The 72,089-nt window shown below is 38.5% G+C and overlaps 2 protein-coding genes and 1 non-coding gene across 3 annotated transcripts; all 3 read right to left on the reverse strand.

Moving 5' to 3' along the window:
- Positions 1 to 6,576: 6,576 nt before the first annotated feature.
- Positions 6,577 to 45,434, reverse strand: LOC122651295. Its single transcript, XM_043844630.1, has 6 exons — positions 45,428 to 45,434; positions 21,568 to 21,678; positions 20,737 to 20,990; positions 20,413 to 20,624; positions 16,740 to 17,004; positions 6,577 to 6,959 (listed from the first exon to the last, which is right to left on the reverse strand). The coding sequence occupies exons 2-6, from the start codon at positions 21,656 to 21,658 to the stop codon at positions 6,654 to 6,656; spliced, it is 1,128 nt and encodes a 375-aa protein (XP_043700565.1). The 5' UTR covers positions 21,659 to 21,678; positions 45,428 to 45,434; the 3' UTR covers positions 6,577 to 6,653.
- Positions 30,457 to 30,933, reverse strand: LOC122650595 (secreted RxLR effector protein 161-like). The gene has a single exon (XM_043843997.1). It carries the CDS (start codon positions 30,931 to 30,933, stop codon positions 30,457 to 30,459), a length of 477 nt encoding a protein of 158 aa, XP_043699932.1.
- Positions 45,435 to 63,897: 18,463 nt separating the features above from the next.
- Positions 63,898 to 64,004, reverse strand: LOC122653369. The gene has a single exon (XR_006331800.1). It is a non-coding gene; the product is annotated as a small nucleolar RNA R71 (small nucleolar RNA).
- Positions 64,005 to 72,089: the final 8,085 nt, after the last annotated feature.

Here is a 72,089-nt window from a genome sequence, read left to right on the forward strand (position 1 = left end):
CCTCCAAGTTTGAGATTAAAGATTTTAATAATAACATGATTCTTAAGGGTTGTAGGAAGAATAATATTTATATTTGTACATTCAATGTCAACTCTCATGATGCCTGTCTCATATCTAAGTTTGTTGATGCAACTCTATGGCATAGAAAATTGGGACATATTAATCCTAAGATTATTAAATCCCTTTCTTCCAAAACCTAGTGAGAAACCTCCCTAAGTTGAAATTTGATAAGCAACACTCTTGTGAGGCATATCAAAGAAGTAAACTTACAAAAGTTTCTCATAAGGCCATTAATTCTATTGCTACCTCAAGACCTTTACAATTACTTCACTTAGACTTGTTTGGACGTATACAAACCATAAGCCTAGGAGGTAAGAAGTACACATTTGTTATTATGGATGATTACTCCCGATTCACATGGACCCTCTTTCTTAAGCATAAAAATGATGCATTTGAGGAATATGTAGCTCTTTGTAAGAGAATACAAAATCAAAAGGGTTACTTGATCACTTTTATAAAAAGTGACCATGGAGGTGAATTTGATAACATAGAAGAATTTGGTGAGTTTTATCGAAAATAAGGTATAACACATAATTTCTCAGCCCCTAGAACACCACAATCAAATGATGTGGTTGAAAGAAAGAACAGAACGATCCAAGAAACTGCAAGGACAATGCTCAATGAGTACTCTTTGCCAAAATATTTTTGGGCCGAAGGTGTTCACACGGCGTGTTATGTGTTAAACCGGATTTTGATAAGACCTATCTTGTTAAAGACCCTTTATGAATTATTTCATAACAAATTGCCTAAAGTTGATTACTTCAAAGTTTTTAGTTGTACTTGTTTCATTCTTAATACTAAAGATAACTTAAGAAAGTTTGAAGAAAAGGCTGATGATGGTATATTCTTAGGCTACTCCACAAATAGTAGAGCATATAGAGTGTTTAATAAAAGAATTCTAGTTGTGAAAGAGTCTATGAATGTTAGATTTGATGAATCTATGGCAAAAAAAAGGTATAAAGACCTAGAAGAAGATGATGAAGATGAAGTACTTGTAATTAGAAAAAGAGTTGAAAAAGTTACTTTAGATGAACCTAATGATCAAGTACATCAACTTCCTAAAGATATTACAACTGTTAAAGATCATCCCCTTGACCCTGTCATTGAAAACCTAGATAAAGATATACAAACTAGGAGTAAAATCCAAAATGTTGTTCCAATGTGGCTTTCATTTCTACCATTGAACCCAAGAACATTAAAGAAGCATTTTTGGATAGTAATTGGATAATTGCTATACAAGAAGAGCTTAACCAATTTGAAAGAAATCAAGTTTGGGACTTAGTGCCAAAACCCTCTAACACCAAGATTATTAGGATTAGATGGGTATTTAGGAATAAACTTAATAAAGATGGTAACATAACTAGAAACAAGGCTAGACTTGTTGCCCAAGGCTATAACCAACAGGAAGGCATTGACTTCGATGAGACCTATGCTCCTGTAGCTAGACTTGAATCAATTAGAATGTTGCTTGCATTTGCTTGTCATAAGAATTTCAGGTTACATCAAATGGACGTGAAGAGCGCATTTTTAAATGGCTTCATCAATGAAAAAGTACACGTCATCCAACCACCTGGATTCGAAGACCCAAAATTTCCAGACCATGTATACAAGCTGAAGAAAGCCTTGTATCGATTGAAACAAGCTCCAAGAGCATGGTACGATAGACTAAGTAAGTTTTTGATCAATGATGGTTTTACAATGGGTAAGATAGATACAACTCTCTTTATGAAACATAAGAATAAAGACTTAATCCTTGTTTAAATTTATGTAGATGACATCATATTTGGATCTACAAATGAATCTCTCGGTCTTGATTTTAGTAAGAGTATGAGTAGTGAATTTGAGATGAGTCTTATGGGTGAACTGAATTTCTTTTTAGGACTTCAAATAAAATAGACCCCTAATTGGATTTTCATCAGTCAAACTAAATATCTTAAGGAATTATTAAAGAAGTTTAACATCAATGGACAGAAGTCATCTAGTACTCCAATGAGTACATCTGTAACTCTGTCTAAGGATGAAGATGGAATCCCAGTTGACTCGACCAAATATAGAGGTATGATAGGTAGTTTACTCTATCTAACGGCTAGTAGACTGGACATAATGTTTAGTGTCTGTGCTTGTGCTAGGTTCCAAGCCAAACCTATGCAATCCCATTTGAGTACTGTGAAGAGAATCTTTAAGTACTTGAATGGAACTCCAAGCATTGGCCTATGGTACCCTATGGACATTGACTTTGACCTATTAGATTCTCTGACGTCGACTTTGTCAGGTGTCATATTGATCGTAAGAGTACAAGTGGATCTTGTCACTTGTTAGGATCATGCTTGGTTTCGTAGTTTAGTAAGAAGCAAAACTCAGTTGCTCTATCTACCACCGAAGCTGAATACATCGCCGTAAGACGATGTTGTGCCCAAGTGTTATGGATGAGGCAAACTCTCCAAGACTATGGAATTAAGTTTGACATTTTCTCCATCCAATGTGATAACACAAGTGCAATTAATCTTAGTAAAAATCCGATTTTATACTCTCGAGCTAAGCATATTGATATTCGTCATCACTTTCTACGTGATACAGCTCAAAGAGGTGAAATCCGACTTGACTATATTGAGACCGAGAAGCAACTTGCTGATATCTTCACAAAACCCTTAAGTGAAGAAAGGTTTTGCTCTCTTAGAAGAGACCTTGGCTTGTGTGACCCTTTTTGAATAACTGAAAAATGATTTTCAAAATGCTGTTTTTCACTATTTTTATCTGAAACGGTATATCGGTTGTCAAAACGACATACCGGATCAGCTCTTCTGGCAGTTTTTTAACCGTTACTGCTTGAAACGGTATATCGGATTCTCAATCGGTATACCGGATTTTTAAATTTTTGCCCGTTTTGTAGCTGTTACAATGTATTTCAAGCCTATATAAAGCCCTCATTTTGTCTTTTTCTAAATCACTGTTCACTCCACCTTCCATCTCTTGTCTCAATCCACCTTGACACATAATTTTTTTTTTTTTCTCTCTCTCTCTCTCCTTCAAACCTCTCTTTCAATATGAGTAGAAGAGGCAAGGATGTTTTGCCCGAAGGGCAACAACCATCCAAAAGAAGTAGAACCGAAAGCTCCTCGAGACAACCATATGCTCCAGGAGAAGATCGTCTCTTTTGCTCTCCCGAATGTCGTGCTAATTGGTCACTTTATCTTGCTCGAAAAATCAAAGAAGGCCGTGAAGTTGATATCTTCTCTTTCAATAGTATTCGACTTAAGGATATGTTCAAAGACATTGGTTGGGAACCTCTTCTCAATATGGCTGAACCTTGCTACCCTTAATTGGTCAAATACTTCTACACCAATCTTTACTTCAGCAGGGTGAAAGATTCTTTGAAACTCCACTCTTATGTGAAGAGTATTCACATAAAGCTTTCTATTGCCAATTTTGCTCGCCATCTTGGACTCTCTTGCGATGGACCTTGCATCTTTTGGACTCCAAAAAACTCTATTTTTAGGGACTTCATCAACCATGAAGAAGTCTACTCCTCCATCTTGAAGAAATATGATCCTCAGGCAGCAACCGTGGTAACCGGAAGACTTCGTCTTATTCCCCATGTCATCTCCTATATTATTCAACATAATTTTATTCCTAGGGGAGGCGATCAAAACAAGTATCTCACTCCTCAAGCCTATCTCACTTATTGTGTTTACACCAATACACCCACTTGCCTTCCATACTTCATCATGTAGTACATGGAATCTTGTGCTTACCCCCAAAAGCATACCAATCTACCCTATGGGCGGCTTCTCACTCGTCTCTTTCGAGTCTTTGATATTGATCTTACTCGAGTAGAAGAATCCACTGTTACCTTTCAACACATCACTCGTAATAGCTTCCACACAATTGCTATTCCTCCTCCTTCCGATGTGTTTGTAGAAGAAGAAGAAGAATTGGATGAGAATGCACCCCTTCCTCATCAAGATCTAGAAGGCATTCCGGCTTCCTTACAAGAATGGGTGTCTAGCATCGATGATTACATGGACGAAGCAAATAATCGTATCATAGAACTTGAATTTGGTCAATAACGAATTCAAGAGGATGTGACATCTCTCCGCAATGATGTGAGGACCGGTTTTGACAATCTAAATGTGCGCCAAGACAAAATCCTTAATGCCATTCATTCTCTTGCTTTCAATCTTGGCCATCTCTCTCTTGACACACCGGGAGCCACTCCTCAAGGAGTTCGACCACCTTTTCCCGGTGCCTCAAGCTCTATTCCACCTCTTCCACCCTTTGATCTTAGTGCATGATGTGTAATGCCCCTCTTTTTGACAATGACAAAGGGGGAGAAGTATTGAGCTTGGAATGAATTGTAATGGAACTGCTAGCTATTTATTTTATGCTTATTTATGCTTATTGACTTATTGTAATCAACATGCTTTAATAAATGAAATTGTTCTCTGTTCTTGTTTTCTATTCATTGTTATTTGTTCCATTTTTCTTTGGATTATTTGTCATCATCAAAAAGGGGGAGATTGTTAGGGAAATGCAAATGGCCCTATACACTCCAAGTCATCTCCATGATGATATAGATGTTTTGATGATAACAAATAAGACCATCCTTGAACTAATGCTTGTGTTCTAAGTGTTTTAGGATTAAAGCATAGCACCAAGTGAGGGGAGCGTATATAAAAGAACATACAAAGAAGAACATTGCTCAAAGACACTTCAAGCCTTGGAAGTCAAACTTTGGAAGCTAAAAGCATGTTTTGAAGATTGAAGATTTGAAGACTTTGTAATTATACATATGTAATTTTAATCACAATTGATGTAATGCACACACGCACGCATTCATCATTTTAGAATATCCTTAGGTGGCTATTTGACCCCTTAGACATGTGACATTTTGGTGATGGAACCCTTCCAAACCAAACCCCGCCTTACAAGGGATTTTTTACACTGAAATTGCCCAATCCGGCATACCGGATTAGAATCCAGCATACCAGATTTATAGGCATCTCAGGAAATTGGTCACAGTAGCTCACTTAAGCAAGCTGGATGGGGATCCAGCATATCGGATCCTCTTTGCCAACTTTTTTGCCCTGATCCGGCATACCGGATTAGAATCCAGCATACTGGATCAGTGTACTACTGAGTTTTATCTGAGCGTTTATTCCTTTGTTTAAAAAGGAAATTAGGTGATCCGGCATATTGGATTAGCATCCAGCATACCAGATTATTTATGGATTGTGGAATCCGTTTCATACTTAGATTCCTAATGAATTCAAGCCTCTTTGCCGATAAATAATCACTTGTTTTAGGCTCTAATCACTACAATTAATCATAATTAAGAGTCTCCAAGAACAAGTCACTCCCAAGTGAGATTTCAAGCATCAATCCAAGGCATTCAATCTCACTTAGCTCCCTTCATACATATTTGCATTCAAGCTGCATATTTTGAAAGGTAGCATATATTTTTACTAAGGTTTGAGGTAATTCTAAACCCCTTAGTATTTCACTTTTACTTTGCATAAGTAGTTGTTGAGTCCTCTTGCATGGAATCAAGAGAAGATCGAGTCCTCTTGCTCATTAACTCAAGAGTAGTTTTTATTGAGTTCTCTTACTCTTACTCAAGATTCGTTATAGTGAAATTCTCTCTAAGTTGAGAGGAGTGGATGTAGGCACGTGTTGGCCGAACCACTATAAATCTTTTGTGTCTCTCTTTTATTTATTGTTTGTTTATTGATTGTCTCTACTTGGTTATTTTCGCATAATTTTTTAATTCTCCAACCTTCACCTATTCACCCCCCTCCTCTAGCTGAATTCACACCCATTGTCTGGCCCACCCATCCTTTGGTGTGACAATATCGGTGCCACTTACCTCTCTGCCAAGCCCGTGTTCCATGCGCGCACTAAACACGTGGAAATTGTTTTCCACTGTGTTCGAGATCGTGTTGCTCAATGATGCCTACAAGTTCAATTTATTTCAACTAAGGATCAATTGGCGGATACATTTACCAAGGCCCTTGGCACTGCACGTTCTCAATTCCTCCGTGACAAGCTGAAGATTCGCGTGCCAGAATCTCTACCTTGAAGGAGTGTATTGAGGATATATTGGTCTTTCTCCCTTGACTTGCACAAGGGATAACACGTTTCCTACTGAGAATGGAAACCCAGATTTCACACCTCATCAGAGATCCACATATGATATGGATTCCCTACGGGAATGACAACTCGGCTCCTAGTTATTCACCACATCTAGATTTCATATTTTATGTATCTATTCTTATCTACTTACCTTGTATAAATCCTAAAAAGGATCCCACATTTTGTATTCTCTATTAATACTCTCCATTGAGAGTAATTTGTTAAGGAATGGAAAATATTCACTATAACACCAAGTAAAGCTGGTGATGCTATATTCGGCTGATAGAACCATTTCTTCAGCATAATCCAAGAGCCATGAAAATACCATTCTTAAAATCCTATTCTCATACAATAACACAATGTAGAAAAGCTCTAAGGATAAAAGAAAAAAAAAATTGGCAAAAAAGATTGGAAACAACCAAAAGAAAATTCAAAGTCAGGAAGGTAGGTGGAGAATTACATGTCTAGGAGGCTACTTTTTCTCCAAGCAAGAGTGCCTTTGTAATAGCATCATTCATACCATCTATGTAAGGAAACATGTGACCTGAACCTATTAGCTCATGATAATGAATCCATGGGAGCTTTCCAGCAATATAGCGTTGCAAGGCAACCGATACAAGCCTGTCCTCATCTCCCTGCCATAAATGGACAGAACATTCATTGTGTGGAAATGGGTTTTCTAATCCTATTGGTTCAAATTCCCAATCTCCAAATGCAATAATCATGTCACGGAAAAGGGACTCAAATTCCCCTTGCTGGTTGACTTGTGCCTGAAACGATGAAAATTGAGAGGAGTGTTACCGTTAATGAAAAGAAAGCAATCCACATATATGGTAAACTGTGTCAAACAATGTTTAAGAAGCAGTGAACCCTATCGGGGCCCAACACTTGATGCAAGGATAAAAGCTTTGCTGCCAAGACACGAGTTCAAGTATGAACCAATCAGTTTATCCAAAATTGCCAAAGTAGAAGGGTGCAGCTCCTATTTTGAAGTCTCCCAGTAACATAGATGGTAAGAGTTCTCAATAGCATAAAACTTGTGGTACACTTGTAGGGAGGGTTTCCATACAACTAAAAATTTTGTGCACTCTCTACTCCATACTTTAGTTGTGGGCCATTTGTTGTTGTATAAGGTCATCTGGGTTTTTTCTGTAGTTGAATATTCTGCTCATGCACGGTCTGTATCAGCTGAAAAAAATTTGTCAGAATTCTGAGAATCTTTGTAATCCATTCTCCAGAAAATAAAAAAATGGTCCAGCCTTATTCTAAGGCAAATGTATCAAACTCTTTCCCTGATGCACTATGATAAGTAGTAAGTGTTGGATTGTGTCCATCAAACCCGACTAATTTGAAATAAATAAAATTAATTTTATTATTATTGTATAAATTCATTTACGGGCTTATAAATTTGCTTCATGGGTTTACACCCAAAACCGTTCTCGACTAGGGATAGGACCGAATATCCTATTCACATGATCATTACATTGTATGTCACTAGAAAAGTTGTTTTCAGGGCATAAATGTAAGTACATATAATGTGTATGTATAGAAAAGAATTTGGTATAAATTCTCACATGTGTTACTGCCTGTTGTATTAAGGAGAAATGTGTGCCCGGGTCACTAGTAACCCTTTGACCTGAGAGATCCTTATTGTTACGGTGTTATATTGCGGGTTTTGATACACCAATGGTTGATGTCACATGGACTAAATATTGGTGTGTGGTTTCGTGATTGCGCATCGTGAACGAAAGAGATGTTCAACATGGAATCCACTACCCTTGATTGAGGAATATCAAGTAAAGAGAATGCATGTGATTAATTGAACAACAATCCGGATCCAGTGGCATTTTTGTAAATGATTTACAAAAATTTATTTTCTATTTATTAAACAAATTAGTATATTATTTCAAATAATGTTTAATCACATTTTTGACCGTTCGATTATGATCACATGATCGCTGATTAAAGACATATACAATGGATTGGGATTTGGCAGTATTTAATTACTTTCTCTATAGTCCATCATGAGATACTGTTTATTTGAGTGTCCTATGTGCAAATTAAAGAGTTTAAATACAGGAAATAACACCATCTCTACACAGGCTCAATTAGCATTGGAGGTTGCTTTGGTAATTGAGAACGACATTATTGATGGTAGTTTGGTCCTTCACGTTCGTGGGTCTGATATGGTGGAGTCGGACTAGAATGTGGATATGGGTTATGAAGATCTACCCAGGTCAGATGTGGGCAAATTAGATGGGAAGAGTTCCTTTGAGGGAGAGTATGAAGATGCAACGCTTGTGGAGGCTACTAGGATCGATTCTCTATCCCAGAATTCATGCTCCCCTTTTTCTTGTCGTCCAAGTCCAATTGTCAGTCGTGCAGCTGGCCGCGGGGGTAACAGTAGCATGATGTGGGGTGGTCATGTTTCGTCATCTCAGGTTGCTTCGTCTTCGCGTGCGGGAAGAAAGTCGAAGGACAAACAAGGTGCTACTGAGTCAGTCGTGGCCTCTTTACCGACTGCAGTGGTTCGGGGTGGAAGAGTCGGTCACTCTTCTTTAGAAGAGATTGATGAAGAGGCTCTCTTGCACAAACTACCCATATCGGGCAACAGAAGAGAAAGGTTGGAGGAGGTCAGACCAAAATGTCTGACAAGGTGACCTAGGTGCGAAGTTATTATGCGAATATTCTTTTGAAATATTTGTGGGATGAAGAAGGCTGCAGCTGCAAAGGCCTTATCATTATTTTTGCGGGAGTTCACTCATGTTGTTTTCTGTTTGGCAGAACCTATGGTTGAGGTGAATTGTTTCCCGTCCTAATTTGTGAATAAGTTGGGATATGCGGCGGATTTAGTGCATAATGTCCAGTCTGAGAAGGTGCCGAATTTATGGATCGTGTGGAAATCCATATTACAGTGCCCCTTGATTCTTAGCATGTCAGAGCAACATCTCTCAATTCTGGTTGAGTGGGGGGCAGAAGGTGGTGATTTCTATGATTCACGCAAGTTGTTTCAGGGTGAAGAGAAGGGATCTATGGTCGGATTTGGCGGCTTTGTCTTCTCTTGGTCTTCGATGGGCGGTAATTGGGGATTTTAATGCTACCTTACAATCTAATGGAAAGAGAGATCCTGCCAGGTTAAATTTGGGTTCGGCAACAGCGTTTCAAGCCATGGTTGATGCTTGTGATTTGATCTTTGTTCTGTCCCAGGGTATGAAACTTACATGGACTAATAATAGGCGTAGAGGTAAAATTGTAGTGGTTCTTGATCGAAGTTTTTGCAATTAAAGGTGGCTTTCTTTTCTTCCAAGATTGTTGCCATAGGGTCCTTCATCGCTCCTGATCGGATCATGCTCCCTTGGTTATTTTTTCGAAGGTTGTGTCTAAACCAGTTAATATACCTTTTCAGTTTTATAGGTTTTGGAGCGACTATGCTGATTTCATCAATGTGGTGAAGGAATCCTGGGATAGGGAGGTGAGGGGTGACTCTATTTTTTTGCTTGTTGCAAAAACTCAAAAGGCTGAAACCTGCCTTGAAGTCTTGGGCAAAATCGGCTTTCCCTAACATTGATATAGAGCTTGCTGCAGCTAAATCTGCCTTAGATGCAATCCAGGGAGATATAGAGAGCTTGGGATGTGTGATGATTTGTTTGCCAAGGAAGCGGACGCCAAAACTCACTATCTGAAGGATGTTGAGCACCACGAGAAGCTATGGGCAGAGAAGGCAAGACTTAGATGGTTGAAACTTGGAGACCGCAACTCTAAGTTTTTTCATTTATCGGTCAAAGTTCAGAGGACAAAAACCATATTTGTGTTCAGAAGAGGGAAGATGGTTTGATGATTTCCAATCAAAGGCAATTGGCTTCGTTCATGGCGGGTTTCTATGAGAACTTTCACAAGGTAGTTCCCTTGCATGATCACCTTGATCTTATTGATTGCATCCCTAAGGTTAATTCTGGTGTTGACTATCTTGATTTAGAGGCTATTCCTTCTGTTGAGAAGATTAAAAAAAATGTGGTGTGGGATCTTTGAAATCTAGAGAATGCTCCAGGACCTGATGATTTCCCTGGAGCTTTCTTTAGGAGATGTTGGGATTTGGTTGATGAGGAATTTTGCAATGATGTTAGGTACTTTTTCTCTACAAGAAGAAACCAAAATGATGCGAATAATAGTTTTATAACTCTAATTCCCAAGGTGGAGGGTGCTCATTCTTTAGACAAGTTCAGGCCAATATGCATGGCAAATTTTTTCTGTAAGGCCTTGTCGAAAGTGATGGTTGCTAGGTTATCTAACTACCTTCCCACGATGGTGTCTGAGGAACAGGGTGCTTTCCAGAAAGGGAAAATTAATTCTTCCAATTTTGGGTTGGCCTCAGAACTGGCAAACCTTCTTAATGCGTCAGTTCATGGTGGAGGTATGGAAATTAAGCTGGATGTTCTGAAAGCCTACAACATCCTATCGTGGAGGTTTTTATTTGTTTTTTTGAAGAAATTTGGTTTTTCAGAGAAGTGGATTATGTGGCTTCATCAGATCCTGATCTCCTCTTGAGTTTCGGTCCTTTTAAATGGTGGCACTATGAGTTTCTTTGAAGTGGAAAGAGGGCTTTGCCAAGGGGACCCGATTTCCCCCCTCCTCTTTATTTTGGCTGAGGAGGTTCTTTGTTCGTGGTTTGAAACAACTTTAGGTGGAGGGGAAAATGAAGGCGCTATCAGGTCCCAGAGGTGGGAGTGTGCCTAGTCACTTGATGTTCGTTGATGATATTTTCATTTTTATGAATGCCTCTGCCAGGTGTTTGAGACATTTAAATTCTTTCTTTTTGAAGTACCAAGAGTTCTTAGGTCAGAGATTTAATTTAGAAAAAAGCAAACTCTTTTTTGGGAAGGTTGTACCCCATAAAAAAAAAAGATTTATTTTGAGCAGTTAGGTGTCCCTGTCTGCTCTCTCCCTACCTGTTATCTTGGAGTAGACATCTTCAAGGGAAGGGTGTGTAAAGATTGTCTGCTTCCTATGTTGGATAAGATCAAAAACCGATTGGAAGGATGGCATGGCAGGCTCATATCTATGGCGGGTAGAATGGAGTTGGTGCAGTCGGTGATAGCAGGCGTTTCTATTCATAATTTTGTTGTGTATTGGTGGCCAGAGACTATTATCAAATTGTCTAATAGTGGGTTAGGAATTTTATTTGGATGGGGGAGATTAACACAGTTAAGAAGATAACAGTGAAATGGGATGATGTCTGTAAGTTCAAGGTAGAGGGTGGGCTAGGCATTCGTTTACCCAAAGATGTGAATAATGCGTGCTTGTGTAAACTGGTTTGGCAGGTCAATCATGAAAATTCTGCTCTTAACACTTTTCTTCGTGTGAGATTTATTAATTTAGATGGTTCTTTGAAGACGGGTGACAAATCGTCTTTGATCTGGCCTTGTGTTAGAAAGATGTGGGGTTTTATTAAGTCCAAGGTGCGGTGGGTTATGGGAAAAGGTGACAAAATTCTTTTTTGGCATGATTATTAGGTTGGTCCTTTGTCTATGGTGGAGACAGCCCTCTTGCAGCCGTCTATTTTTCAAGGGCTTTCATCCAAGGTAGAAGATTTTATTAGTGATGGTCATTGGGCTTTTCCACCCGTATCTATTATGTTCTTGAAGGGTGTTTTTGAGGCTGCTCGATCTTTGCCACTCCCAGTTAGTCAGGTGGAAGATGTTTGCTGCTGGTCGTTATTGACAAACATAGCCGTTCACATTCTTGGAATGTGCTATATTTGTTCCCTTCCATCTTTTCACTACCTTCCATTTGTACTCTTACTATACTTACATTGATTTGAGAATATTTGCTTACCTGTATAGCCACATGTGATATGGGATTTCTTTCCTATTATCACATGTGAGAATATTATCTCTTTGGATCCAAGGATCCTCTATATATGTACCTTGTAACCGATTACACAAAATGTGAATGAAATTCTGATTCCATATTCCAACATGGTAATCAGAGCCTAACTGCTCACACGAGCTTCATCCTCTACTTTTCTCTTTTTTTTTCTTTTTTTTTTTTTCTTTCTCTCTTCTCCATGGCTGGAGACAATGTTACTGATAGCTCCACCATTGGAGCCATTGACCCTAGCAGCGCCATTACCCCTCTTCTCTCATCTGGAACCTCACTACATCACTACCCAACACTGTTATGCCATGCCCCCACAGGCCGTTTCCTCACCACCATCACCACACTCATCCTCACCACCATCCTCACCAACTCCACCATCACCACCCGTGAGTTCCATAAACCCTCTGTCGAGCCCTGTGTCCGGCTCCACCTCTCCACCCTAGCATACCCGATCCATTTTGGACCTCTATTCGGGTCCAACAACCACCACACACCCACCACCGCCGCCTACCCATCATCCTATGCGCTTGCGCTCCCACAAAACAGCGCTCACAGCCCTACCCACTTCCCAAGCCCAACCCATTGAACCAACCTATTTTACCCAGGCTGTAAAAAGACCTGACTGGCGTACGGCCATGACTGAGGAATTTAATGCTCTGTTGCACAATGGCACATGGAGTTTGGTACCACCATCTACGAATCAAAACTTGGTTGGCTGCAAGTAGGTGTTCCGTATCAAAAGGAAAGCAGATGGTTCTATTGAGAGGTATAAGGCCTGTCTCGTGGCCAAAGGATTTCACCAATAGCAAGGGGTGGACTATGGTGAGACTTTTAGTCCTATGGTGAAGCAACCAACTATTCGGACTGTCATTTCTTTAGCCGTGTGTAAGGGCTGGCCCATACGGCAACTTGATGTACAAAATGCATTCCTCCATGGGGAATTGGCTGAAGAAGTTTACATGCCCCAACCACCAGGATTCGAAGACAAGTCCCATCCAGATCATGTGTGCAGACTTCACAGATCTCTTTATGGACTTAAACAGGCCCCACGAGCTTGGTTCCAAAGGTTGTCCAAGTTCCTACTTTCCACTGGTTTTATAGGCTCTAAAACTAATACTTCACTGTTTATTTCTCGGCAGGGTGGTTCAGTGACCTATGTGCTGGTTTATGTTGACGACATATTGGTTACTGGTGACTCATAGCCAACCATTAAAGCTCTTCTTGACAGCTTGGCCAGGGAATTCTCAATCAAGGACTTGGGCCCGTTACATTATTTTTTGGGCATTGAAGCCCATCCAACACAAGGGGGCCTGGTTCTCTCCCAAAAACGATACATCACTGATTTATTGGCTCGGTCTGGAATGAAGGATTGCAAGCCCATTAGTACACCATTGCCTACATCCACCAAGCCATCGGATTCAGGGGGTGCGCCATATTCTGATCCAAGCAATTACAGGTCTATTGTGGGGGCCCTGCAGTATGTCACTCTCACTAGACCGGATGTGGCCTTTGCAGTAAATCGTGTATGTCAGTTCATGCACTCCCCTAAAACTGAAGATTGGAGCAATGTCACAAGGATCCTGCGCTACCTGCAGGGTACCATGTTACACGGCCTATTCTTTCAAAGGTCGACTTCTATGACCCTTTAGGCCTACACTGATGATGACTGGGCAGGAAGCCCTATTGATCGAAGGTCCACTAGGGGCTATGCTATATTTTTGGGTCCGAACTTGATATCCTGGAATTCAAAGAAGCAGAAAACGGTATCCTATTCTTCCACCAAAGCCGAATACAAGGCTCTTGCAGATGCGGCCGCTGAGTTGATATGGCTCCAGGCACTATTCCAGGAACTAGGCATACCCCAGCCCACAGCGCCAATCTTATGGTACGACAACATTGGTGCTACATATTTGTCAGCAAATCCCGTATTTCATCCACACACCAAGCATGTGGAAATTGATTTCCACTTTGTTCGTGAACGAGTAGCTGCCAAATCACTCCAAGTGCAATTTATCTCTACCCATGATCAGATCGCGGATATTTTGACAAAGGCACTGCTGTCCGTCCGATTTTAGTTCATGAGAGACAAGCTAAAGCTCCGGCACACCGGATCTTCATCTTGAGGGGGTGTATTGACAAATATAGCCGTTCACATTCTTGGAACGTCCTATATTTGTTCCCTTCCATCTTTTCACTACCTTCCATTTGTACTCTTACTATACTTACATTGATTTGAGAATATTTGCTTACCTGTATAGCCACATGTGATATGGGATTTCTTTCCTATTATCACATGTGAGAATATTATCTCTTTGGATCCAAGGATCCTCTATATATGTACCTTGTAACCGATTACACAAAATGTGAATGAAATTCTAATTCCATATTCCAACAGTCGTTATCTCTTATAGGCAGATTCTCTATAAAATCAGCTTGGGAGGCTCTCAGAACTGCTAATCCGAAGGTCAGATGGTCGAAGTTGGTATGGGGTTCCTACCTCCTTCCTGGCCATTCTATTTTTGGTTGGAAGCTCCTTCATGACAAGCTTCCTGGTGATGACAAGGTTAAGGGAAAGGGTATCAGTTTACCTTCAAAGTGTGACTTATGCTCTTTACAAGAAGAATCTGTGTTTTCTGTCTTTTTGGAGTGTCGGTATTCAGTTTTCATCTAGAAATCTTTCATAGGGTTCTTTAGTGGCGGATCTGTTGTGTGCGAGGTATCAACAGATTTTGGTTCCACAGGTGAAACCACAAGCCCTCTTAGATGTCTAATGGTGTCCGCCTCTACCAGGATGGTTTAAAATTAATATTGATGGCTGTTCGCTTGGTAATCTTGGGAAGGCGGGTGTTGGTGGTGTCATTAGGAACTCTAATGCCAACGTGATTGCTTCTTTTCTGTCCTACCTTGGAGTTTCTACAAATTTTGAGGTAGAGTTTAGGGTGCTGCTTATTAGGTTGGATCAGGCTAGAGAACTTTGCCTCTCTAAGGTTTGGGTTGAATGTGATTCGGCTACGGTGGTGATCTTGGCTTCAAAGCTGATGCTTTCGTGGTTGTTAGGCAACAGTGGTCAGGCCTTCAATCCTACATTGGGAGCATTGATTGAAAATTTTTTAATTGTTTTTGAGAAGTTAATCCTGTGGCTGATTTCCTTGCTAACTCAGTTGCAAAATTTGAATTGTCTACTCCTATTGTGTCTTGGTTTGCTTCTGTTGTTGAGGATCTTAGGCATGATGCTCAGGGAAGACCTAGATTCAGATGGCGCTAGTGTCCCCTTTGTCTAGTTTTTTATTTCTTCTCTTGTCTGTGGTTTGACCCCCTGCTGATGGCATTGTCATAGGTGGGGGTTTGAATTGGCAGTTTTTATTTGTTGTTTCTGGCCTTGCCAGTCCCTGTTTTGTTTTTGTACCTCTTCCCTCTTTAGAAGCAAGATGGAGTACAAGTCAAAGATCTCTTCACCAACAATTTCCTATTCACTTTAGGACAGTGAATAAAGGAATTAATCCCAATACAACCCTGACGGATGTATATATAAAAACACACCAAAAGGGGGGGGGGAAGAAAAGTGTTAGCGGAATTTTCCAGAGCCGCCTCCCTGGACGAATTTTCTCTCTCCCCACCCTTTTGTTCGTTTGTGAGTTGTAGTGTGTGGGTAGGGTTTTAGAAACCCAAAATCGTTGATGAAAATTTGTGTTGGCTTTGCTTTGATTTGGAGATTCAAGAGTTGATCTTCTTCAAATCACTTCATTGTTCAAGTGTATAAAAACTATTATCTGGAGGAGGAACTACACTTGCGGTTCTTAGGTAACCTATGTTTCCCATATTAATTTGAATATGTTATGGGAAGAGATCTCAAATTTGAATGCAAAGGTAAAATACCCAGTCCAAATTCGGCTGCATATTCGGGTAATCAGGTTGGTAGTTAATTTTCCAACAGTAAGAGTCATTCCAAATAAAATAAAATGTCGTTCATCAAAAAAAAATAAAATAAAATAAAATAAAATGTCTCACCATCCAATAAGCAATTGAAAACAAGCAGCATACTCGCAAAACCAAATATAAATATAATATGCTTATAAGTTAACAATACATGAGAAGAATACTTGAAAACAAGTTGTATACTAATAAAACTGTATGTAGTTTTTTTCATCAAAAAAAAAAAAAAAAAACTGTATGTAGTTTTTCAGCTTGCAAGAATAAGAACCTACTTGAAAAGGACATTTCATTAAATTTTTGCTGTATTGGACACACATTTTATGCCCTTTGTTGGACAACAACACGTATTGTCTAAACATGACCAATTTAACAGCTAATGTCCCCCAATGTACCATACCGAAGTTCCACCCCAACTGGTGGTACTTACCATTTTCCACACAAATATTTGTAGTGAAACTCACTAATTCATCTCTTTTTCCTTACCACAATGCTTTTGTTCTGTTAGCACCAGCTTATGTCATTTTCAATACAGCAAACAGTTGACATTCTATTTCCATGTTAAAGTGGAGATATAGCTATAGAGATAGTGAATGAAGGAGAAGGGGGAGGAGAGACCCATGCATGCACTACAAACTACCATTATGCATATAAAACAAATCTCTGGTTGAGATGCATGAAGGCATAGTCTGAGTTGAGATATAGAAAAACATATAAAAGAGGATATTGGCAAAAAGAGATACCGAGTACTTTTCTCTCATTGCAAACTTAGGAATGCATTCTTTATCTTGGCGAGAATAAATCTCAGGGGAATTGGCTACAATACTTGAAGCAGGAAACCATCTCTGAGTGTTCCACCAGTATGTAAGCCATGGGGTGTAATGAGCCACCCTTAGTGTCCATTGGTCCCGCGCTGGTTGCTGCATGTAGGCTTCTTTGGTTAAATTGGTCGGCAAGCCAGGCCACCAGAAATTGACAACTGGAGCAATTAGTGCTGCCCCTGCAAGCCTGTAAGTACAAATTTCCATTTAAAACATTTAGAACCTGAGAAAACATTAAGATAGAGAGGAGTGCATAGACTCAATCAACTCGTCTACGAAACAAACCAATAACTAGAACCTTGAACAACTTAAAACTAATTGCTTTTGGGTAAATTGGGATTAGATCAATATTACTATTATGTAACCTACGTACCGTGGGGGTACATATTTTGGTATTTGTGTACAAAACACTACAGGGGAATTGTCTCCATCGTGTTATGTCTTAGGCAGTAAGTTTAGTTAGTACTTTTATCTTATCTTCTGTTTCCTAGATAGATTTCTACTACAGCTAAGACTCTTAGCCTTCTCCTTCTTCATCCATATTCTTCTCGCTCTCTAATCTTTAAGCTCTTACATAGACTGGTTATTGATTTAGGTTCTGTCATATGGTATTAGATCTATTTCAATAACCAGTCTGTATAATTGATTCTAGTTTGAATAGGTCTAAACAGTTTCTTGTTCGTGGGTTGCAGCTACCAATGCTGCCTTATATGTATCTTAGGCCCTAGTTAATGGTAGTTTAATAACAAACTAGGGTCTCTATTATCTATCCTTTGATTATCATGGAGTGCTTTGTCCATTGAAGACAGTTCCTTTTGCTTCTACAAACCTGCAGCAGATTCTGGTGATTTTTTTGGAATTCAATTACATTATCGGGCCATTGAATTCAGTTTGAAGCTGATCCAACTTGCTAAGCTTCAGGAATTACAGTTTTCCATCACTCCATGCAACACTCTGTTTCGGGGTATTTTTTCAGATCTAAGAATCTGAAATTACTTTTGATCTGTCCAGCAGATCTCATTAATTTTTTAAGGCATTGCTGACACTCTAAACGGGTCCACTCGATCCAGACTTGAAGCCCATCAGAACTTCTGATTTGTAGTAATCGATTTTCTCCACTATCTGATATTATAGGGCATTGTTCCCTTGCTACTTAGTGTGTGGATTGTGTCCATCAAACCCGGTTAATTTGGAATAAATAAATTTAATATTATTTTATTGCATGAATTTATTTATGGGCTTATAAGTTTTTTCCCTGGATTTTTACCCATAACAATTCTCAAATAGGGATAGGACCAAACATCCTGTTCATATGGTTAATACAATGTATGTCACTAGAAAAGTTTTTTAGGGTATATATGTAAGTACACATAATGTGTGTATAGAAAAAGAATCTGATACAAATTCTCACATGTATTACTGCCTGTCAAATTAAGGAGACATGTGTACCTGTCACTAACGACCCTTTGACCTAAGAGATACTTATCATTATGATGTTACATTGCAGGTTTTGGTACACCAATGGTAGATGTCACATCAACTATATATATGTATGTTGGATTCGTGATTGCACATTATGAACGAAAAGAGATGCTCAACATGGAATCCACTATCCTTGATTGGAGAATATCAAGTGGAGAGAAAGCATGTGATTAATCAGACAGAAATCTGGTTCTAATGGCATTTTTGTAAATGGTTTGCAAAATTTATTTCTATTTATTAAATATATTAGTATTTTATTTTAAATAATGTTTAATCATATTTTTGGTCATCTGGTTATGATCTCTGATTAAATACATGTACGATGGATTGGGGTTTGACAGTATTTAATTACATACCCTATAGTCCATCATGAGATATTATTTAGTGGAGTATCCTATATGCAAATTAAAGAGTTTAATTATACATGACATTTAATTGAAAAATAAAAAATAGGTTGGTGATATTTTATTTATGGTCATTAATTTTTTATTTGATAAATATTGACTATAATTAAAATATCACAAAATCTCTTTTAGATTCTACCTCTTTTCTCTTTAGAAGCAAGTTGGAGTACAAGTTAAATTTCCCTTCACCAACAGTTTCCTATTCACTTTCCTGGAATCCTAATACAACCCTGAGGGTTTGTATATAAAAGGACATCAAAAGGGAGGGGGGCATACTAGTGTTAGCCGAATTTTCCAGAGCCCCCTCCCTGGACCAATTTTCTCTCTCCCCACTCTCTTGTTCTTCTGTGAGTGAGAGTTTGTGATTAGGGCTTTAGAAACCCTAACTCGTTGGTGAAAGTTTGTGTTGACTTTGCTTTGATTTGGAGATTCAATAGTTGATCTTCTTCAAATCCTTTCGTTGTACAAGTGTGGAAGAATTATTATCTGGAGGAGAAAGTACACTTGCGGTTCTCAGGTAACCTATGTTTCCCGTATTAATTTGAATATGTTTTTAGGAAGAGATCTCAAACTTGAATGCAAAGGTAGAATACCCAATCCAAATTCTGCTGCGCATTTGGGTAACTAGGTTTGTGGTTAATTTTCAATACTTAGAATCTCATCCGATCCAGATCTATAGGTCATCTAACTCCAACCTCTGTTGTTATTTATTTTCACCCAATTTTGGGGAGAATCTTGTTCTTTCTTTTCTACTCAGGGTTTGGTGATCTAATTTAGTGTGCATTTGGGTAACCAGGTTTGAGGTTAATTTCCAATACTTAGAATCTCATCCGATCGAGATCTGTAGGTCATCTAACTCCAACCTTTGCTGTTATCTATTTTCACTCAATTTTGGGGAGAATCTTGTTCTTTCTTTGCTGCCCAGGGTTTGGTGATCTAATTTAGTGTGCATGATAGCTGATCCCAAAACTACATCGGACAATGTCAATGTCCAGATCACCATTATCAAACTCAATGGAGTTGATAATTTTTTGTTATGGATATAGGCTGTTAAAGTCTATAGTAATGCCAAAGGAAAGTTGAAGTATCTTCAGTTTGATCCTCCTGAGAATCGATATGGGAAAATGACGCCCTCCTTATATATATGGTTATGGAACAACATGGATCATGCTATTGTAGCCAATGTAATGTTCCACCCCACCGCCAAAGAAGTGTGGGAACATATCCCGTGTTTAAGTTTTATATGATTAATTGTTTATTTTCAAATAGGGGGACAGGTCATGGTATGATTCATCAAACGAACTGTTTTTATACTGCCTCCCAAACAAAATGTGGTCGCTGAACAGAAAAACAAACACTTATTAGAAATTGCTAGGTCTCTCAAGATCCGTATGCATGTTCCTAGACATTTCTGGTGTAATGCTATTCTCACTGCATGTTATTTGATAAACCGAATGCCTTCTTCTGTTCTAGACAATCATTCACGCTTATCTATTGTGTTTCCAAAATCTCCTTTGTTTTCCTTGCTACCTAGGGTTTTGGTTGTGTTTGCTTTGCTCATAATTTTGCTTTTGGTTGAATTTGGTATTAGATCAACATTACTACCAATGTGTATGATTATCAGGATTTTCCCTTCTCCAATTTTTGCTCTACTTAAGAAGCTGGATAAATACATGGACCAAGGAAAGTACAGAGTCAGCAACACCTACCTGTGAGGAATGCACTTGAGGCAGGTCCAAACCACTTGGCCGCCCATGGAAAACCCAATTACATAGAATTTGGATCCCAGTCCCAATTGATCGGCAAGCTCTTCTATATCCAAAGCTGTACTGTTCACTGTTTGCTTTGGATTGGGATCACTCTCTCCATATCCAGCTCTGTCAAAGGACAGCAAGTAGATGCCTAATTCTTCAGTTAATTCCTGGAGATATACACAAGGAAATTAACCAATCCTCCCATTAGAAAGATAAAACTTGGAAATCCAAGTAAAGAAAAAGAATGGAAAAATAAAAAACAAGTAGAGAAAGATGTACCGGAGATAGCTCCATCACATCATGTCTACAAGAATCGATGCCATGAACCCAGATAATCTTATACTTTGCCTTGTGTCTTGGGACACCGTTCTCTTTGTAGGCCAAATGCCTTCCATTCCTGAGTTTAATTCTAGGAGCCGTAATAGATGGACCGTCTGGAGAGCCACAGATCTTGGGTGCTGGAGGTTGAATGGCTTGATAAGCCCATGCCAGAAACCCAATCAATAAGACTACTGATAATTTCTTGAGCAATCCTGAAAATGTTAGACTTGCATCAAAAGATAATCGCCAGAATCCAGAAGAATTGGCACTGATATAATTAGCAATCAAAGAAAATTGTTACAGCCCTGGAGCAAATTTGATGCTCAGCAAGGATCTGTTCCTCTGTAACATAATTGAACTCCCACGGTTGTTTGGATTGAATTCACTCTTCAAAAAGAAAATTAGAAAAAAAAATTCCATTTCAGCAGAATTCGCTTCCCCTAGTTTTGTTGTATCATATTTTTTATTCTTTGTTTCTCCCCCTGCTTGTTTTCTTGTATTCCCTCCCCCTTTTCTTGTTTCCCCCTCTGTTTTTTTTTCTAGTAATCTTGTTTCCCCCTCTTCGGTTGAATGTATTTTAGTCCCCTCCCCCTGGTTTTGGTTGTTTCCCCTTTGATGGCTGTTCTTGGTTTCCTTTGTTAGTGTTTCCCTTGGATACCCTGAGTGGCTAGACTGTTGTAACTGTTTCTGGAAACACCAGAAAAGGTTACATAATGAACCATATCTTCACAGGCAGACACAGAGACAGACCGAAACAGATGAAATGAAGAGGAAAGCAAGAAAGCGAACCTGAAGGAAGCTGAAAGGAGCTGTCCTGCTTTGATTTTCTGGTGTGACACCTGTCTGATGAAGCTGATATCTTCCTGTTAACTCCTGCCATTGTTGCAATCTTCAACTGTTACCCCAACTTAACTGTTTCCTGGTACAGTTTTCGTTCTGTCAAAATCATCCCTCTTTTAACGGTCCAAAAAGAGGTTCTGTCCTTTTCGTTTCTATCCAAAAATTAATATATATCTATATATATATATATATATATATATATATAGAGAGAGAGAGAGAGAGAGAGAGGATGAGTGGTGGCCAGATGTACGTCTTCTAAATTTATTCACAGTGTCTTTTGATTTAACCGTCCATTTAACATGAGATTAATCTCTACCGTCTATTGAATCTTTAGTTAACCACCCGATTCCCGGCTACACAGTGAGAGTCGGTTTTTACGTTAACCCAAGGAGAAAGAAAACAAACGGAGGACTTGGGTAGCGACCAACTGGTAAAACCAAGTTGGAGAGTTGTAGGCTTAGGACTTGGGTAGCGACCAAATGGTACAATCAAGCAGGAGAGTCGGAATAGAGCGGCTCACCTCATGCATAGTCAGCCACCGAGGGTTGTTTTTTTGGTGCAGAGAAGAGCGAGTTGGAATACCTTCTATATTGCTCCGTGATCTTCACATGTACTGATGTACGAGTGATATCCAAGTTCTTGTGAACGAGTTTGCAAATTCTTCATGTGGTAAATTTATTTATTTATTTATTTTTAAGGTAGAAATGTAGGAAATTGCTTTACGATAAACTAATAATGGAATTCTGGCATTCGGATCGTTCTATGGGAGACAATAAATTGTTTTGAACATAAACTTTCAAAAGCATTCCGTTTTATTTTTCATCTAATTTACCAAACCCATTATGGAATCACCCCAAGAAAAAAAAAATCATAAACAATCGAAGTAGCTCATCGTGGATTTGTGGAGTTGCATTGGGAAATAGATTTTGACTAAGAAGATAAACAGACTTAAACCAAAATCAGAATGCTTCCGAATAAAATCAATGCATAATGCTTTGAAATTCTAGGTAAAACCAGGAGCGTTCTTCTGGCTGACAGTTTCGTAGAGGTTGAGTTTAGGAGATATAAAATTAGGATTATCTAATGATTCAACGAAGAAGATGGATCCCAATGGGTTTAGCAGAGGCTGACCTGCCATTATTGTAGCCTGTCTCCGATAAAATGAAATGAATAACGATTTAATGATTCAGATTTGATGTTATTAAATCAAAGGTTAGGATTGAAGAACGACTTGCCAACACGTATTTTGAGACACGTACCATTCCATTTTAACCACATATATATATATATATATAGAGAGAGAGAGAGAGAGAGAGAGAGGGTGGTAGCGGCGCGACAGGCATTTTCGTTAAACGTACCATTACACGCAACAGTTTATTCTGAGCCGTTTATCTTTTGACCTTTTAATTGTAGTCGTTGAATAAAAAATACCATTAACCTGCTGACCGTCACAGAAGGTATTTGCCTTTTCCTATTCTTCTTCGCTGCAGGGGAGTGTTTCAGATGACATGGAACGGAGAAGAAAATTGATGCTTGGGAGGGCGGAGGTGGGAGGAGAAAATACACAGGGTTGGCGGTGGTGGGAGGAGGGAAGGTGAAATTGGAACATGAATCTCTTGAACGAGGCGTTCTAGCCCCGCCGTACCATTCCTTCCATCAGAAATCATCGATTCGTCTTCGATAGAAGAAGAATATGTAGCATTAGGATCAGAACAGATAATTCGGATCTTTCTCATGGTTGTGTTCTGGGTTTCAGGTTTCTCTAAAAGGATTGATTTCTTCCCCTCTTGCTTAAAGGCATTAACTTGATTCAATAGCAGCGCAAAGGCATTTCTGAAATCTCTTCTCAACAAAAGAGAAATTTTAAACTTTGTAAAGAGAAAATCTCACAATCTCTCAATCTCTCAATCTCTCAATCTCTCACAGTTCCTAACTCTCCCAGTGTGTCCTCTGAAGAGATATATAAATTGTTTTATATGAAAAGACCCAAAAAATTTGATTCCAAAACGATTCCTGCAAAAACCTACAAATACTAAAACCCATTAAAACCCTCTTAACAAAAATCATTACAAGAAAACGATTAAGAACCCAAGTATAAACGTACCGTTTTGATCTCAAACGCATCGAAACCTTTTGGAACCTCTTTTGCAGGAAAAAGCAGAAGAATGTACAAAAGCTTGAGAACAGAAAAGATAGAGAAGAAGATGAAACCAAGAACAGCTACGTAACTCCAATCAACAGACCAAAACTAGCCGACATAGATCCTCCAACCTATCTTTTCTCTGTAGGAATCAGTACAGAGAAATCAAGAAATTTCAAATACTAACCCAAAAAAAAAAAACTCCATCTTCCCAACGACAATACACAGGGAGGGCGGAGGTGGGAGGAGACAATACACAGTGGCTTCTTCTTCTTCTTCTTAATTAAAATCGAGGAAAAAAGAGGGTTTTAAGAGAAAAAAAAAAAAATTGACAGAATCAAGGATGAGAAAAATGAGAGGTGAGGTATGAGGCTCAGATCGGTGAAAAAAATGGATGGAATCTAGAACTCTTCAATATCTGCCATCATTGATTGAAACTTTTGAAGATCTACAGAATGACGATGCGTTTTTCTCCCTCTGGTTCGTTTTGATCGCTGCTGCAAGATCAATCTCTCGTCCTATTTTCTCCTCTGACTCTATTACCACAAAGCTTAAGATAGTCATTAAGGAGATGGAGGGTTCTGTGGCAATCGATTGGATCTGAGGCGTCTTCTCCGGGAAAGGGGTTACAGAGATGGGACTGGGTTGCAGATCGGTAGCTGAAGAAGACGATGTGGGAGAGCCGGTTGCAGGTTAAAAACTCAACGGTTAAGATCAACTGGTTAAATCTCAACAACTGAGATTCATCCGTCGCGTTTAGTGGTGCGCTTAAGGTACTTAATCTTTTTCTCCATATCTTACAAGAAAAAGAAAATAAAAAAGAATTTTTGCCAAATGCCCCCCTCAAATTATCCAGTTGTACAAATGCATCCTTACTTTCTAAACTTTGTACCACTTTAGTCTAGTCATTAGTTTGGGATGTTAGACATTAGTTTAAGGGAATCTACTGGCTAAAATGCCCTTATGATAAAAACCTATCAAAATTAAAGAATAAAGTGATCAAATTGCCCTCATTATTCCCAAATCGTTTAAGGTTTAAAACTGAAAATCGATTTGAGGAAGATTTGGGAACAGGGAAAGGAATTCACTGAATAATTAAAGGTATTGTCTACCTTCTGTGAGTTTTGCATTACTTTCCAATTTGTTAGCAAAGACCCCAAAGTCCTAACGTGTTTGGCATGCAAAAGCTGCAATTTCAGTTCCATTTCACATATGTCGTCATCTTCGAGCTCTACCAACGATCGATTCCTCTCATTTACTTCTCTCCCAACTTACCCTCTTCGTTCTGAGCCCAAGAAACCTGAATTTAACTTTTCTCCAAGCTCTGTAGTTTATAAAAGAGGGAATGATCTATCAAAAGCCTATTATTTTCATTTGCAAATAAAAGAATTTCTAGTAGATGTCTAATGAGAGATTAGCTTGTGACAGCAGGATCACAAGGAAAAGATTAAGAACAAGATTTGGAGAAAGTAGTATAGCTCAACCAGAACAAATCTGATGTGCATAAAATTCTGGCCTTTTGCTCAATAAGTCAATATAACAGGTCTGCAAAAGATGATATAAATCTAAGGGTGAAATTTAAAGATATGGAAATTTCCTTCAATCGATAGCATGGATTTTAGACCACAATTCAGTATTTGATTAAGGCAATATTCAAGGATTGCTTAGAAAATTGAAAACAAACAAAAGTAGCATCTCAAATTCAGGAAACCCTAAATTTCAGGAAGTTGAATGCAAGTTGGATTTTTTAAATCGATCTGAAAATTGAATGTTAGAACAGACTCTGAAACCTATTTATCGAGGAGGCAAATCGATGAAATGATTCAGCAAGATATTCAGCATTCCAATCCAATTTGATCGTTCCTAGAAGTACCCACTTCCCTCTGTGTGTTCATCTGTCTGTTGAACTGGATTCATGGCTTCCTGAACAATTATTTGTTAATCTCATAAATGTTACAGAAGTGACCAAACCCAAATCTTCCCCAAATCGATTTTCAGTTTCAAACCCTAAACGATTTGGGGAAGATGAGGGCAACTTGGTCACTTTACTCTTTAATTTTGGTGGGTTTTTATTATAAGGACATTTTGGTCATTAGATTCCTTGAAACTAACGTCTAACATCCCAAAACTAATGGACTGGACTAAAGTGGTACAAAGTTTGGAAAGTAAGGATGCATTTGAAATTAGTAAAGTTTCAAGTGTGCATTTGTACAAATGGGCAATTTGAAAGGGCTGCATTTGGCAAAAACCCAAAAAAATAAAATTTCTTCTCCTAATGGCCCAAAAATCTGCTACATAATAAATTAGGAGACACTCTCGTTCTATAAATTTTGAACATCACCGAACCACAAGAGATGATAATCAAGAAACTACAAAGGCAATTTTAGGAGCTGATATTCAATCAGTCTTATTGGTTGGTTCGTATTCCAATGCCGTGAGCTAAAAGAATAATGTTTCAGTTGTTTCCATTCTGAGAACCAGCAATAACAATTTTTTTCCTTTCTTTGCTGAGAAGCAGTTTTTGTAACGTTAGTAAACCTGTTCTAGAAACGGTTCTAGAACACAATTGAAACACCAATGGCATTACCAATAATTACATAATTGCCCTACTACTTATGTAAATAACTTTACCTTTCATCAGATTAGAAATCAAAATCATATTAAGACCATTACAATTAATATTTCTTAAATTTAATAATTATTATATCTGTACAAAAAGATGTAATTTATATAATATAAATATTCATGGCATTAAAAGTTTTACAGTCCAATTGCAAGTTGTAAAAGCAACATGCCTAGCCGGTATGCTAAATGGCAATGTCCACCTCTCACATTGCTTAGGGACACTTAACCTAATCCTGCCTAATCTTTTGTATCTCTCAATCGCCAAGCTTCTTCACATGCACAGGTTTATAGTTTTCTAGGCAGTTGGTAAACTCATGAATCAATTTAATTATTAATTAAGCAATGTGGCATTATGAAGCCAATGCAACCTTACCCACGAGATAGAGAGAGAGAGAGTTGAATGGCTTAATAATATCACATAGACCAATATGGGTCTGATAGTTTACTGCTAAATAGTTACATATCATAAGAAATTTCAGGTAGGGAATGGTTGACATCACTCAAAGTGCATTTTATAACGTCTGAAATGTAAATTAAGGTCCTAGTATAAATTGGTCTATTTGGTGAAGGTCCGAATGGGGGAAGCTGCAAATGTGAAGGCCTCTATAGCTATTTATTTAAATAAAATGGAAGGAGTGGTTTGAGGATTCCAATATTTGAAATAGTTTATGGTCGTCGCCAAATTAATGAGACAAACTCAGACATCACCAAGTGACTAGGACATATGAATCACTAAAAGTTGAGGCCTTTACCAAAAAAAAAAAATAAACATAAAAGTTGAGGCTGCTTAACAACCTAGCTCTGGAAAGTGTCTCCATATTTCTCACTCAGGTTTACTACAGGATATCAATCGAAACCAGTAAACTCAAAAGGGAATATGAGAGATGGAAGGTTTTTGAAAGTGTCTCCATATTTCTCACCAAGGTTTACTACTTTATCCAATCAATGGGGCAAGGCCAGAGTCCAAACTCCAGATCCACTTGAAAAGTATCTCTTATATCTCATGTTCAAGCAGGCATCATAACACCAGCCCTGTCAATCTGAAATCTGGCAAAAGCAGATTCAATGCCATTGAATGAAAAATCAAACCAAGCAACAAAAGAGATACAAACCTGACCCAAAAGAGAAGGAAAGAACCAATCTTTTTCCCTTCGTCACCAAACCAAAATCAAACATTCAAATCAACATAAAACGAATATCAATCATAAAAAAATGGGGATTTTAGGGTTTGAGGTTCGAAACAGAGATAGAAGAGATGAATGTATCGGTTATAGAAAGAATGAGGGAGGAAGAGAGGGCGATATAGCATACCTATAGGGTGAATGTATTGTAGAGACTCTATTCTGTGGTTCCCAGATCGACACTGACAGGGGGGTGAATCAGGGTCTAAAAATTCTTTCCAATTTTTACTTCCAAGTGTGCAATACTAAATGACCTGTTAGCCTAAATACTCAATTGCTTGCCACTAAGCTTGCTTGTGTAAACAAACACACAATTCACATGCACACCCGCACTGCAACCACTATGTGGCTAGGCATACCAGGTGTGCACCCCATCCTATAGAACACAACACTTCTAAACAGATACACGAACAGAACACAAGATATACATGGTTCGAAAAATTGCCTACATCCACGGAGTAATACCCTAACCAGGGTTTTATATTTACTCAACACAGACTATGAATTCAACTGCAACGACAGTCCAGGTGATGCAACACCTGCTTCCACCTAAGCACCCACTCAGGCTAGGGCACCTACCCCTCTTCCAGTCAAGCACCCACTTAGCTGGTTATAATATATATGAATCAATAACAAAGTAAATGCAAGTCTCACCCCCTTACAACATATGCCATAAATTTATCAACAATATTCAATCTATGTAAAAATACAATAGAACTATCAAGTTTCGAAGTTACCCCCTTGACAATAGCACTTTGAGTGGCTTCACAGAGATCTCCAGGTGTCACTGGAATCTTCAATTGACCCCAAGATAGAGGAGACTTGAATCTTCAAGTATACTGGCACCCGTTCTTGTTTCCACTTGATCTTTGAAAAGTTTCAAAGCAACATCACCACTCAACAATCAACAATCTTGAGCTCTTCTTCTTCAATGGAGCACCACCACACACATCCTTACTTCAATGGGCCTTCAAAACCATGCTTTTCATGATTCATGGACTGATTTCAATGCATTCTTCAAAGGGAGGAGAGCTTCTACTAAGGAAATCCAAATTTTTCAATGAATAATGCCCTCTTTTTTTTTATAGGGAGATAGATCTCTTCAAAATAAGCACATTGCAATTCGGATGAACCAAAAGGGCCATCAGATGAGGAACTTATTGCATTTTTATTTCGACTAATGAAAAGCTTTAGAATGAAATCTTTTGCTCCTATGTATGGTGAGCTGGCGACGCATAGAATCAAAGGACCATGAGGGTATACCAGATAAGTCATGATGAAAATCATTAGATTTGCGTTGGAAGATGTGGCACAATAAAGATCGTCAGATCAAGGTCAAAAAGTAAAGATTGATCACATCAGTGGTCAGATGACATGTCACTCTGTGGTTGGTCGTACGGCCATGGCCTGTCATCTTGTCTCTTTTGGAGATAAAGCATATTGACTTTCGGATCTAGATCTATACCTGATGTAAGAGACATCAACGAACCAGAACTATGCTATTGGCATCTTGAGAGAGCATTTGGAACACGTGCCTCTCACATTGTAGAAGAAGTACTTGGAAATTGAGAAAACAACTTTAAGAACTTCCAATCAGATTCCAAGACATGGAATCTAAAGACTATCTAAAGACTATCTTTGAAAAGTCTTCATAAATTCACTCAATAAAACAGAATTTTGAGAAGCATGCCTTATCTTTCCAAAAGCTGACATGACTTCTTCAATACTCAAGTGCAATCAACCATAACTTTTTCAAACCCAATTGGATTCCATCAAATAGAATCTTCAAAAAACTACACTCGTTGAAGACTTGTAGCCTTAAACCTTGATGTTTGTAAATTACAACTAAGCCCATATCTTCATCTTTTTATTCCACTGTAGACCAAATTGTTAATAAATTGTAATGAAAAATCCCTAATGCACAAAAAACTAAAAACGATTACAGAAGCTCCATAAGGAAATGAAGCCAAAATTTGGCTAAGTATAGGAAGCTCTTTAAGCTATGGACTTCAAAAGTGTAGCAAATGCTACTCTTTTAAGCAATGGACTTCAAAAGTGTAGCAAATGCTCCAATTGTTTTTACACCGTTACTAGACCACATCACCTAAACCATTTCACTGCCTGACCACTTGGTTGCCACCTCAGCCAAGTTAGGCACCCTTTGTGGGGTCCACAATGTGTGGGACCCACCACCCAATTTCTCTCTCCAAATTATCATATTGCCCCTGAGTGATGCAAAAGGATAAAAATGTCCCTGAACACTTCCAAAACCTCCCAAAAACACCTACAAACATGTTTGCACTTGGTTGCCAACAATGACAACCCATTACAACTACTGCCAATGGACCAACAATCTCCCCCTTTGGAATTGTTGGCAACAACCACAAGTGTACTCTCAACAACCATAAGTGTACTCTCTCTCCCCTTTTGACAACAGATACAAAGGGTAACTGAACTCCCCCTACATGAGAGCTCTCTCGACATAGACTCAACCATAGGAGTGCCCACCGCATCTTCCTATCCTATGGAGAGTTGGTGTTCTATGCACTCTCTCACTCGCTCCCCCTACACCTTTGCCTTCTATTGTATAGGTCTTCTCTCCTTTGGAGTCACAACTCCAAGCTTTTCTCTTAGTCTCTCAAAACTATCTTTGGGAAGCAGCTTTGTGAAGATATCAGCCACTTGATCTTTTGTGGGAACAAATTCTAACCTCACTTCACCTTCCATCACCTTTTCCTTCAAAAAATGATATCTGATGTCAAAATGCTTGGTCCTTGAATGCTGCACCAGATTCTTGGAGATGTTGATTGCTCTCATGTTGTCACATTTGATAACCATAGGGTCATCACTTTGAATGCCAAAATCAGAAATTTGTCTCTTCATCCAAATCACTTAAGTATAACTGGCTACAGTTGCTATGTACTCAGCCTCTGCTGTAGATAATGACACTGACTCCTGCTTCTTACTATGCCAAGCAACCAAACTCTTCCCCAAGTAGAATGCCCCTCCACTGGTGCTCTTCTTATCATCATTGCTACCAGCCCAATCTACATCGGAGAAGGCTGTGAGAGTGAACTTTTCAATCTTAGGATACCATAATCCATACTCCGTTGACCCTTTCAAATACCTGAAAATCCTCTTCACTGCTAGCAGATGTGTTTCCTTTGGGTTAGCCTGGAATCTAGCTACTAGACACACTGGCTGTAGAATATCAGGTCTTGATGCTGTTAGGTACAAAAGACTCCCAATCATGGATCTGTACTGAGTCTGATCAACTGAGGGTGACTCATCACTGGAACTCAACTTGCAACCTACTAGCATAAGTGTTCCCACTGGTTTGCTATCCTCCACCATGAATTTCTTTAACATTTCCCTGATACTTCACTTGAGATATGAAAATGCCATTCTCCATTTGATTCACTTGCAAACCCAAAAAGTAGGACAACTCTCCAAGCATGGACATCTCAAACTCTGTCCTCATCTTTTTTGCAAATTTCTGGCATACCTTGTCACAGTGACCTCCAAAGATAATGTCATCCACATACACAACAACTACTAACTAACTGTTGTCCTCTGTCATGACATATGGATTGCTATCAACTGTTCCTTTCCTCAGGCCCAACTGTAGCAGGTAAGTGTCAAGTCTTGAGTACCAAGCCCTTGGAGCTTGTTTCAAACCATACAAAGCTTTCTTGAGCCTGCATACCATATCTGGATTATCACCAATCTCAAATCCGTCTGGTTGCTCAATGTAGACATCTTCTTCTAGATCACCATTCAGAAAAGCAGATTTCACATCCATCTGATACACTTTGAACCCCTTGAAGACTGCCAATGCCAAGAATATTCTGATAGACTCTAGTCTAGCCACTGGAGCAAAATTTTCATCGAAATCAATACCTTCCACCTGTGCATATCCCTTGCACACCAGTTTGGCCTTGTTTCAGATAACTTGTCCATCTTCATTCAGCTTGTTCTTGAACACCCACTTGGTGCCAATGACATTCTTGTCTGCTGGTCTAGGGACCAATTCCCAAGTATCATTCTTCTCTATTTGATCTAGCTCCTCATTCATTGCCTTGACCCAGTGTTCATCTTTACTTGCTTCATAGACTGTCTTGGGCTCTTCTTGAGATATCAATGAAAATGTGGATTTGCTTTTCCTTATTTTTCTTGTTTGTATTCCTTCATCTAGAGTACCAATGATTTGGTGAGGAGGATGCACTTTTGTCCACTTGTTATCTTTTGGTCTGCCATCTTTCTCTGTCTCTGTATTAGTGTCATGATCATCAGACTCTACTACAGGTGGCTTCTCAGTCTCCATCACTTCATCCTCTTCAACAATTTCAAAAATTGGATGCTCTGTTACAACAGGTCTAGAGTGAGGTAAATTCTCATCTATCTTTACATCTGAGCTTTCTACAATCTTTCCCAGTCGCTTGTTGAAGCACCTGTATGCCTTGCTCTTGGAACAGTAACCCAAAAATATACCTTCATTAGCCTTGTCATCAAATTTTCCCAAGTTTTTTTCCTTTCTCTTGATAAAACATCTAGATCCAAATACTTTAAAGTATTTCACTATAGGTTTCCTTCCATACCACATCTCATATGGAGTTTTGGTTTCATGTGGTCTCATCAAACACCTATTTAAAATGTGCCCAGAACTATAGACTCCCTCTCTCCAAAATCTTTTTGCAACAATGTTTTCAGAGAGCTTTGTTCTTGCCATATCTTGAATAGTTCTGTTCTTCCTTTCCACCATTCCATTCTATTGTGGAGTCCTTGCAGTAGAGTGTTGGATCTTTATCCCATGATCACCATAGAAATCTAAGAATTTTCTCCATGTGTACTCTTTACCTTGGTCTGACCTCAGACATTTTATTATCTTTCCAGTTTCATTTTCAACTCTTTTCTTGAAAGCTATAAAACTGTCCAATGCCTCTGTCTTGTCCTTTAGAAAAGATACCCAGGTCATTTAGGTACAGTCATCAATAAAAAGCCTGAAGTATCTTTCTCCTCCAATGGCCTCTGTTCTCATAGGACCACACAGGTCTGTGTGAATCAAGTCTAGGGGGTTACTTGTGTGATATTCCTTGAGTTTGTAAGTAGCTCTAATTTGTTTCCCCTTTTGACATGGCCCCCAAACATGATTTGTAGGTCTCTTGATCTTTGGAAGATCTCTCACTGCTTCCATCTTACTAAGCTTGGCAAGATTCTTGAAGTTGATGTGTCCCAACCTTCTGTGCCATAGCCAATTCTCATCCTCTTGGCTCAACATGCATTTATCTTCACTAACATCTGATAAGATATACAGATTGCCTGCAGTTCTGGTTCCCTGTGCCACTGTCTTTCCATTCTTTGTCTTCTTGATTACACATCCTTCTTTTGTGAAAAGAACCTCATGCCCACCATCACATATCTGACTCACACTGAGGAGATTGTGTTTGAGCCCACTCACATACAAGACATTGTTGGATTTGGGCTTTCCCTTGTCTAGCTTAACTGAACCTCTACCTTCAATCTTGGACCATCATTGTTGCCAAATCTCACAGAACCACCTTTCACTGCATTCCGGTTCAAGAACCTTTCCTTGTCTCCAGTCATGTGGGTGGAACATCCACTGTCAAGAATCCATGGTGCCTCACTACTATGAGCCTTGAAGGTTGTCTGCACAATCAAAGCATCATTGCTTCTCTTCTGTCTTTTCTCAACCCACACTGCTTTGTCAGATACTGATATAGGTTCTCTAGCTTTTCTTTGGGTTGACTGTGTATATCTCCGTACTTACTTCTTTGGGGGGTTTCTCCTCATAGTTCTATTGGGATGCCTCTGTGAAGGAAGAATAGTATTGCAATACCTTGCAATATGTCCCACTCTAAAACACCTGAAGCACTCTACTCTAACTTCTGCCAAAGGAGCAAACCTGTTATTGCTATTGAATATCACTGCTCTGTTTTTCTTTCTGCAATCTACCACTTTGTGCCCAAAGTTGTTGCATCCATAACAATACTCTTTGAAATTCTGACTCTGTCTTGAATCTCTGTTCTGACCTCTAAACTTGTGATAATTAACTCTGGTGTAGCCATCTTTGTTCATTCTTTGCTTGGTAGACTTATCAACATGTGAGTTCTTCTGTTGCTCCTTGACAAACCTTACTGGGTTTGTTCCAGTTCCATTTCCCTTGGTCTTCACAGTATTTGAAGATTCACTTTGAGAAAAACCAAGTCCAGTTTTGATGTGGGGTGATCTTTAGACACTCAAGATCTCATCTAGCATATTGTTTCCTGCCCTGCTAGAAGTAGGATGAGTAGTGTCAGTTATTTGAGTTTCAACTGCCTTGCCTTTGGCTCTCAAAATAGTCACTGGGGTAGTGATGTAGAAGCTTCAAGATAACTCTTCTCTTGTACTCCTTCAAGTTCTGTTCTCAGTTTTTCAATTTCTTTCTCAAGTTCTTCACATTCTGTGCACTTGAGAGATAGACTGGAGGTGGTATCATTTATTACATGATCCATTTCCTCTATGGTGACTGTCAACTCTTTGACTGTTGTCTCTGACTTTTCAAGTTGATTTTTCATTTCTTTGTTTTTCTTCCTCTCTTCTTTGAGATCAATTAAACCAGAGTACAACTCACCCACATTGTCAACTTCACCCTCAGGTTCTTCTTCATCATAAGATTTTTCTTGTGTTGTAAGTGATTTGTCATCTTCAATGACATTGAATAGGACCTCATCATCTGAGTCACTTTCTTCATCTGTTTCCTCTTCAAAAGAGGAACAATCCTTCTTAGTCAGCCAACTTTTCTTCTTGAAGTAGGTTTTCTTTCTCTTTGGAAAGAACTTTTCTTTCCCTTTTTGTCACTACTTTCTTCCTCTTCATCTTCTGATTCATTTAGTTTCCCTTTCTTGGGACACTTAGAAGCGAAGTGTCCAATGCCTCCACAGTTGAAGCATTTAAAAGGAGTCTTTCCCTTGTATTTGCCTATTCCCTTCTTGAATTTTCTAGCCAAGTAGGCTATGAGTTCATCCTCAGAATCTTCAAATTCTTTTTCATCTTTAATTTTTAACTTCTTAAAGGCCTTGAAAGCTGCTTCTTTATCTGTAGGCTTGGGCTTGATCATCCTCATTTCATAAGTTGTTAAAATTCCATGAACTTCATTCAGACTTAATGAATTCAAGTTCTTTGACTCTTCAATTGCTGAAACTTTTGGATTGTAAAAATCTGGTGGAGTTTTGAGTACCTTCTTCACCACTACTGAGTCAGTGAGTTGCTCCCCTAATCCTCTAATGGAATTGACAATCTCATTTACTTTGTTCAGATAGTGTTCAATATCCTCATCCTCAGTCATTCTCATACCCTCAAACATATTCCTGTGATGTTGCAATTTTGCTTCTCTTATATTCTCATCTCCCTCATGAACATTTAGTAGTTTGTCCCAAATTTCCTTGGATGTTGTACATCTTGCAATTCTGACAAACTCAGTTGGAGATAGAGAGCTATGAAGGGCATTCAGAGCCTTTACATCATTCTCTATCTTTTTCATCTCAAACTCAACTACAATTTCATATGTGGAGGGAGTGTATCTCACCTTGATTGCCATCCAAACATTGTAACCCAATGATTTCAGGTAAGCCTCCATCTTTATTTTTCAAAATCTGTAACTTGTTCCATCAAAATAGGGAATCCTACTGTGACCACCATGACTGTGATGTGATGCCATTTCACTGCCTCTCAAGACTAAACCCGAAGCTGTTAAACTTCCTCCCTGGAGTACCAAGCTTTGATACCAATTGTGGTTCCCAGATCGACTAAGAGGGGGGGTGAATCAGGGTCTAAAAATTCTTTCCAATTTTTGCTTCCAACCGTGCAACACTAAATGACTTGTTAGCCTGAACACTCAACTGCTTGCCACTAAGCTTGCTTGTACAAACAAACACACACAATTCACATGCACACTCGCACTGCAACCACTATGTGGCCAGGCATACTAGGTGTACACCCCATCTTGCAGAACACAACACTTCTAAACAGATACACGAACATAACATAAGATATACGTGGTTCAACAAATTGCCTACATCCAAGGAGTAATACCCTAACTAGGGTTTTGTATTTACTCAACACAGACTGTGAATTCAACTGCAACGACAGTCCAGGTGATGCAACACCTGCTTCCACCTAAGCACCCACTCAGGCTAGGGCACCCACCCCTCTTCTAGTCAAGCACCCATTTAACTGGTTACAATATATATGAATCAATAACAAAGTAAATGCAAGTCTCACCCCCTTACAACATATGCCATAGATTTATCAACAATATTCAATCTATGCAAAAATATAAAAGAACTAGCAAGTTTCAAAGTGACCCCCTTGACAATAGCACTTTGAGTTGCTTCACAGAGATCTCCAAGTATCACTGGAATCTTCAATTGACCCCAAGATAGAGGAGACTTAAATCTTCAAGTTAACTGGCACCCGTTCTTGTTTCCACTTAATCTTTGAAAAGCTTCAAAGTAACATCACCACTCAACAATCAACAATCTTGAGCTCTTCTTCTTCAATGGAGCACCACCACACACATCTTTACTTCAATGGGCCTTCAAAACCATGCTCATCATGATTCATGGACTGATTTCAATGCATTCTTCAAAGGGAGGAGAGCTTCCACTAAGAAAATCCAAATTTTTCAATGAATATTACCCCTTTTTTTCAGGGAGATAGATCTCTTCAAAATGAGCACACTGCAATTTGGATGGACCAAAACGGCCATCAGATGAGGAAGTTATTGCATTTTTATTTTGACTAATGAGAAGCTTAAGAATGGAATCTTTTGTGCCTATGTATGGTGAGCTAGCGACGCATAGGATCAAAGGACCATGAGGGTGTACCAGATAAGTCATGATGAAAACCATTAGATTGGCATAGGAAGATGTGGCATAATAAAGATCGTCAGATCAAGGTCAAAAAGTAAAGACTGATCACATCAGTGGTCAGATGACATGTCGCTCTGTGGTTGGTCGTACGACCATGGACTTTCATCTTGTCTCCTTTGGAGATAAAGCATGTTGACCTTCAGATCTGGATCTGTACCTGATGTAAGGGACATCAACGAACCAGGGCTATGCTATTAGCAACTAGAGAGAGCTTTTAGAACACGTGCCTCTCACATAGTAAATGAAGTACTTGGAAATTGAGAAAACGACTTTAAGAACTTCCAATCAGATTCCAAGACATGGAATCTAAAGACTATCTTTGAAAAGTCTTCATAAATTCACTTAATAGAGCAAAATTTTGAGAAGCATGCCTTATCTTTCCAAAAGCTGACATGACTTCTTCAATACTCAAGTGCAATCAACCATAACTTTTGCAAATCCAATTGGATTCAAATGGAATCTTTTAAAAACTTCATTCGTTGAAGACTTGTAGCCTTAAACCATGATGTTTGTAAATTGCAACTAAGCCCATATCTTCATCTTTTTATGCCATTGTAGACCAAATTGCTAATAAATTGCAACGAAAAACCCCTGATGCACAAAAAAGCTCAAAACGATTACAGAAGCTCCATAAGGAAATGAAGCCAAAATTTGGCTAAGTATAGGAAGCTCTTTAAGCTATGGACTTCAAAAGTGTAGCAAATGCTGCTCTTTTAAGCAATGGACTTCAAAAGTGTAGCAAATGCTCCAATTGTTTATACACCATTACCAGACCACATCACCTAAATCATTTCATTGCCTGACCACTTGGCTGCCACCTCAGTCAGGTTAGGCACCCTTTGTGGGTCCACAATGTGTGGGGCCCACCACCCAATTTCTCTCTTCAAATTACCATATTGGCCCTGAGTGATGCAAAAGGACTAAAATGTCCCTGAACACTTCCAAAACCTCTCAAAATCACCTACGAACATGTTTGCACTTGGTTGCCATCAATGACAACCCATTACCACTACTGCCAATGGACCAACATATTCCACACAGATCGAGTCAAAAATCGAGCTTGCGTAGGGAGGGATCAACTTGAAGGACCTTTCACAATAATGGAGGAGCTTCGTTTAGAGAATCAGGTTGCACATTCACATTCCTTCGAGATGTGATGGAGGTGCTTCATTCGGAGAAGCAAGTTGGACCTTTCACAACAATGGAGGAGCTTTCATTCCTTGGGCGAGTATTACAAAGGAGAGTGTGAGCTTGGATCATGAGACACCAGGTTCGAGTTCCTTGGGTTGAGCTTTGCTGGTGAGAGAGATGACTTGTTTTTAGAAACACAAAAACACCTCAGAGTTGTTTCTTCAAATCCTTTCTTGGCCCATAAATTACCTATAAGTTTTAATTTATGTTTCAGGAAATAGGAAAAACAAAACACTTTTATCACACAGTTTTTAAGGTGTTTTTCCGTTTCTTAGAATAGAAAAACACAAAAACAAGAGTGTTATCAAACGTTACCTAAATTTCCATGACTACAAGAGAATGCTTAGGAAGAGGGTTGAACTGTTAGAATTATATTTGGAATATAATTTCATATTCCCTAATATGGATTAATATTAAATAAAGCAAAACTCAGGCTAATTATGGTATTGGTCTAATTAAGGGGGTCATTGAGTTATATTAGGAATCCTATGTGGACTGGCTTTAGTGTGGGCAGATAGATTCCTATTGGGACTATGATGAATCAGACCCTATAGGAATTACTATATAAGGAGAGCTAGATCCCCCCTCTGCCCATAACAACTTATTATCCTCAATTGCTATTGAGGAGTGCATTTTGGATAGAGAGGGAGATATTCAGTGTTCATCATCCCTGTGTATTCAGTATTCTCATCAAGCCAGTTACTTTGGGAATAGAGGGGAAACACCTAAATCTTTGGTCTTTATTTTTCTTTGCGATCATCGTTACTATGGATGCGAATCAAGGTTGGTGGTTCTATCCCCATTTTCTATTATTTATTTGGTTGTGTTCTTGAACGCCCTATGGAGATCCTAACTTTTGGGATTTTGTCCCTATTTAGATTGAGTTAATCTAACATGTGGTATCAGAGCCTCCATAGATCTGTTCTTGAACCTATATGGATTCAAAATAATAGATCATGCTAAGGGAATTGAAATTTTTTTGATTCGAATCAAGTTTTTTAGGGTTTTTTCAATTTTTTAAAAAACCCGTACGGACACTGGCATTCTGCCAGATTTTTTCTCTAGCGAAAGTCGAATCTAACCAAATGGGTGCGTAAAGCTCAGAATTCTGAGAATTTTGGTGGGTGGACCGTCCCCGGTGGCCACGGGACACGCCCTCACGTGCCGGTGGCAGCCACGAGTGGATCTCACTCGCCGATAAGTTTAAAAAAAAAAACAAAATTCTGAGAGTTACTATCGTGCACCTCTTACCTGTTTAGGGTTTTGCTAACGTGCACCAGTCAGGTCCGGTCGACCTATTTCCCGACCCGATGACCCAAAATTTCAACCCGAATAGGGTTGACCCAGGCCCGATTGGGCCGATCTTGAACCGATTTTATTGAACTGGGGTTGAACCACATTAAATTGGTTTGATCGTACAGACCGGTTTGGACCAGTACAGTCAACCATTTTTTGGCCTGAAATTTGATTCTCTTTTTCTGGGAGCTACGAAACTCCGTTTGGGGTCCCATTTTTTGCGTTGGCTCTGTTTTTCTGTGCTCTACACAGTGGTACCCTCTATTTTGATCAAATATGCATATTTTAAATATTTTTGGTATTCTTTTAATGCATGCCATTTTCTAAAATTTATCGGTTCATTCCATTGGGAACCGAACCAATTTTCTGACTTGCTGGAATACCTACCTTGAGGAACAGAATTGTTGGTTTTTTGTGTTAGTTTTAAGACATTTGAGGCCCTTATCATAAATCATAAAATAACACAAATTATTTAAAGATGTAAGTAATTTTGAAAAATACCAAGAGAGGGTTCCATGGGTTCGACAGGATGCAGCCACCAAAGCGACCTTCCTTGTTGGATTTGTGAAACACCGGTCTCATACAGTTATGGGATGTCCTTCAATTCTGATGTGTGGTCATACACCCAAAGGTGGTGATCATGTATTGGTACTTGAAGGGGTACATTTACAGTATGCATGTGAATAGGCTGACCCTAGAATTTTGCACACCCAAAGGTGGTGGATTTTGAAAGTTGAGTTGTATTCCCATGGCCACTATGTAGGGATTTTTACAATTGCATATCAGCCCAAAGGTGTTTTCACAACGATGTGTGTAAAATTCTCATTAGCTTATAAGGTTTCAAGCTATACTTGCATCATGCTGATTATTGTACTGTTCATTGTTTAAATTTTTAGTCACTTTTTCTGTCAACAATAACATGGTCACTATTAAGGTTCTTACTGGGTCAGACCTTAAGAAGTGGAAAGAGGACATTATATTTACTATGAAAATGGCAGATGTGCACATGTCCCTTGTTATGTATAAACCAATGGATCTAACTGTTGATAGTATTGAGGACGAAAAATCTGTGCATGCTGCATGGCAAAAGAGTAATCGACTCAGTATACTGTCCATAAAGAGGTCGATACCGGAACACCTAAAAAGTGGTATGCCTGACCAATATACTGCCAAGGAATTGCTAGATGCAATTTCTAAGAGATACAGAGTTTCATTGAACACTAAGATAGGGACACTTTTGCAAGAGCTGTTTAATATGCAATATGATAGTTCTGAGGGTGTTAGGGATTACATTATTAGGATGGTTGATTACCAAACTAAACTCAAGGCCTTGAACATTCCTCTTCCAGATGCCCTAATTGTCCATCAAGCCTTAAATACCCTATCTTCTGAATTTGACATCATTCAAACCAACTACATTTCCCAGGATGGAGTCTGGAGTATTAATGACCTAATTTTTAGGGTTGTGTTTGAGGAAGAGAAACTGAAGAAAGACAAAAAGCATGCTGCCCTGTTTACTTCCAAAGCCCGTAAGAGTAAAAAGTCTAAAAACCAAACTCATAAGTCTGTCAATAAACAGTCCGATCAGACTAACAATTTGGGACCCAAGAAAGACTCTTTGAAGAAAGAGAGTGATCGCTGCTTCTTTTGCAAGAAGAAGGGTCACATAAAGAAGGACTACGACAAATACAAGGCTTGGTTAATCAAGCCCAAGCAGTCATTAGGTAACGATTCTTTGGCTTTTATTTGTGAATTCAATCTATCAGAAGCCCCATCTAGTTCTTGGTGGCTAGATAGCGGTGCAACTAACCTTGCTGCTTTTACTATACAGGGGTTCATAAACTAGAGGAGGCCAAACAAGGATGAATCAAGGCTGGTCGTAGGAAATGATGGACATTCTGATGTAGAGTTCGTGGGAGATATCATTTTATTATTAGATTCTAGTTTTAATTTGACTTTAAAGAACACTTTTTATGTACCGTCCTTTAGGCGGAATTTAATTTTGGTTTCAGTTTTAGATATTAGTGGTTACTGATGAGCACATTTATATGTGAAATCTTAGGGCATAGAGCATGCATTTTATCACATTGGACAGAGTTACTCAGTGCTTTCTTGTGCTCTTTAGGTTTTTGGGCTAATTATTACTATTCTGGATTATCGGGGGCTACATCTCCAAATTTACACGTAAAGCTGTCCAATGTTTTTGCATGTCTGTGTTCAGAGCTAAATTTTGAGCAAGATGGACGTGACGGAATTTAGTTACGCATCCGTTTAGGCCTCCATGCAGTTGATTATTCTTTTCAGCCCAAGATAGGATAATGGGTCAGAAATGAGCTGTAATGCAAGCCCATAGCTATTCTACCACTTCCCAAGGACATTTTTGGCATCAAAGGAGGTATTTCTAATCAATGGTGGAGATCTACTGCAAGTACAGGGCCATTTTGGTAATTTTTCATTCTTGAAAAGAGAGAAGGACTGCTACCCACATGAGGGGGGACCCACATTGTCAACCCTCCATGATTTTTGAAGGCACTAAGCCCTCTACATTTTTTTTAGGGAGCATCATTGCTCCACGAATTTTGAAGGACAGATTTGGTACTTTATTAATTATGAGTGGAGTCCTAGTCATCCTCATCACACTCTCTCTCCTTAAGGGCACTTTTGGAATTTTACTATGGATAGATTTCTTTTGAAAAAGACGGTCTTATCTTTGGAAGATTGAAAAGTCAAAGATGCCTTTATTTCATTGCTTGGAGAAGACACCTACAAGGAAAAGACAGCACAAGATTAGAATTAGAAGGTTACTTTTTAATAAATAGAAGGTTTATGTAGCTAGGATTCTCTTCTCTTCCTCTTTCTATTTTTTCTCTCTTTTCTTGGGAGTCCAGCATTGTAAAGGAGGAAGGAGAAGGGAATATTCCACTATTTTTAGATTTCCTTCTCCTATTCTCTCTCCTCTCCACGATTTGTAGAAGGAGATAGGCCCCAAAACCGTGGAGACCCTGTCCCTCTTCCCTCTTCTCCCTTCTCCTTTCCCCTTCTCCATATAAATACCCTTGCCCTTTGGGTTGTAATAAGTTAGTTTCTAGTTCAGTTTTTGGTTCAAATTATTAGTGACATTTCTTCTTTTCTTCTTCTAGTTTTTGACTTTCTAAGTTCTAGTTTGATTTCATGCTTTCAATTCCATGGTTGTAATGCTTTTGATTCATGCTTTAATTTTATGCCTTCAATATGATTGTAATAATTCTAGTTTAGTTTCAAGCTTTCTAGTCTAGGCTTCTAAATTCTAGTGAGAAGATTTAGAAGACTTGGAAGAGGAAGCCATGGTAGGATTATTCAAGTATTCAAGCTTCTTCAACTACATTCATACAAAGCCTAATTAGTTCATGCAATTTAACTTTGGTAGAAGGGAGTATCAATTTCTTATTTTTATTTTTGTGTTCTTCTTTTTCTTCTTAACCTCTTAATTCTTCTAGTTTCTAATTTCTTCTTCTTATTCTCTACCTCTTTCTTCTTCTAGTAGTTTTGTTTTATTAGTATTTTCATCTCCATTGATCCCTCCATTCTATTAGGAATTTTCATTCTCCACTGTTTTTATTTTCATTCTCATTCTCTATCTCTCTAATTCAATCATACTTTTAGGACTTTTATGTTTTTTATTCACTATTATCATCATGCATTGTGGTAGGATTTTAATTTAATTATTTTTGTTTATTTTTTAGATTTGATAACACCATTTCTAGTGTGATATCAACTTCAATCTGGTTCAAGCTTCAATTAGTTAGTTCTATTTCTTTGATTTTTAGTTTTTGATTGTGTGGTTGTGGCAATTTAATTCCTCCAATTTCGTCAATCCGCGTTAAATGCATAATAGGTTAGATGGATGTGTGTTAGGCCGTAGATGCTTGTGAGTTAGGATCTGTTAGTTTAATTGCCGTTAGTTTAATTCAACAATTTAATTAATTTGGTTCTCTTTACGTTACTTTTAAGTGAGTAAAATAGAGTGGTGTACATCTCCTTGAGTTCGACCCATAGCTACGATTGATCCGTACAGTAGTCCTCCACTCTACGTCAGAATCCAATTGGAGTCGTCCATAGGTGGCTTGTGAAGACTATACGGGTTCCCTTGCTGTCAACCTATATGGCAACCTTACAGCTTTAGAACCATTGTTTCAATCCTTGAGGGCAATGCACCAACTGTCTATTTATTCCCTCTTATTTTTAGTGAATTCTTTCTAGTCTTTTATTTTTCTTTAATTTTTCTAAGGGAGACCTTAATTTGGGATAGGTGGTTAGTTTATGCATGTCTGGAATAATGGGAGGTACACCTCCACCTATGACTTTAGGGGAAAGGTGGAACCAAGTTAAGGCACCTATGACTTTGGAAGAAAGGTGGAACCATGCTAAGGCACCTATGACTTTGGGGGAAAGGTGGAAACAGGCTAGGGCGGCCAAAAGTAACGAGTTAGAGAACCACTTTGCACTACCCTAGTAAAATTTTGTTCTCCAACCCAACTATGGGCTTTCAAAAAATTTTGATTGGTCACATCCCCAGGCTATCTATGTTATGGAAGGATGCCCTAATCTTTATGGGGGTAGCTATGGTGATGAGAATGTGAGTCCTCTATTTCAGTACAATTCTTTTGGCACTTACAATCAGGGGTGGAGTGATCATCCCAATTTCTCGTGGGATCAATGGAATAACCAAGCTAGACCACCCAATTTCCAAGACCATGGTCAGTTTGGTCCTCCAATGCCCAACCCTCCATTGAATCTCAGTGAGCCACCTCTCCTTGAATAATATCTCCAACCCCCTGAGTTTCAGAAAATGGATGAGGAGGCCAGACTGAGTGAGGTTGAGAGGAACATTGCCCTTCTCACGACAAGCCACAATAACATGGAGAAGCAACTCTCTCAACTAATCACCATGATGCAAGAGGAGAAAATAGGTACATTACCTAGTCAGCCTAAACCTAATCTATGTTACCAGATTCCAGTTCAGAATGAACCGCCCCATCCCCAGTTTAATGATGTTGAAAATCCACCATCACAGTTTGAAGTTAATGAGAGTTACCCCCAACAAAATGATTTTCAAGATGATTTATTTGTTGAGACTGAGTTTCTTGAAGATGTTAGTGAAGCAAAGTTTGATGAGCTACTTGGGGAAGTCCAACTTTTGCCTGAAATTTATGATCTTAGTAAGCCTAGTGTTTCCATTGATTTAGAAACAGATTTTCATGATAGCATGGAAACCTAAGAAATTCGATCCCCCCCCCTCTCTCTTTGGAACACCCAAATGATTGTCATTTTGAGGATTCAAATGTCCCGTATGTTGATTTGTCGAAACCTCTTAGGTTTGATGATTTTATTGAGGAAGACAATGTTAGTCATGATGCTCCCCAAGCATATTATCGTGATCCTGATTTGGCAACCCAAGTTATGCAAAAGGCGGATAGTTTTAGTGCTAGGATTGATTTGAGTAAACCTACCATTTTTTATGATTATCTTGATGAGGTTACTGATATTCATGATCCTTTTGATGCTTGTTGCGATCCATTCTTGGTTGGTGCTTGCGATAATGACAAGCATTGCATTGACCATAGAAAGGAATCGGAGGATTTGTCTACAGGGACTATTTTTCACTACCTTCGTTTTCTACTATCCCATGAGGACAGATTTTCCTGTTGGGTATTTATCATTTGTGCTTAACTTTCATATTATTTCTCGCTTTATTAAAATTCATGGTCGAGTATTTTCTGGTTCTGAAGCTCTTTCTACATTTACCGGCCATGGATTGAGGTTTCTGTTGCTGCCCCTAGTACTTTTTGTAGAGATCATGACTCTTCATGATCCTCTGTGTTGATCTCCTGGTATGTATCCCCTCCCTTGTCCTTATTCCTTCTTTTCTGCATGCATTAAGGACATTGCATGAATTAAGTCTGGGGAAGGGGGTGTGTTGGACTTAATTGGTGAATTTTGTGAATTTTGATTGTGGTGGTAGTTTGGTTTTGTGCATACGTTTCTTTGATTGCGAAGCGAGAGAGAGAGGCAATTAGGTGCCCTAGCATGCGAAATAATAAAAAAATCCCTTTTCAAGGACGAAAATTGGTATGTATCCGATGAGAGGGACTGAATTGGAAAATATGAGCGTTATTTCATTTGATGGCTAGATTCCTCTATGTGTTTTATGGACCCTTTAATCTTTTGGCTAGTAGTTGAAACCAATTTGTTTATGGCAAGGCAAGGCATGAAAGTGAAAGTGAAAGAAAAAAAAAAAAAAGAGAGAAACAAAAAGGAAAGTGGAATTCCTTGAGACTAGATAGGGCACTGTTGCCTTAGGAAGTAGGGTGACTTGTTCGAAATTCCTTGGGAGGAAACTCAAAAAAAAAAAAAAAAACCTCTTGCATCAATGTCTCAATGTCTTATGGATATATGCAAAAAGCGAAGCTACCAAGTATTTGGGTGTCTGGTATATGCTCCACCATGTCATTCAGAGAACAGTAGTGGAGTAGAAATAGAGTTTACTGTTGTGAAAGAAAGTGTTTTCTGCCTTAATGCCTGAAAAGAAAGTATAGTAAAAAATACTTAAAGCCTAAGTCTTTGGTTTCATCGATGCTATGGGGGGGGTTTACTTGAAGGTGAGTAGTGTTCAGAAAATATGAGGAGATCTCTTGACCTTGATGCATGCTTGTTACTTGAATTGATGTGAGGTGATAAAATTCAAGTGTGGGGGAACCTTTGGCTCCTTGATCTTTAATTGAGTATTTTTTTTGGGATTATGAGCACTTTCCTACTTATGCCATGATTGAAATTTGCAGGATTCTTTTTTATTGAATTTTGGGTGTACATTCACTGCAAACACCCACAAGACAAAACTCATCCACTAGGGGTAACCTAGGGGTTTAAAGGCTTGTTGCACATGCCAAGTGCAACCGTGATTCCTACGAAAGGGAGTTAGGACTTTTTACATTCTAGGTTAGTTTTTCTTTTTGCTTACTTGAGGACAAGTAACGTTCAAGTGTGGGGGAATCTGATGAGCACAATTATGTGTGAAATCTTAGGGCATAAAGCATGCATTTTACTACATTGGACAGAGTTACTCGGTGCTTTCTTGTGCTTTTTCAGGTTTTTGAGCTAATTATTGCTATTCTAGACTATCGGGGGCTACATCTCCAAATTTACACGTAAAGCTGCCCAATGTTTTTACATGACTGTGTTCAGAGCTAAATTTTGAGCAAGATGGACGTGACGGAATTCAGTTACGCATCCGTTTAGGCCTCCATGCAGTTGATTATTCTTTTCAGCCCAAGAAAGGATAATGGGTCAGAAATGAGCTGTAATGCAAGATCATAGCCATTCTACCACTTCCCAATGACATTTTTGGCATCAAATGAGGTATTTCTAATCAATGGTGGAGATCTACTGTAAGTACAGGGCCGTTTTGGTAATTTTTCATTCTTGAAGAGAGAGAAGGACTGCTACCCACATGGGGGGACCCACACTGTCAACCCTCCACGATTTTTTAAGGCACCAAGCCCTCCACGTTTTTTTTTAGGGAGCATCAGTGCTCCACGAATTTTGAAGGACAGATTTGGTATTTTATTAATCGTGAGTGGAGTCCTAGTCATCATCACACTCTCTCTCCTCAAGGGCACTTTTGGAATTTTACTATGGATATATTTCTTTTGAAAAAAATGCTCTTATCTTTGGAAGGTTGAAAAGTCAAAGATGCCTTTATTTCATTGCTTCGAGAAGATACCTACAAGGAAAAGGAAGCACAAGATTAGAATTAGAAGGTTATCTTTTAATAAATAGAAGGTTTATGTAGCTAGGATTCTCTTTTCTCCCTCTTTCTATTTTTTCTCTTTTTTCTTGGGAGTCAAGCATTGTAAAGGAGGAAGGAGAAGGGAATATTATATTATTTTTGGATTTTCTTCTCCCATTCTCTCTCCTCTCCACGATTTTTAGAAGGAGAGCAGCCCCAAAATCGTGGAGCCCCTCTCCCTCTTCCCTCTTCTCCGTTCTCCTTTCCCCTTCTCCCTATAAATACCCTTGCCCTTTGGGTTGTAATAAGTTACTTTTTAGTTCAGTTTTTGGTTCAAATTATTAGTGAAATTTCTTCTTTTCTTCTTCTAGTTTTTGGCTTTCTAAGTTCTAGTTTAATTTCATGCTTTCAGTTCCATGGTTGTAATGCTTTTGATGCATGCTTTAATTTTATGTCTTCAATATGGTTGTAATAATTCTAGTTTAGTTTCAAGCTTTCTAGTCTAGGCTTCTACATTATAGTAAGAAGATTTAGAAGACTTGGAAGAGGAAGCCATGGTAGGATTATTCAAATGTTCAAGCTTCTTCAACTACATTCATACAAAGCCTAATTAGTTCATGCAATTCAACTTTGGTAGAAGGGAGTATTAATTTCTTATTTTTATTTTTGTGTTCTTCTTCTTCTTAACCTCTTAATTTTTCGAGTTTCTAATTTCTTCTTCTTATTCTCTACCTCTTTCTTCTTCTAGTAGTTTTATTTTATTAGTATTTTCATCTCCATTGATCCCTCCATTCTATTAGGAATTTTCATTCTCCACTGTTTTTATTTTCATTCTCATTCTCTATCTCTCTAATTCAATCATACTTTTAGGACTTTTATGTTTTTTATTCACTATTATCATCATGCATTGTGGTAGGATTTTAATTTAATTATTTTTATTTATTTTTCAGATTTGATAACGCCATTTCTAGTGTGATATCAACTTCAATCCGGTTCAAGCTTCAATTAGTTAGTTCTATTTCTTTGATTTTTAGTTTTTGATTGTGTGGTTGTGGCAATTTAATTCCTCCAATTTCGTCAATCCGCGTTAGATGCATAATAGGTTAGATGGATGTGTATTAGGCCATAGATGCTTGTGAGTTAGGATCTGTTAGTTTAATTGCCGTTAGTTTAATTCAATAATTTAATTAATTTGATTCACTTTGCATTACTTTTAAGTGAGTAAAATAAAGTGGTGTACATCTCCTTGAGTTCGACCCGTAGCTACGATTGATCCGTACCCTTGCGGTATTATTTCTTGCAAACGGTTACCATTTTGAAATAAAGAACAATATGGTTAATTTATTTTTTAATTCAAGTAAAGTTGGTTCCAGCCTTCTGTCCAATGGATTGTACAGATTATGTTTGTCTTCCAATGATATCTACATCTCCTATAATGTTGAAAGCATTGTTTCCAAAAGACCCTTACCTAAAGAACGATCTTTCACATTGTGGCATAAGAGGCTAGGTCATATTTCTAAGGCAAGAGTGGAAAGGCTGATAAAGTTTGACATCCTACCTACTCTCGATAGTGATCTAGAAACTTGCATAGACTGTTGTAAGGGAAAGATGACGAACATAAAGAAGAAAACTGTAGTCCGTAATTCTGATCTGTTGGAGGTCATTCACACTGACATCAGTGGTCCCTATTCAGCCACATTGTGTAGAAGTTTTTATTTCATTACTTTTACAAACGACTATTCCCGATATGAAAACTTGTACTTAATTAAAGAAAAGTCTAAATCTCTTGACAAGTTCAAAATTTTTAGGACTAAATTTGAGAAATAGTTAGGAAAAGTTATTAAAATTATTAGATTTGACCGTGGGGGTGAGTATTATGGCAGATATGGCGATGCTGGATAGCTTAAGGGCTCATTTGCCAAATACCTAGAGGACTCTGGAATAATTAGTCAGCTTACTATGCCAGGAAGTCCTGAACAAAATGGGGTCACCGAAAGGCATAACCGCACCCTTATGGATATGGTGAAGAGTATGATTAGTAGGACAAATTTACCCAAGTTCTTATAAGGTGAAGCCTTGAAAACTGCTCTTTATATCCTTAACCGTGTACCTACTAAAGTCGTTCCTCTTACCCCTTTTGAGTTGTGGATCGGCTGTAAATCTAGTTTAAACCATCTTAGAGTTTGGGGTGCCATGCAGAAGTGAAGTTGTATAATCCGACTTTAAACAAGTTGGATCCCAAGACTACTCGTTGATACTTTGTCAGCTACCCAGATCATTTGAAGGGATATAAATTTTATAATCCCTGCAGAGACACTAGGATTGTGGAGTCACAGACAGCGAAGTTTCTAGAATTTGATGTGGCCGAAAAGAATGATTGTTCTCAGACTGTTCAAGATTGTGGCATGGTTGGTACATTTGTACCTGTTCTTCTACCTATTCAGACGGATGTAGGGCATACTGCGCCATTGGTTACACCTGTTGGAGTTTAGGAGCCAAATATTGATACGGTCTCTAACATTCATATAGCACCTGATGAGATTCCTCTTAATCAGGATGCGGTTGAGGATCCTATCATTGATGCAGTTCCTGCTGAGATTCCTCAGATTCAGGGTGAGGCAGTGGTAGCACCATTATGGAAATCCATCAGGGGGAGAAATTCAGAAATACCATCTATCTATGAGGTCTATCTGAGAGAACATGACTACGACATAGGTTGTGTGGTTGATCTAGTTACTTATTCGGATGTTGTTTCTAGTTCTCAGTTAGATTTGTGGTTAGATGCAAAGAGAGATAAAATGCAATCGATGAAACATAATGTTGTTTGGAAGCTTATTGATTTAAACCTGAGGTTTTACGGTGAATGGTTCAGACCATCTTGTGTAGACTTAAGAAGTCTATTTACGGTCTCCAACAAGCTTTCAGGCAGTGGTATTTGAAGTTCGACAGTGTCGTGGCTTCATTCGATTTTGAAGAAAACAAAGTGGATCAGTGTATATATCATAAGGTTAGTGGGAGCAAATTCTGTTTTCTCATTCTTTATGTGGATGACATCCTGCTTGCAAGCAGTGACCTAGGGATGTTGCATAATACAAAATAACTATTATCTAGGGAATTTGACATGAAGGACCTTGGTGAGGCCTCTTTTGTCCTTAGCATTGAGATCCATAGGGATCGTTCTCCCCGTTTACTAAGTTTTTCTCAGAAGACTTATGTTGATCGTATTCAGGAGAGGTTCAGTATGCTGGATTGTAAACCTGGGAATATTCCTATTTTCAAGGGTGACAAACTAAGCTTGACACAATGCCCGAAAAATGAAGCTGAGAATGATGAAATAATGAGGTGCCTTATGCTAGCGTACTAGGTAGTATCATGGATGCTCAGGTCTGGACCAGACCGGATATTGCCTTTGTGACGGGTCTTCTTGGTAGATATCAGTAAGATCCTGGTCTTAACCACTGGGCTGCTGCCAAGAAAGTATTGAGGTACTTGAAGGGGACAAAAGATTATATGCAACATAAAGACACGTCCTTGAACTGAAACTAGTGGGTCATAGAGATTTCAATCTTGCTGACTGTGAGGATGATAGGAGGTCCACATCTGGTTATGTTTTCCTGATGGCAGGAAGGGCAGTATCATGGAACCGTACAAAATAGACATTAGTAACCACTTCGACTATACAGGTAAAGTTTGTAGCATGCCATGGGCTGCTACTCAGGTTATTTGACTTAGGAATCTCATAAAGTAGTTGACCATTTTAAATTTTATGGATAAACCCATCCAGATATATAGTGATAACAGCTTCGCTGTGTTGGTTATAAACAACAATAAAGGACTTAAGAGGGTCTAAGCACATGAAAGTCAAGTATTTGACCGTGAAGGAGACAGAAAGGAAAGGTGACATTGCAGTGGAGCATATTGGTACAGATGATATGGTTATAAATCTCCTAACCTAAGGTCTTCGCCCTTATGTTTTAAAAGACATGTCATAAGCATGGGCTTAGGTGTATCATGGGATGCAGTTGGTTAGTGGGAGTTGTTTTTGCTCTATTGTAAAATGAAGTTTCTTTTCATCTGTAATTTTTACCGTATGATAAACTTTGGCTAATATACATCAGTTGTCATTGCATGCAAATTTCTTTTGAACACATGGGTGTTTCATTTATTGACATGATGTATATATATATATGGTTTTAAAGACTTAAGGAATGTGTTAACCTTAAGCAAGATTGGGGCATTAAGTTATTAGCCTAAAAGTATGTCTTGTAATACATAAAGTAAAACTAGAGTTATTCAAGATGAGACAAACAGATTCGTTGGAATCATAAAGAATATTTCTCTAGTGAGCCTGTGCCACTTAAAGAAGAGAAATTTTAGACTGACAAATAGATAATACATAAAAAATCACTATGTAAGTATTATCTCGTTGTCACACTACCACATTGCATCCATGTTAGTAGAGTTGAGGGCTCTTGTGACCATGGAAGGCTCTGTGTCGTTTGATCATAGATGCAGTTACCGCCATGATTCGGTGTCTAAAACTCTACGGGATAGTATTGATTTTCTAATACGACCTCTAGACCAATTTATTTTTAAAAATGTGCACATAAAATTTTCTTAAAGGGTTGTTAGCCTGTGATTTTTTTTGGTCAAAACTGTTTTTAAATCTCTTTAAAATTGAGTGATTTAATATAAGTCCAAGTGGGAGAATGTTAGAATTATATTTGAAATATAATTCCATATTCCCTAATATGGACTAATATTAAATAAAGTAAAACTCAGGCTAATTATGGTATTGGTCTAATTAAAGGGGTCATTGAGTTATATTAGGAATCCTATGTGGACTGGCTTTAGTGTGGGCAGATAGATTCCTATTAGGACTGTGATGAGTCAGACCTTATAGGAATTACTGTATAAGGAGAGCTAGGGCCCCCTTCTACCCATAACAACTTATTATTCTTAATTGCTATTGAGGAGTGCATTCTGGACAAAGAGGGAGATATTCAGTGTTCATCATCCCTATGTCAGTATTCTCATCAAGCCAGTTACTTTGGGAATAGAGGGAAAGCACCAAGATCTTTGGTCTTTATTTGCAGCGGCAATCATCGTCACTATGGATGCGAATCAAGGTTGGTGGTTCTATCCCCGTTTTCCATTATTTATTTGGTTGTGTTCTTGAACGCCCTATGGAGATCCTGGCCTTTGGGATTTTGTCCCTATTCGGATCGATTTAATCTAACATGAACAACCAATAAAATGAATGGAAAAATCAAATATATGTTAAGACATTATACTAGATTGTCAAATTTGACATGTGCTTATCTTGTGTAGCCACCATCTACCCTAAAAAATATTTTGGATATTATTGGGATGATCAATGGTGGTGATGATCTGTTATTTTTTCAAATATCACAATGCATCTATTTTGCCATGTGGACATTTATAGTATATTCATTTGGACCATTGGATAGAAGACATGGTGTAGATTAGTAACATGTCAAATTTCAGTCTAATTCAATCAAATAACCCTTTTTGCATTAGCAAAAAATTTGTGTATGTATGTCCATGCATGTGTACTAGTACACTAGATATTATTGTGCACTCTCTCAATTCTAAATAGGATCAGATGATTTAAACTAAAAAAATCATAAAAATTTATGACTCTTATCTATCTTTTGATTTTTGAAAACTTTAACTTCCATTGTTATATCGATAGTTACATTTTTTCATAAGGAATACTATTACTGTTATTGAAATCTAATTAATTAATTTGTATTTACTTATTAAGAAAATTAATTTTTATATCCTAATAAAATATTTTTTAATAAAAAAAGATAAAACTATCGAGAAAGTATAAATGATGCATGAGGATGGTAGAACTACAAGTCTCCGTGGTGTCTTGGAAAAATTTATGCTCTCCTACTTTTTTGGGTGGGTTAGGTTTTCGCCCTGCTTGGTTGCAGAACAAAGCTCTTCTCCTCTGATTGGGTTGGAGATTATTGACTGAAAATCATTCGGTTTGGGCCAAAGTTCTTAAGGCTAAATACTTCCCTTACACTTCACTTTCTGATCCTAGTAATCGATTGAGGAGGGGCTCTTGGATATGGAATAGTATCACCAAGATTATCCAGCCACTCCAATCCTTTACTTTAAGGAAGATTGGTAATGGAGCTGATACTTATTTCTAGACTGACCCTTGGATACCCTCGATTTCTCAATTTACTATTAAACCTTCTGAATCCCAGAGGATGTATCCTGAAAAGGTTAGCCTCTTTATTAATGATTCCACTTGGAACGAGGGGTTGCTTAGATGCACAGTCCCTAATGTTGTGTATATATCTGTGGCATCCCCTGTTTTAATATTGCTGATCTATGGTGGTGCTCTCTTACTAAAGATGGGCGTTTCAGCACAAAAAAGTGGCACATTTTCTTTCATGTTCTTCTTTAAATGATTTCTCTTGTACCACATGGTGGAAATTTTTTTGGAAGCTTAATATCCATCCTAAATTTAAAATTTTCTTCTGGCGTGTATTACATGCAGGGATTCCGATTAAGAATTTTGTTTCGAAATGGAATCAGGTCGATCCCACTTGTGCTCTCTGTGGCACTTGAAATGAGACCCTCTGGCATATCTTCCTCTCCTGTGATTGGGTTAAACATATCTGGGCAGCTGGTCCACTGGGTCTGAGGATGGAATTCATTTCTTTTCCCTCTATCGGTCATTTCTGCATTTCTACTTTCCTTAGCCGCCGGCTTGATAAGACTTCCCTTATTTGGTTTTTCTCTATTTTTTATAATAACTTGTTATGTTGTTTGGTATGTTAGAAACAATTTTATTTTTAATTCTGTTAAGCCTGATCCTATTGCCGCGATGCGAAAGATTGAACATTAATTGGTTGCTGGATTTACATCTAGCCCCCCCTTATATCAAGTTGGACTCTGTATTTTTTAGTGATAAGATTATCTCTTCATGTCCTAATGTGCTTTTACCTACTTTAGACTCTCCTGTTTTGTTATGCGCAGGGTTTGAACCCAAAGACATAGGAGGTATAGATTATTCTGGTTGGGCTTTTTGCATTTTGCTAGATGAAAAACCCTTTTTGTTGGCTGCAGGGCAAATTAAGACTAGACATTCTTTGGAACCGGAATTAACTGGGATCCTCTATGGTTTGGACCTTGCCACTAAGAGAGGTGTGAAGCTGAAAGAAGTTTGGTGTTCCAATCCGGTGTTACCAGGACTTCTTCCAACTCCATCCCATTCTCCATGGCCTTTTGAAGTTCTCAACCTCTTTTTGCAAATAGTGGATCACGGCAAAAGAGTGTCATTTAAAACTCTTACTGAACCTTCCCTTCGTGATTGGCTACAATATTATAGCAGGCTAACTCATAGAATTGATACCTGTTATCTTTTTGACTCTTACGTTCATTTGCCCTCCTAATCTATAAAATTTTTTTTTTCTCATAAAAAAACAAAGTTGTTTTATTAGGTAAAGTTGACTTCTGCAGCAAATAAATGGTTAAGAATTATTTTATTAACCTTATGCTTAGCAACTAGATGTATGGATTTTGGTACTTATTAGATTCCTCAATTTGTGGATTTCTTGTTTAAGAAAGTTTTTCTACACTGCACGAGAAGGGTCCACAAATTATTAAATTATACTTGTGGTACTTAATAGATTCCTCAATTGATAAATAATTTAAGTTGTGGTGTTGATTCAGGCTAAAAGTAATATATTATTAAATTATCTTGTGGGAATCAAGAAGTCCACAAATTATGACTAATGACAAAACTGCTATAAGAATAGTGTGCTTTGTGGACTATATTATTTTCATAAAGTTACATTAAGAGAAAAATCATCTGTAGAATGGTTCTTTGGAATACAAGGATCTGTAATTTATCCAAACATAACAAGACTATAACTACCCTCTTAGACTACAATTAGGGATACAATTGAAAATACATTTATGAGGGTAATTGAGTGAAATCGCATTCACTACTAAAAAATCAAAGAAATCTTAATACTTTAATTAACTTTAAAAAAAAAAAAAAGTTAAAACGTAATTGACCCCAACCCACCTTCCCCAAAATCATCTATATCGTCACCATGGGAAGGTCGGATTTATCAGACTCTGCAACGGAGGCAGCGACGCAACACTGTGCTTTCATGACATTGAGAACAAATCCTACTTTTAGGACTGTTTTTTCACGGATCATCTGAAATTCAAGACTAGATCCATATCAGCAACTTGGTCCAGGATCTACTGCAATTTAAATTAAACAAAAAAAAAAAAGGGATCATGAGTTACTGACTGAACATTCCTCCAATCTTGCTTCATGGAAAACAAACAAAACCCATCAAGCACAGTTTGTCAAAATCGTTCATCAATGAACAGTCTGTCAACTTGGATGCGAGTTCGGGGCACGCCATTCAAGATTAACCCAATTTAACCTCTGTACTAGCCTTCTTGCAGACTCTTTGACAGAAGTCTAATGATTAAATCTTCGGACAAGCTTCCCTTCATTCACCGTATTCGCTATCTGCTAGTCACGACCATTATAAATAGAGAAGAAAACAGAGAGTAACCCTACTGAAGTAAATAACTGTCTTACCCAATCTATTTTTAACTGTTAATGTTGTAACCACCATTAGAACAATCAAGCACTATTACTATCTCCCTTGAGTCCTTGCCGGATTGCACGTTGCAACGGTGGTCGAAATCGACGAACGGGGAATTAGGATTCTTGCCTTGATCCTCAGTAAGTCTCCTTACGCCTTTAAACAGTGGTAAATTAGAAATGGAAAGAGGGAAAAACCCTAAAGAGGCGAGCTCAGTTCCGTCAACCGGCCAAAAACGAGAGATGGTTAAGGCAAGAAATATGATGAAATGACAAAAATGCCATTTTAAATGTCGATTCATGGGATTCTAATAAAAAAAATTGAAATGTCAAGTTTACCCCAACCTAATTGACCCTTCAATACCTCATTACTCATTTCATATGGGTCAATTCACCATTTTGTTATTTTTCCAAACGTAACCCACCCTTATTACATGAATAATTCTCCTAATATTTATCTTCTACAAAATTAATTTATAATTATTGAAGATGCAAGATTGAACGGGCAATGAACGACGACAAGATTTTTCTTTTCTTTTTTTTTTCTTCTTCTTCTTATGGACCAAGAGCGTTAGATTTTCTAATTACATGACACATGCTTTTATGGATTATATAATTATATAGAAAAATGATGGACGCACTGTATAGTAGGTAGTACATACTCTCTCACAATTTTTAACAGTCGTTAGCTCAATTGTTTGGTAGTTGATAGACACGTTTGAGAGGCTCCTCTAAATCCTTCATAATAGTCTCTTGCCTTCATCGGTGGACCAACAAAGGAAAAAACCAAACCTTGTTCACCAAACAGTACCACGAGTGGTCCACCATCACCATCCTCGATAGTCTCTTAACATGATTAGGAATGCCCTCGATTAAGACTGGCATCTACTAACTGTTAGGTTTACTTGTCAACTTTTATTTCAACCATCAAACATTCAATAACGAACTAACAATGGATGTTTGGTTGGTAAGATTGTTGAATTTTGGGTTTTCAATTATTTTTGGGCCTGACAAAGGGAAGCCCAATTAAAAAATGGCCCAAAAACCCATTAATTACCTATTGATTATAGGTATGAAAGTGAGATGCCCACCATTGGGTTTAGGCATTAATTAGCTCCAAAGCCCATTCTCTTTTATTAGCTACGAACTTATGACTGACCACCACAGTCAAATCACCAATATTCATCACAAGACCAGTGCTATATGTGAAACGTTGGACACGGTCTCATAGAACCTATAGACTAGCTTCAAGAAGGATGGATAATCAAGCAAACCCTCTAGTTTTTCATTCTGTGGATGGGAGTCTCCTTTTAAATCTCTGTTAGCGTTTTACATTGGTTGATCTTTGGTCCGGACAAAAGAGGAGAGCTGATGCATCAAGTCAACTATCGGAATTATAAGGATTTTAGCCAGGCCCTTTTGTATGGATCTTAGAATTTATATTTTTGACCTTATGTTAGACCGTCCTCTTGATGCGATGCATTGCATTATAATCCAAGCGTAATGAGTAAAGAAAAAGGGTTAGCTAGTGTGTTCCCTATAAGAGATGCACTACTTCAGTGCGCGGTAATGATGATAAGTGGGCAAGGGATTTCGTATCATGAACCAGGGTGGAAAAAAAAACTAGTCAAAAAGTTTAGAATTAGATTAGCATCTTAGATATAGGAACTTTTAGTGGAAAGAAATTATTTTAGTGAAAATACTGGGAAGAATTTAGAATTGATAGATATAATGAAAAGAAGAAGAATTAACATAGCTTGTCTACAAGAGACTAGATGGAAGAGCATATAAGCTAAGGAATTAGATGACTATAAACTTTGGTATCTTGGGAATAAAAATAATAGAAATGAGGTGGAAAAACAATAGAAGATAAATATTTAAAAAAAATGATGTTGTAGATTTTAAAAGAATTGTGATAGGATAATATCCATCGAACTTGCGTTAAGAAAAGAAGTACTCAATGCAATTAATGCTTACATCCTACATAGGACTGGATGAAAATACGAAGAAATAATTTTGGGAACACAAGGCTAGATTAGTTGAAGAAATTTAGTAAAAAAAGATTATTATATTTGGATATCTAAATGGACATGTTGGAAGAGATAATAGAGGCTATGAAAGAATTCATAGATGATATAGTTTTGGCAATAAGAATAAGGAGGGGAATTTAGTTTTAGAATTTGGTTTATGATTTTTCTATAGTAAACACATACTTTGAAAAGAGAGAAGAGAATTTTATAACCTTCAAAAGTGGAAAAAATAGTAGACAGCTTTTTTCTTTTATGATTAGAAGGATCGGCATATCATTATGTAGAGATTATAAGGTTATACCAGGGGATAGTTTAATCACATATTATAGATAAATGGTCATAAATATGTGTTTTAAAACTTTTTTTTTTTTTGGTAGAAGTGTTTTAAAACATTCAATTGTAAGAAATGTGAGATTATCTACTCTAGGATAAGATGGTGAAATTAAAAGGAGAAAAATTGAAGATATTTAGTAATAAATTAATAAAATAGGGGAGGTGGGTTTTCGTTAGAGAACTAGTATGATGTGGAACAAGATGATTACTTAGACTAATAATAAAGATAAAAAAGTCCTAGGAAAATATAAAGAAAAACGACATTCATCTAAGGAAACTTGGTGGTGGGATGATGAAGTTCAATCAACCATTATGCTAAGAAACTGCTAAGAAACTAGTTTTAACACTTGACAAAGGATTGAGGATGAAGAAGATTTGTAATTTTTTTTAGAAATGAAGCTATAAAGATAGGGAAATTCAAGGATCTTTATACAATTGAACACAAAGGAAGGGAACAAAGATATTTGTTAACTAGACAAAATGAAGGAAAAGAAGAGAGATTTCGACCATATTAGATGTATTAAAAGTGTAAATGATAACATATTAGTAAATGTTGAGATTATTAAATAGATATGAAAATTATATTACAACTTACTAAATGAAAACAATACAAGTAATAATGTTTTAGAATGTTGTTATAACCATTAAAAAGTTATAAGTCTTAGATATATACGAAAAAGTAGGATGTCCAAGTAAAGGAAGTTTTTAAAAAAGATAAAAGTTAGTAAAGCAGTAATTCTAGATAGTATTCTAGTAGAGGTGTCGAAGAGCCTAGGAATTAGTGGTATAATTTGGCTAACTAAGCTGTCTAATAAGATTATGAGCACAAGAAAATTTTCAGATGAATGGAGGAGAAACATTATGATTTCAATATATAAAAATAAGGATAATATTCAAAGTTATAATAATAGAATAATAAAACTTATGAGCTATACTATGAAATATGGGAGAGAGTACTTCAAACCCTGTTTAAGACAAGAGACAATTTTTGAGATAGCCGATTTGATTTTTTGTTAGGAAGATCAATTACGGAAGCTATTTTTTTTTTCTTAAGAGACTAATGGAAAGATTTAGAGAATGTAAGAAGGATCTTCATATAGTATTTATGGATTTAGAAGAAGCTTATGATAGAGTCCTTAGAAAATTAATTTCATTGGATATTTTAACATTGAGCAAATTACATGCACCCCTCGTGTAGTTTCAAACAATAAAAAAACACCCCCTAGTTTCACCTTTTATGTGTACCCCCTTGGATTATTGGGAGGCTTACAAATAAGCCCTTACCGTCAAGTTTAAACCGTTAGTTGTAGTTAAACTTTTGAAAAACCCTATATAACCCTTCAATTTTTCCCATGGACCATTTTACCCTTATTCTTGGATCAAACCCTTCTACTCCTATTACGTTTTAAAAAAAATTAATCTAATGGGTTGCCATGGCTGCCCAACCAGCAAGGAGCAGCGTGTTCATCCACTGCATATCTCTCCCTTTTATTCTTGTGCTCCTATTAAGTTAAAAAAAAAAAAATTAATTTCATGGGCTGCCATGGCCTGGGCCAGCAAGGGGCCGCAGATGAAATGGAGTGGAAAAAGAAAATCTTAACTAGAAGAAATGGAGCCATGGTCGCTGGAATGAAGTTCTTCGGTGAGGTAGCCCATTGAATAAAGAGACCAACAGATGGGACCTTCTTCTCTTCCAAAACGAATTTTAATCCAAAATTATAATCTGAAATCCCAAACGGACACCTAAGAATTAAGAGTTAAGATCAATTGCGCTAGCCAACAAATTCTTCTTCTTCGTCTTCTTTGTTTCTCGACCTCGTGTTGATCTGTTTTTGGTTTCTAAGTATTATATTGATAAATTCTGTTAAATGATTTTATTCATCAATGGTTGAGTTATATATATGTATTACAAGAGATAGGGTATAAACCCTAGTGATAAAGAGAAGAAATGGTTCCTATGAGAGAGAACTAGATGGAGTAGGAAACTAAAGGGATAATAGTCCCACATGTGATAAGGATGATCCAATATGAGGATTGAGTTTCAAAAGGATTGAAACTCCTCATACGGTGATAGAGTCCACATACGATAATACTCCCCCTCAAGATGGACAGGAGTGACAACGAATCTTCAGCTTGTCCCTCAAGAACTGGAACCGACCCGTTGGAAGCAGCTTAGTGAGAGCATCAGCAAGCTGATCGATGGTGAAGATGAACCGGACGGACAGGCGACGTTGAGCAACATGATCCCGAACAAAGTGGAAATCAATCTCCACGTGCTTAGTGCGTGCATGGAAGACTGGATTGGTTGATAAATAGGTGGCGCCAATATTGTCACACCATAAAATAGGCGGGCTAGGAAGAGAGAGACCCAACTCAGTAAACAAGGATTCAAGCCAGATCAGTTCGGCAGCAGCATCAACCAGGGCCTTGTACTCGGATTCTATGGATGAGCGAACAACAGTGCGTTGCTTGCGAAATTCCAGGAGATGAGGTTAGGTCCGAGAAAAACGGTATAAGCACTTGTAGATTTACGATCCTCACCACTACTAGCCCAATCCGCATCAGAGTAAGCCTATAAAGTGCAGTTAGGGGATCGACTGATCAGAAGACAATGAGTACGGGTAGCCTTTGGGGGTGCACCATAAAAACATCTTCAGAAAGAATGTCATGAAGGAAGGCATTATGAACATCAAGCTGGTGTATTGGCCAGCCTTGAGAAATTGCAATAGTCAAAACAGCTCGAATAGTTGTAGGCTTGATAACCGGGCTGAAAGTTTCAAGGTAATCAATGCCAAGTTGTTGATGAAAGTCCTTGGCCACAAGACGGGCCTTATAACGTTCAAGAGACCCATCAGCCTTGCGCTTGACATGATAGACTCATTTGCAGCCCAATAAATTTATAGTTGGGGACCTAGGAACAAGAGACCAAGTGCCATTCTTAATAAGCGCATTAAACTCATCAGCCATAGCAGAGCATCACTCAGGAAGCATGGAGGCTTGCGAGAAACAAGTAGGTTCAGGGGGGGAGGTCAGTATGGAAGGTATGAGGCTGTGAAGGCCTAATGGATAGGGAGGGGGTGTAGGGAGGGGAACGGTGGAGTTATAGAGCTCCTGAAGGGAGCGGGTTTGTTGGGGCTGGGGGGAAGGGGGCAAGGCTGATGGGTATGGGGGAATGGAGGAGATGGCGGGAGGGGCAAGGGTGATTGGCTGAGAGGGGGGGAGGGGGCCAGGGAGGGAGAGTCGGTCATGGTAAGGGGGGGTAGGAGGGGCCGGAACCACACAGGGTGAGGAGGTCCAAGGAGAGGAGGAGGACGGTGGAGGGGAAAGGGAAGGAGAGGGGGGAGAAGCAAAGGGAAACACATGCTCGTCAAATCTGATATGGCGAGTGATGAGCACATTTATGTGTGAAATTATTCCATTTAATTCTGAATTTTATCTGCTTAGAATGGAGCTACCTTGGGTATTTCTATCGTTTTTTAGGGTACAGGGGTATTTTATGCGATTTCAAGCTATTCTAGACTATCAGGCATCATATCTTCTAATTTACACATAAAGTGGTCCAGTTTCTTTTCATGGCTACAAAGATGGCTGAAATCTGAGCAAGATGGACGTGTTGTATTAAAAGTATGCAACGGTTTCGGAGTCCATTCATGCGATTATTCTTTTTGGGCCAGAAAAGAATAATGGACCAGAAAATGAGTTGAAATGCAAGCCCGAGCCCAGAACCAAGGAAGATTGACTGGTATAATACAAGTGGCCCCCTCCTTCATTGTTGGACGAATTTCCTCCCCTATTTTCTCTCTCTTCTATTTTATTCTCTTATTTTATTTCCCCTCCTATTTTCGCTCTTCCATATATTTTATATTTTATTTATTTATTTTTCTTTCTCCGATTCACTTTCCCTTTTTTTATTGTTTTATTCAAACACCACACGGTTTCCTCTTTCCTAAATCTGTTTTATCCTCTTAATTCCCCATTTCACACGTTCCCTCTCTCTCTCATCCCCATCTTACATGTTATCTCTCTCTCTCTTTTAGTTTCCTATTCCAAACCCTATCCTATCTCCTTTTTTTTTTCTTTTTTTTTTTTATCTTTTTCTAATTTTTAAAAAAGCCAATCCCATCTCCTAACGTTTCTACCTCTCTTAACTCCCATATGTTGCCCATATCTTTTTCTCCCCATCTCACGTTCCTATCTCTCCTCTGATTCCCTTATTTCTATTCACCTATTTCCCAAATCCCTCACGGATTCTCTAACTCTACCTCTCTTCCATCTCTCACGTTCTCTGTTTCTTTTTATTATTATTAAATTCTTTTTAAAAACATAGCTATAAAAACACCCACGGACAGATTGGGAGGGGGATTCCATTCCAAGCAAAACCGTGCTCTCTTTCTCTTCTTCTTCTCTCTATTTCCCTCTTTCTTCTTTTGTTTTTGTTTTTGGATCTTGAGTTCGGGAAGAGGAGGAGGGAGTGATCACCGTTCCAACAACTTCATCTCCATAGATCGTCGTTACCATTTCTGCCCTTTGTCTCTTAGCACCATGATTGGCTAAGTTCCCTCTGTCTTTAGGTGTAGATGAGCTAATGGTGTTTGCGATTGAAAATTCTGGTTTGCAGTCTTGATTGCTTGATGTTGAGACCCCATCCCTATTTGGATAATTTTAATAGATGTATTTAGTTGAAAAATTCTGTTTCTGTGATTCATTATTTTTCATTCAAGCAATGGTATTTTGTTCTTATGTGATTGTACCGATGTTGGATTATAGCTGAACGAACTAAGTGTGCCAAGCCCCATAAGCGAAGGACGATAGTACTTGTCAAGATAGTCCATACCTAGGAGGAACCCTACATTCTGTGGTATTATTAGGCCTGTGGTTATAATAAACCAAAGCATGCAATCGAATTGAAGAACAACCCATTAGGGATTCGAACCCTAAAGATAGTCTTCTCCCGTATTTGCATATCGTTGTTAGCTTAGATTCGTTTCTTTAGTTCGTAGTTTAAAATCAGATTTATTACATTTTAATTTTCATCATTTTCAACTAATAATCTTAGTAATTTAGCCTTCCAGTTCCCCGTAGATCGACCCCTTACTTTCTACTTGCTAGATTAATTTAGGGTTTTATTTTTGACCAGTTAACGACACGATCAAATTTTGGCGCCGTTGCAGGGCAACCGAAGCACGATTGCTAAGATTGATTGAGTTGTTTTGTGTTACTTTATTTTAGTTTTAATTTTATAATTCCAGAATTTTTATTTTTATTTTTAATCTCTTTATTAGGTTAATTTTAGTATACCTAACACTCTCTTTGTTTGTGCGGGAAGCCGAGTAGATCGAGTAGGACAAGCTGTCCGTTTGGTTTACTTTTTAATTCCTAGACTTTATGTAATTAGGATTATTTTATGTAATAATTTTTTTTCTTCCAGCATTAGATTGGGTGTTTAGGTTTAATTTTAATTCCCCCAGCCCCTTAAGATCATATTTGTAACCGTTCATCGGGGGCAGCACGTGGAATTGCACAATCGGAAACACCAGGTAAGTATTTTAGTTAGTTTTGAATTAGTTATTTTTTTTTAACTTTATAGTTCTGATTTTTATTTTTATTGAGTTTTTTTTTATTTAGTTATCACATTTTAATTTCTAGTTTTAATTTCTATTTAATTAGCACGTTCAACTTGTGTTGTGTTTTATGCATGTCGGCATTCTTTGCACCCCAACCTGATTGTCATTGACCTAGAAATAGAGCGATCTGTAGCTAGACCTAGGGATAAGGATAATCATAACAACATGGGTGATGAAAATCAGCCAGGAAGGCCGCTGAGTGAGCACTTCACTCCAACTGCCTATACCCCTGCATCTTGTATTCAGTTGCCTGCCATTCAGGCCGCTCAATATGAGATCAAGTCCACACATCATACAGATGTTACCATCCTATTATGGACTTGCTAATGAGGAGCCTTACAAGCATCTTGATGAGTTCTTAGAGGTATGCTCTACAGTCAAAATCCAAGACCTCTCGCCAGATGCCTTAAAGTTGCTTCTGTTCCCATTTTCCTTTAAGGACAAAGCCAAACACTGGCTCCATTCCCTAGATTCGGTTAGGATTTCTATGTGGGCGGGAATGCAGCAGGAATTTCTAAAAAAATTCTTTCCCATTGGCCGGACTAATAGCCTTAGAAGAGACATTACTAGTTTCTCCCAATTAGAGGACACATAATTTCATGAAGCGTGGGAGAGACCCAAGGAATTATTTAGGAAGTGCCCCCACCATGCTGTCCTGAAATGGCAGTTAGTCCAGTGCTTTTATGATGGCCTCCATGACCGATATAGGCAGATGGTAGACTCCTCTTGTGGTGGAACATTTATGCACAAGAATGAGACGGAAGCATGGGATCTTTTTGAAACCCTTAGTGAGAATTCCCAACATCATGCTTCAGCTTCTCAGACTGAGATTCTGCACATAGGGCAACCAAAGAAGGGCGGTCTCTATGAGATCAATCCAACTGTAGAGATGACTGCTAAGGTTGATATGCTGTCCAAGAAATTGGACTATCTGATATCTATAGGACAGCATTCTATGTCCCATTTCCCAATGTGTTTCCCTCCACCCAATCAGACTGAAGCCTGTGTCTTATGTTCTAGCCCTAGTCATTATGTGACGGACTATCCTTCGGCTGCACCATTCCCTGAATTTGTTCAAGAATAGGTACAAGTGGCTCAAGGTTTCCCTAAACCGGGTAATGATCCTTTTTCCAATACCTATAACCCGAGATGGCGAAACCACCCAAACCTTTCATGGAAAAACTTAGTACCTAATAATCCTCCAAACTGACCATATAGGCCACCATTTAATGTTCAATCTAATGCCTATAGGGGTGGACAACCATCATAGCCTCAACCCCAACAGAATCAATCCTTTGAGGAAAAGGTGCTAAAAGCATTAAATGGAATCGAGCAGAACACACAACTGCTATATTCACATACTTAGTCCATTAATAAGCCAGAGAACCAACTCGGTCAACTAGCTGATGCTATAAGCAGGAGGGAGGTTGGCCAATTGCCAAGTCAGCCAATAGATAACCCAAATAGTCAAATAGGTTGAGGGAAAGAGCAAGTCCAGTTGGTCACAGTCCTGAGGAGTGGCAAAAGGGTGGATAAACCTGATGCACCCTTAGCCACTAATGAGACGTTGCCTACTAAGTCTTAAAGCCAGGGAGAGGCTGAGCCAACCCTAGAGAATTCTGGTAGTGGTGTAGACACACATGATTTCATTACTGAAACACCTCCTGTGAAACCCATTCATCAGTTCCCAAGGAAGGGGCTGCACATTCCTATTGTGGAGGGACCATCACCTGATTCTTACATTCCAAAGGTCCCTTTTCCCCAAGCTCTTCAGACACCATCTTCCCCCCTTCAGGGTAAACAAGGTGAAAAGATGCAAGAGATGATCGACTTGTTCCAATAAGTTCGCATCAATCTCCCCCTCTTGGATGCTATCAAACAAGTTCCTGCTTACGCTAAGTTTTAAAAAGACCTTTGCACCCAAAAGCGTACGTTGAGAACTGAAATCGCTAAGACCATCCATTTGACTGAACAGGTTAGTTCGGTAATTTCCAACCACGTACCCCCTAAGCTTAAGGACCCAGGTGTGCCTCTTATTTTTTGCATCATTGGAGATCTCTCCATAAGTAGGGCACTACTTGATATAGGGGCTAGTGTGAATATTTTGCCTAGTTCAGTCTATGACAAATTTGGTTTAGGAGATTTGAAACCCACTGAGGTTATCCTTCAGTTGGCTGATCGTTCAATCAAAACACCTCATGGGTTGTTAGAAGATGTTTTAGTGAAGGTGGAAGAATTGTACTTTCCTGTGGACTTCCTTGTCCTGGATATGGATACAGCCACCACAGCCAAGCTTCCCCCTATCATTTTAGGGCACCCCTTCTTAGCTACTGGGAATGCTTGCATACATTGTAGATCGGGTGCCATGGACATCTCTTTTAGGAATAAGAAGCTTAGGCTCAACATCTTCAATGCATCCTTAGGTTCCTTTAGAGAAGAAGAGTGCTTTGCGTTTGATTTATTAGACGAAGTTGTGGCTGATCACGCTTCTCACGTGCTTATTGATGAACCTTTGCAGCAGTATGTGATGCTTGGAGATGAGTCTGAGGCATACACTAAAGAGGTGCATACTTTTCTTGATTCCTCACCCTCTTTAGAACGGCCACCTTGGACAATTAGGTTTGAGCTGCTCCCCCCTTTGGTTACATCTCTCCAACCTTCTTCTAAACCGGCTCCTTGGTATGATTTGATCCTTGACCCTCCATGAGTCATTCTGAGTCTAGCTGAAGACTCTAAATTTAGCGCTACGTGGGAGGCAACCCACTATTTTTTCTTTAGTACTTTTGTTTTTGTGTTTGCTTGTTTTTGTTTTTTTTTTTAGGTAGCTGCTACTGATTGTTGGATGCACTGTTCTGCCGTATATTACTGATTTCTGGTACGCTCCTTCCCTTGTCCCTATTTTTATTGTTCTGCATGCATTGAGGACACTGCATACTTTAAGTGTGTGGGGGGGGGTGTGAGACCGATTGATAGATTTTTATTTTTTAGCTTTTGGTAAGTTTTACATGTCTCTCTGTTACTTTGATGCAAAACGCGGGAGAGAGAGACTTAGGAACCCTAATCTGAAGTAATAAAAACCCTGTTGAGAGGAGAGTAGCTAGTATGTATCCTAAGGTGGGTTTTGACTTAGACAATAAGAGCCCCATCTTGTCGAAGGGACAGACCACTTGGCTGTCTTGTGTTTCTTTGAGCTTTTGGTTAGAAGCTGAGACCAAGTTTAGTTTTGGTGTGACATAAAAAAATAAATAAATAAATAAATAAATAAAAGTAAGAGTTGAATTCCTTGGAGCTAGACAGGGCACTCCGCCTTAGGAAGCGAGGTGACTTGGTCAACACTCCTTGGGGTGAAACCTCTGAAAAAGAACTCTAGCATCACTATCCCTATGGATATATGTAAGAAACAAAGCTACCAAGTAGCTCGGGTGTCTTGTGTAGTGGCCCTGCATGGCATTTGAGGAATAGTAGTGGAGTAACAAATGGAGTTCACTGTTTTGGAAAAAAAAAAAAAAGAAGAAGAAATGTCATTGCCTTGGTACAATTGTATGGTCAAAAAATGCTCCGAAGCCTAAAGTCCTTGGTGCCCTTGACGTCATGAGTGGTCTTACCTTAAGTAAGGTGGTGTTTGGTAGATATGGGGAGATTCCCTAATTAGGATGTGTACCTGTTGCTAGAATCAATACTAGGTAATAAGAGCTCAAGTGTGGGGGTACCTTTGTCTTCTTGATCTTAAGTAGGGCATCTCAGTTTCAGGTTTGGTGTGTGCTTCTCACCCATTGTCAAAATTTAAACTTGCAATCATGAATTTTGTGTGTATATTCCCTGTAAACACTCACGAGACAAAGCTCGTCCACTAGGGGTAACCTAGGGGTTTAAAGGCTTGTTGCACATGCTAAGTACAACCGTGATTCCTACGAAAGTGAGTAAGGTTTTTTTTATTTTCTTTATTTTCTTTTTGCTCGAGGGCTAGCAAAATCTCAGTGTGGGGGTATTTGATGAGCACACTTATGTGTGAAATTATTCCATTTAATTCTGCAGTTTATCTTCTTAGAATGGAGCTACCTTGGGTATTTTCTATCTTTTTCAGGGTACAGGGGTATTTTATGCGATTTCATGCTATTCTGGACTATCAGGCATCATATCTTCTAATTTACACGTAAAGTGGTCCAGTTTCTTTTCATGGTTACAAAGAGGGCTGAATTCTGAGCAAGATAGATGTGTTGTATTAAAAGTACGCATCGGTTTCGGAGTCCATTCATGCAATTATTCTTTTTGGGCCAGAAAAGAATAATGGGCTGAAAAATGAGTTGAAATGCAAGTCCGAGCCCATAACCAAGGAAGATTGACTGGTATAATATAAGTGGGCCCCTCCTTCATTGTTGGACGAATTTCCTCCCCTATTTTCTCTCTCTTCTATTTTATTCTCTTATTTTATTTCCTCTCCTATTTTCTCTCGTCCATATATTTTATATATTTATCTTTTTCTTTCTCCCATTCACTTTCCATTTTTTTTTATTATTTTATTCAAACACCACACGGTTTCCTCTTTCCTAAATCTGTTTTATCCTCTTAATTCCCCATTTCACACGTTCCCTCTCTCTCTCATCCCCATCTTACATGTTATCTCTCTCTCTCTCTCTCTTTTAGTTTCCTATTCCAAACCCTATCCTATCTCTCTTTTTTTTTTTTTTATCTTTTTCTAATTTTTAAAAAGGCCATTCCCATCTAACGTTTCTACCTCTCTTAACACCCATATGCTGCCCATATCTTTTTCTCCCCATCTCACGTTCCTATCTCTCCTCTAATTCCCATATTTCTATCCACCTATTTCCCAAATCCCTCACAGATTCTCTATCTCTACCTCTCTTCCATCTCTCAGATTCCCTTTTTCTTTTTTTTATTATTAAATTCTTTTTAAAAACATAGCTATAAAAACACCCACGGACAGATTGGGAGGGGGATTCCATTCCAAGCAAAACCGTGCTCTCTTTCTCTTCTTCTTCTTTCTATTTCCCTCTTTCTTCTTTTGTTTTTGTTTTTGGATCTTGGGTTCGACAAGGGGAGGAGGGAGTGATCACCATTCCAACAGCTTCATCTCCATAGATCGTCATCACCATTGCTGCCCTTTGTCTCTTAGCACCATGATTGGCTAAGTTCCCTCTGTCTTTAGGTGTAGATGAACTAATGGTGTTTGCTATTGAAAATTCTGGTTTGTTGTCTTGATTGCTTGATGTTGAGACCCCAACCCTATTTGGATAATTTTAATAGATGTATTTAGTTAGAAAATTCTGTTTCTGTGATTCATTATTTTTCATTCAAGCAATGGTATTTTGTTCCTATGTGGTTGTACCGATGATGGATTATAGCTGAACGAACTAAGCGTGCCAAGCCTTATAAGCGAAGGACGATAGTACTCATCATGATAGTCCATACCTAGGAGGAACCCTACATTCTGTGGTATTATTAGGCCTATGGTTATAATAAACCGAAGCATGCAATCGAATTGAATAGCAACCCATTGGGGATTCGAACCCTAAAGATAGTTTTCTCCCGTATTTGCATATCGTTGTTAGCTTAGATTCGTTTCTTTAGTTCGTAGTTTAAAATCAGATTTATTGCATTTTAATTTTCATCACTTTCAACTAATAATCTTAGTAATTTAGCCTTTCAGTTCCTCATTGTTCGACCCCTTACTTGCTACTTACTAGATTAATTTAGGGTTTTATTTTTGACCGGTTAACGACATGATCAACGAGCAATCCATAATTTGTTGGTACGAAGATCAAGACACCAATAACTGATGTGGGAGGGACTGTATCCAAGAAAAACACAGGGAGAAGAATGAAAATCCATTTTATAAGTGTTGTAAGGGCGAAGAAAAAGACAGCGGTGTCAAACAGGTAATGCCAACCTTGCCTAGGAACATGACCATGAGCTAGAAGATACAAACGAGTCTCAACAATGTGGCAATGGCGGCGCTCAACAGCACCCTGTTGCTCATGAGTATGAGGGCAAGAGAGACGGTGGGAAATACCCAGGGTGGAGAAAAAGGTGGGGAGAGTACGATACTCACCCCCCCAATCAGTTTGAATAGTACGAATTTTGTGATCAAAGAGCCGTTCAACAAGTAATTGAAAAGTGCGAAAGGTAGAAAAAACAATAGACTTGCGTATAATAGGAAAAAACCAAATAAATTGAGTGCAATCATCCATAAAAATTACAAAGAATTGGTGACCATCGACTAAAGGGGTGGGAGATGGTCCCCAAACATCACTAAAAATTAAATCAAGAGGAAATAAACTACGGGAGGGTGAAAGTTTTCAAGATAAACTAGAGGCCTTGCAAAGTTGACAGGCATTACACAAATTTGAAAGTTTAGTAGAAGCACATGGTAAATTTTTTTCACAAAGTATAAAATGGAGCAGTTGCTCATGTGGATGACCAAGGCGGTGATGCCAACCATCGATGGAAGTTCTTTCGGCAATATTGGCAGTCGGTGATGACACTGGAGAATAGGAAATAGTGTAGAGACCATTGCTACTCGGTCCGGAAAGCAGTATGTTCTTGGTGACCTGATCCTTAACAAAAAAGTGAGATTCAAAATAAACACCATTATCTTGACAAAATTTTTGAACAGAAAGAAGTTTTTGGGAAATAGAAGGATCATGTAAGACATTCGATAAACAAAAAGAAAGAGAATCAGAATTAGAAGGAATAGAACCAATACTAATGTTAGAGATAGGAAGACCCTTACCATTACCGATATGCAGTTGATCAGGACCAGTATAGTTGTCATAAGAAGAAATGGAATTTAGATCTGGGGTTACATGGTGGGAGGCACTAGTGTCTAGATACTAGGCTAGGGTAGTGGAGGGTGGAGGGGTAGGGAGAAGTGGGGGATTGGCATAGTAGGCAGCCGGGGAGGGAGGGGGAGGGTACGGGCGGTAAGTAGGGGAAGGTGGTGGGGTAGGGGAGGGAGGGTGATGGAAAAGGTGAGGCTGATCCTTATAGTGGCATTGAGATGCAGTGTGATACAAGCGATGACAAATAGTGCACCAGGCTATAGATCCTTAAGAACAACCACCAAAACTACGACCGCGGCCACGACCACGACCACGACCTCCTCTCCCATGAAAGGAACCCTTGGTAGGGCTGGATTCAGTAGGAGAGGGGCCTTTTTGAATAGTGTTTACAGTAGGGTGTTAAGAAAAAGCCCAGAATGGTGATTTGCAGAAGAAAAACGGAATAGAGAAAGCACACACAATGCACAACACAGAGATTTACGTGGTTCACCCCCAAGGTGGGAAGCTACATCCATGGCCGAGAAATAGAATAGATTTCACTATTTTTTTGGAAATGTTACAAACCCTCTTAACCCCATCTCAAAGAGATAAGAACATTATATAAGGAAGCCCTAACCCCAGAAAGTACAAAAGTGCCCCTGGCCCAAAATTACCAAAAAAAAGGGCCGGACCAAAACATAACATATGGCTCAAAAGTACTCATTTTATAGATCTTGATGAGCCCAACACAACACCAAACCTTTGGTAGGGACGTTCACCATTTTTTGCCATTCCGAGGTTGTTTTGAGGCCGTAAAAGCCCTCCGAAGATCTCAACCACACTTTTTGGCCAAAATTAGGTTTCACCAACAACATAGGGGCACCGGCGGTAGAGGATGATTCAGTGAGATATAGATTTTGCAAGGCAAATCCATGAAGGAATTCATAGCTTTGAAACATGAAGTACAAATCATCAGAAGAAATAACATCAATCCGAGTTAAGAGGGAAGAGACCATAGGGAAAAATTCACTATGCAAGCCCTTGTAGATGTGCATGTTGAAGTTGCTAGGCCGGAATGACTGACCAGCGGCAGAGGGCTCAGCCGATATAGCTTTGGCACAGGTGAGAAACTTAGGAACAGTCTCATCCGGTTATTGGGTGAGATCGTGAAGAGCCATAGTAAGGGTCATGAGCCGGCTTTCAGAAGGGGATGAAAGAGAAGTTGAGAGAGCATCCCATACATCTTTGCTGGTATCCTTGCCGAGAATAAGAGGGAAGACATCCTCGGTAAGGGAGGCAATTAACAAGCTCCGGATCATGGCATCTTGGCAACGCCAAATAGTAGCAACAACAACATCAGTAGGGAGTGGAGTAGATCCATCGAGATATCCAAAGAGATTTTGAGCCTGCAAAACGGTTCAACCTGTGTCCTCCAATATAGATAGTTTGTAGAGGTCAATTTAATGGAGATATAGTGATTGGCATGGGTGAAGGGGTTGTCAGGGATTGCTGCAGCAGGGAGAGGATTGATCACTTCATTGTCGTCGCCCATTGAAGAAGAGAAAGAGAAGAAACCGCAAAAGATCTAGGACAGGTAACTCATTGTAGAACTAGCGGATGATACCATATTATAATGATAAATTCTGTTATATGATTTTATTCATCAATGACTGAGTTATATATATATATATATATATATATATATATATATATATTGCAGAGATAGGGTATAAACCCTAGTGATAAAGAGAAGAAACGGTTCTTATGAGAGAGAACTAGATGGAGTAGGAAACTAAAGGGATAACAGTCCCACATGTGATAAGGATGATCCAATATGAGGATTGAGTTTTAAAAGGATTGAAACTCCTCATACGGCAATGGAGTCCACATACGATAATAATGAGCAACTCTCTGTCACATCAAATGGTTCTCACCTTCTGTGTCTCTGTCTCTCTCTTAG

The sequence above is a fragment of the Telopea speciosissima genome, chromosome 2 (assembly GCF_018873765.1).
Source record: "Telopea speciosissima isolate NSW1024214 ecotype Mountain lineage chromosome 2, Tspe_v1, whole genome shotgun sequence".
Lineage (NCBI taxonomy): Eukaryota > Viridiplantae > Streptophyta > Magnoliopsida > Proteales > Proteaceae > Telopea > Telopea speciosissima.

Excerpts from the sequence above, each read along its gene's own strand:
- LOC122650595 (XM_043843997.1), bottom strand. The coding sequence starts at position 30,933 with ATGTTAAAGAAATTCATGGTGGAGGATAGCAAACCAGTGGGAACACTT.
- LOC122651295 (XM_043844630.1), bottom strand. The coding sequence starts at position 21,658 with ATGGCAGGAGTTAACAGGAAGATATCAGCTTCATCAGACAGGTGTCAC. Across the intron at positions 17,005-20,412 it reads CTCAAGTGCATTCCTCACAG|GCTTGCAGGGGCAGCACTAA; the intron begins GTAGGTGTTGCT and ends TTGTACTTACAG. Across the intron at positions 6,960-16,739 it reads CAATGAGAGAAAAGTACTCG|GCACAAGTCAACCAGCAAGG; the intron begins GTATCTCTTTTT and ends TCATCGTTTCAG.